Source organism: Sorex fumeus, unplaced genomic scaffold, assembly GCF_029834395.1.
Source record: "Sorex fumeus unplaced genomic scaffold, SorFum_2.1 ptg000051l, whole genome shotgun sequence".
Taxonomy (NCBI): Eukaryota; Metazoa; Chordata; class Mammalia; order Eulipotyphla; family Soricidae; genus Sorex; species Sorex fumeus.
The window spans coordinates 26,894,330-26,966,418 of record NW_026606108.1 but is presented as its reverse complement, the minus strand read 5'-3'; the positions used below and the strand labels follow the sequence as shown (position 1 = coordinate 26,966,418).

At 45.3% G+C, this 72,089-nt stretch overlaps 1 protein-coding gene across 1 annotated transcript; it reads right to left on the bottom strand.

Moving 5' to 3' along the window:
• Positions 1–11,810: 11,810 nt before the first annotated feature.
• LOC130032813 (lamin-B1) lies at positions 11,811–56,685 on the bottom strand. The gene is made up of 11 exons (XM_056124411.1): positions 56,212–56,685; positions 37,165–37,321; positions 36,509–36,634; positions 32,840–33,010; positions 31,489–31,614; positions 27,381–27,601; positions 26,228–26,453; positions 25,449–25,553; positions 19,563–19,682; positions 14,869–14,973; positions 11,811–12,078 (listed from the first exon to the last, which is right to left on the bottom strand). Exons 1-11 carry the CDS (start codon positions 56,568–56,570, stop codon positions 12,037–12,039), a joined length of 1,758 nt encoding a protein of 585 aa, XP_055980386.1. The 5' UTR covers positions 56,571–56,685; the 3' UTR covers positions 11,811–12,036.
• Between the last annotated feature and the right edge of the window lie 15,404 nt (positions 56,686–72,089).

Sequence of the window (72,089 nt, the reverse complement as noted above, 5' to 3'; positions counted from 1 at the left end):
CAATACAGACACTTAGAGGTCATTATATTTGGTCCTTTGTCTACTTTCTGCATACATCTCCCATTCTGACCGATTCCTCCAGCCATCTTTTTCTTAGTGACCCCTTCAGAGAGCTATTCAAGGCTCGGTGACTCCCACAAGCAAAGCCTGCTCTCTGCCCACTGAGCCAAGTCCCCAGCCAAGTTTGCTCCTCCCTTCACTCTAAAACTCTGTGTTTCCAGGCCAGAGGGCCATCTCAGCTGGCTGAAGCACATGGGCTGCACTCAGAAAGCCTGGGTTCAATCCCGAGCACAGCTGGCAGTTGATTCTGAAGCACAGAGCCCAGAGTAGACCACAAACTCTGTAAGGTATAGCCCCCAAAAATAAAACCCCAGATTTCATCCCCTGGTGCTTTAGCTGCTCAGAAGCTTGTCTGCCTGATGCTGAAGGCTTGGCAGGAAAGGACCAGACCCTCCGGGTTCTGACCTGTAAAAATCCCCTAACACCCCAGCCCTCCCCTGCCCCCCACCATCCTCTCAGCAAGGAAGTGTCTGTGGCTTTCAGCCCTGCTGAAAACAGGTGAGATGCAGTAGACATAGGAGTATGTGGGGTGAAAGGCCGCTGAAGGTAAGATTTTTTTTTTCTTTTCAGTTCATCTGGTCTGTGAGAGAAATGTCTGGAAGCTGCTGTGAGGGGAAGTCTGCAGAACACCCATCCCAGAGCAGTCAGGGGGCAGCAGGGAGGCCCATTTGGGAGGATGCACAGCCCCTGGCAAACCCCTGACGGCCATACTATGGTCAACCCAGGAGGCTGCATCTCCTGCGCTTTAACAGGAGGAAGTAGCTGGCTTTAGGACACTTTGCAATGAACTTCTCAAGGCAAACTTTTTGGGAGGTGTTGGGGGTTTGAGGGGGAGCATACTCAGCAGTGCTCAGAGCTCACTGCTGGCTCTGTGCTTAAAGATCAGCTTCTGGCAGAGCCTGGAGAGACCAGATGTGGCTCTGGGGATTGAACCTGTGTTGACTGCATGCAATAAACTTTTTAAACAAATAAATCCAGTTGGAACTGAAAATATCACTCATTCTCCATCCTTCTTCCATCCACTGCCCACCAGGACACACAGGGCCTGTGCTTCAGCACCAAGGGGCCTTGGGGGCTCAGCAGAGGAGCACAGGATACCTCACAGCTGGCATCCTGTCTGCAGGGCCTCATTCGTGGGGGGCTGCTTGCAAACCTGGCCGGGGCCATGGATTGCGAAGGGGTTCTGTGAGACACAATCCAAGACGTGCTGCTGGTATGTTGGTGGATCTAGCGTGAGGTCTGTGTGAGACCACAGGACTCCAGTCCCCCAGGCCACATCTCATATTAAAATTGTGGGGCTGGGCTGGAGCAATAGCACAGGGGATAGGGTGTTTGCCTTGCACATGGCTGACCCAAGTTCGATTCCCAGCATCACATATGGTCCCCTGAGCACCGCCAGGGCTAATTCCTGAGTGAATTAGCCAGGAGTAACCCCTGTGCATCACTGGGTGTGACCCAAAAAGCAAAAAGAAAAAAAAATTGTGGGGCTGGAGGGATCATACATTGGAGATGAGGCACATGCCATGCATGCTGCCGACCTCGGTTTGATCCTGGCATCACATTATTATCCCCTGAGCACCACTGAGTGACTCCAGAATGCAGAGGCAGGAATCTCCCCTCAGCACCAATGAGTATGACCAAAGCCCACAAAGTATGTGTAAATATAGCCACAGCGAGTACAGAGTTCTGCCTGTGAGGAAAAACTTCCCAGGGCACACCCTGTTCTGGTGGAATTAGGGGCTCAACAGGCCCTCCATGTGCAGGGACAGCTCTGGTTAGAGCAACACCCTCAGGCACCCTGCGCACCCACAACCTGCAACTCCTGTGGAAGCCTGTGGCACTGACGGGCAAGGAGCAGAATCAAATGGTTGTTGGCAATTCTGACTCATCCCCAGAGAGGCTGAGGAAATGGATTCTGGCGAGGTCTGTGAAGGGCTTCCAGACATGTGCCTTGTTTGAGGTGGCGCAGCCAGGACTTTGGTGGATGTGCCTGGGAAATGTATGGTGGCAGTTGTCAGCACCCAGGGGCAAGACTTGGGTCCTCAGTGTCTCTTGGGCTGACTTATGCAAAGTTTACAAAAGTGGGTGGCTTTGAAATACCACCTCCTGGCTAAAATCAGTCAGGTTCCCTGGGACAAATGTCTAGGTCAGGGACAGAGCATCGAATGACTCTGCTATGACATCTTGTCATCAGAGAGCAAGCAAGATCACAGTGTGGAGGCTGCTAGACACAGTGTCAGTAGCTCTCACAAGAAGTGACTAAGGGGCTGAAGTGATAGCACAGCGGGTAGGGCCTTTGCCTTGCACGCGGCCAACCTGGGTTTGATTCCCAGCATCCCATATGGTCCCCCGAGCACTTCCAGGAGTAATTCCTGAGTGCATGAGCCAGGAGTAAACCCTGTGCTTTGCCAGGTGTGACCCAAAAATCAAAGAAAAAAGAAATTTGAAAAAGTAAATAAATGAGAAGTAGCTGTGACGAGAAGACTGAATGCTAGGCCAACTGCTCAGTCTGCTGAAATTCATTGCTGTGTGATCACACTTGAAACCCACCAGTCACCTGGGGGGCAGGCTAAAGAAAAAGCTGTTGTTCTGGTAACAGCATTTTTTAAAAGGGACGTGGGTGTGCTGATTCCAGGGCATTATTGATGAAGGAAAGGTCTCTAGAGAAGACTTAACACCTAACAAAAGTAGAAATAATGAGAGAATCTAAATGAAATAGTCGATCTGCCTAATGAGTATTAACGGATGCTCACCCCATTAGCTGATGGGGAAGTTCCTAATGGAAGATTCAGGCAGGCGCTCCACATCCCAACCCACAGATCAATCTTTACCTCACAGAGAGGAGACCCAACTGCCCGCAGCTCTAAGAATGTCGCAGAAACACCCGTGAGATGTTCCCCGACACTGAACATGAATCTGATCGGTCACGTTCATTTATGTAATTACAGGGAAACGTTGTTCAGTGACTTCAACAACAGGCTTTCTCCCTGGCTGCGCTGTTGACATTTCAGCTGGGTAATTCATTTAGAAGACTTTAAAAATGTATCCAAAAATCAGGAAATGGGGGGGGGGGAGTTAAAAATATCGTAGCAGCTGGAGAGAGCTCAGTAGACTGCGCTCATGCTTTGCATGTGGAAGTCCTGGGTTTGATCTCCAGCACCAAAACATTCCCTGAGCACCACCAGGAGAGCTCCCTGAGCACAGAGCTGGGAGTCACCCAAGTAAGTACTAACAGGTACCCCTCCCAATGTAATTATCAAAGAAATTTGAACGTTGGTTATTTGATGGCTTTAAGAAGTAATTTGTTGGGACTGAAGAGATAGGATAGAGGGTAGGGCGCTTGCTTTGCAGCATCTGACCCAGGCTCAATCCTCGGTATTCCTTATGGTCCCCTGAGCCAGGAGTAAGCCCTGAGCACAGCTGGTTGTGGCCAAATAACAAAAAGAAATAATTTCTTTAAGCCACAGGGATGTTTTAAAGGGCAGGAGCACATGCTTTGCTTGTGTGTGTCTCAGTACAATGTGGTCCTCTGAGCTCAGCCAGGAATAACCAAAAAAAAAAAAAAAGTGTTAGATGTGACAATAGAAATGTAGTTATGTTCATGAAAAGTCCTTGATTCTCAGAGATTCTCAGAGACAGATTCTGAAAGATTTATGAAGAATTCGTGCCCCATCTGTTATTGGCTTTCAAATAACCCAGGGAATGGCAGAGCAGAGGGTGGTAAGATGGAAGACATAAGGTTGATGGATAAACATTGAAATCAGATAACTGTTCGCTGCATTTTTATATATGTTCAAACTGTTGCATTAGAAAAGGTGACAAAAGACAAAACAAAGGTGTGCTCTGTGGCCCGACAGTTCCCGCCGCTTGAACTAATGGCAGGCCACGGAGGGTGGCTGCGTTGTGCCTCCAGGAGAGAGCGGCTCCGCACGAGCACACAAGAAGCCATGGATGGGTTGAAAGAGGCTTCAGTTCAAGGCTGGTCATTTTCCTGAATGACAGTGGGTGTGCCAAGGTTGGTGATACTGCTGCTAGCTGCCATCAGGCCTCAGGGATTCTGGAGGGAAGATGAGGGGACAGCAGAGACATCAGATCCTGTTAAAGCCAAGAGTACTGCTTGCAGTCGTGGGGAGAAGGTCAAGGTCTCAGAGCATCAGTTTAAACACGCCACATCCATGGGCCAGAGACAGCTGAACAGCTGGAGCAGCTGGAATTCGGTCCCCCACACTGTGTGGACCCCAACCCATCGTCCAGAATGACCCCTGAGCACAGAGCTGAGAATAGTGCCCTGATCACTATTGGGGATGACCCCCCAAACCAAAACCTGAAATACAATAAAAATAGGAACCCCACTTCCTGCTGACATGGGAGGGGGCTGATGAGGTGGTCCCCACATCAGTGCCCAGCGGACACTCTGGGTCAGGAGAAATGTCCTCAGGTTCCCCTGAAGCCCTGGTTCTGTGTTTCTAAAGCAGCGTCCCTCCCCACCTCCCGTCCCCTGCCCCTGAACCCACATGTGGCTTAGTTTGGAGGTGGAGTGGGGTTCAGGGATCTGAAGGTCCATTCATGAGTTCTCTGGGTTCTCTGATACCCCAAGGTTGAGCCGGGAAACGGGAGTGGTACTCAGATTGGGGACAGCTGCAGATGGCAAGCAAGTCCTCCCTGGTCTCGAACAGTAAAAGTTCCCCAAGGGCGTGTGAGGCGTCCTCAAGCACCCCACTGTGTGGTGCATCCTGTGACTGTTCCCACCTGGGACAAGATGAGGGTGACTTGGGGCTAGAGTGATAACATATTGGGTAGAGTGTTTGCCTTGCACACCGCTGACCCAGGTTCGAGTCACAGCATCCCATATGGTCCCCCAAGCACCACGAGGAGTAATTCCTGAGTGCATGAGCCAGGAGTAACCCCTGTGCATCGCCGGGTACGACCCCCCCAAAAAAAGAAGGGGGTGACTGTGTCGTGAGAGAGAGACAACACTCTGAGTCAAAGTGCTCAGTGTTCCTAAAGGAATGAAAATATCTCAACAGACGACCCGAAATAGGTAGGGTTCTTTTCCAAGCAAGATAATCATCAATTTTTAGAAGCTATTCTGAACCCGAAAATACACAGACTCAGACAAACACAGTAAGAGCCCTGGCACCACATGATTCCCAGCAGCACACGAGCCACCCCAAGCACTGAACAGGGAGCAGTCCCTGAACATCACAGGGTGTGCCCCCCTCCCCCAATAAAAATAACACTGTCTTGTGTGGGCCACAAGGCACACAGGAATCCTGCAGTGGCTGGGATGCTTCTAGTCACTGTATCAGCACATACTGAGGTGCGACCCGGGGGGACTTACAATGGAGGAGATACGGAACCCAGGATAGCTTGATGACTGTATGAGCATCTGCCCATCACAAGCCGGACACCCACTACAGGACAGAGGCCCGTGACAGCAGCGCCGCAGTGGGTCTCTGCGCCTGCTCCTCCAGGCTCTACAGCTGCCAGTCACTTTCCTCATGTCCCAAGGATGGGACGTGTGGGGGGCCACTCGCTCCCAGTCTCGGCCCTCCAGTCACTCCCATCAGGCCCATGTGCCTCAGTGAGTCCAGGGAGCACCCCGCAAAAACTCACCACATGGGAGCTGGAGTGATAGCACAGCGGGTAGGATATTTGCCTTGCACGCAGCCAACCCGGGTTCGATTCCCAGCATCCCATATGGTTCCCCGAGCACTGCCAGGAGTAATTCCTGAGTGCAGAGCCAGGAGCAACTCCTGTGCATTGCCAGGTGTGACTCGAAAAGAAAAAAATTTTTAAAAAAAAAGAAAAAGAAAAATTCACCACTTGAGAATAGCAGCAAGGCCACACGCCCCGGCAGAGGCTGAGGTCACTCCTGTTCCCTGGCAGGCGTGAGGCCAAGACGAGAACCACAGCCTGCTGCTGGCTTTCTCTCACCACTGCTTCCCAACCTGGCATCACTCGCTGCAGAAGCTGCCAGAGCCCCAGTCACCGCCAGCAACCTGGGCGGTGAGGAGACAGTGAGTCACACCGCTGGGGCGCATGTGGCTGCAATATGCCACAGACTCGGCCCACTGACACGTTGGACTCCCTGCCCTGGCGAAAGCTTGAGTAATGGCCTATTTCAATGAAAATATGCAGTCACCCCACTCGCGTCCTCCAGGAACACCATCAGCTTAGCTGCCTGGTGAGCCTGTGGTCAAGGCAGGCCAAGCATAGACAGCGGCAGAGACCAAGTGTGGAGGCAGCCCTCCCCAGCAGCACGGCCCCGGCACAGAGAGAGGCTGAGGGCAGTGGGCACCAGCCCAAAGTTGTCCCAGTGTGAGGGTCTCTGTGGGAAAGTGGTCGATGATGGTCACACATGTTCCCAAAACCCTCTGCAGCAACCACTCAAGCCCTGAGCACACCTGGGCACCTCTCCTACCACAGTCAGCTCTGAAAAATAAAGGGCCGGACAGGGCCAGGGCTAGAGGCACAGCACAGCAGGTTAAACATTTGCCTCACAAGCAACTGACTTGAGGGATCCTTGAGCACAGAACCAGGAGTAAACCCCGAGCACAGCCAGTATGGCCAACCTTTTGCAGTTAGTGACAGAGCCCAAAAGTGCCTCCTTCCTGTCAGGAACAGAAAGGGCCCCCCAAAGCCACCTCCCTGAGGTGGCAACAAGCCTCGTGGCCAGAGGTCTCAGAAACTGAAGACTTCAGAGGGAGTTTGTCTTAAATGAAAAAATCCAAGTACATATAGCACAGCATCTAAGCAGGAAACTCTGCTTCTGTCCCAATGTTCTGTCTGGGAAGTGGCAGGGAGGAGGGAGGATCTTGTTGTTCATCAAACTTCCTGCTGCTTTACAGCATCTCCAAATGAGTGTGGGGTAACAACAGGAGTGGGTGAGGCTAAGTGAAATGGGCTTCTCGTCATAGACGACCCTCAGTTACCTTTGAGCAGCCGTCGACCCAGAAACTAAATTTTATGGGGATTCAAGGTCCCCGTTGGATACTGTCAGGTAGAGCAGATAGAGCCAAAGGCCCAGAGAAACGGCTACTTTGATCTGTCTCACTTCTCTTCCACCGTGATTTCTTCTCACCTTTCTTCCTGGTCCCCCAGTGAAAAAGCTTTGAGGCAGCAGAGTCATGAGATTTTATTGCCTGTTTTTCTGCGTGGACCTTTGGCTACATGGCTGTGATCTTCCCTCATGATCTGTTCCAACTGACCACCAACCCTCTGAGGGAAATTTTTTTCCAGGTAATGAAACTGACAAGCAGTGATGCTGGCTATTTCAGGACACACACATACACGCACATACAAACCACACGCCCTCTGTGTCATTAGTCTTGCTCTTAGGAGTTCTCCATTCACAAGAAATGGCTGCAATTTATTCTCCTTGCAGTCTATTTATTTTCCAGTGTGGGGAAAGTACAAATTTCAGATGTCACCACTGACTGCACTTAGCATGTATGGAAGAACAGTTCCTTCTTTTATTAAAAAAAAAAAAAGTTTTACCACCTTTCTAATCAAAAGCTGAATCATCAGTCCCAATCATTCCCATTATTCAGTCTTCCCCACCGCCCAGCTGGATGACGGGGCACTGGCACAGCTGGCTGGAAGGCCACCAGCCATCCCAGATACCTAGTTAGCACGGCCACCCTGCCAGGTCTTCTGTTCGGCTCAATGTTCATCAGGATGACCATCACCCACAGCATTTTTTACCGTAGGGGAAGTGTTGGGGCCACTTCATAGTACTAGGCACCTACTCTGGACTCGGTGCCCAGGGGTCATTCCCAGTGGTTTTCAGAGGACCATGTGGTACTGGGGATGGAATCAGTTTCCTACACGCAAAGCCTGCGCTCAGCCCAGGAGCTATCTCTAGTGCCAAGTAAGGAAGCGTTGGCTGTCAGCCATGAACAGAGAACCTGCCTTTGTGCAAACTTAAAGTGTTTAATCCTTTTCCTGTCCTCCTCCTTCCACTTTTCGGATCTCATGGTTGTTTTCTCTAGGAGAGGAATGAGAATGAAACTTCCAAGAAATCCCGTGCAAGGGCTGCACTGTGCCTTCAGAACCTGGACCCGCTCTCCCGGTCTCAGTGGGGTTTCCAGTCTCCCCAACTGCGAGGCCCAGTTGCTTCTGGCTCCTTTCTGACTGGTCACCCTAACATCAGAGAAAGTGTCCCTCTCTGGTCCGCTGCCCTTCCTTTCCCCCCAAGGACACCTGGCCCGGGTAGTGGCTCTAAGCACTGCGTTCCCATGAGCTCACAGCTGCACCAGAGCTCAGCGCAGACCCATAATTTCTTTTATGCCACGAGGAAAAGAAGTATGCAACAGGCACTCAAAAGAATGTTTCCAGCTCTTTTCACCCAGGTTCAAATTTCCTAACAATTCCTTAGCAGGCTGGAAACTTCAAAGAGCAGTGGTCTGGGGAAACAGTTCTTCAGAAAACTGAGTTTGGCTCAATCCCTCTTGAGCCCAGTTGGAAGGCTACGGGACACAAAGGCTGAAGAGCTGGCAGTCAGGGTTGGTCACTATCCCAGGCTTTGGGGGAGCAAACACAGCTGCCAGGCTCTAGGTCAAGAAGAGTCGTGCCTAGTCAAGATTCACATGAGCTGGGAGGCTCCCTCGTTCCAATGTAGCCCTAGGAGTGGGGAGAAAAAAAGGAACCAGTGACCTCGGCCTCAAAAAGAGAACCTGTGATCCTTGCTTGAAGAACTAGATAATGGACAAAGCCTCTGAGGCTCTCGCTTAGCCACTTAACTGGAAATCTATTTCTGCCAAAGGTGAGGCCTTCTCTGCACAATTAAGACTTGTGGTCCCTCTGTGTGGTCAAACTGCGGACACTTCAGTTGGCTGAACAAAGGGGCTTGTATAATAGCTGAGTACAGTCCAGTCTGAGAACAATTATCCAGTTTGAGTCAAAAACACTAAGGCAGAGCTAGGGAATGGCTCTGCAGTAGCCTCACAAATGCCTGTGTGGGGCTCCAGGTCAATCCTTGGCACAACAAAAATAGTCAATAGAACTAAACTGGAAAGACAGCTCAGACTGAACACATGCTTTGCATGCAGACATGCAGGAGGCCCCAGTTGATCCTCATGGAAAAGCAGCGTTTACAACACAAGTGAGCATCTTAAAATCAAATCAGCACCAATGATCTAATAAAATGGACAGCAAAATACAGAGATCTTGCAATCTGCAAGAGACCAAGCCCACTTTAAGTCCTGTATTGCCAAGAGAAGTATCCAAACCACCGAAATGAATTAAAAGCTACATCTCTCCGAGAGCAAACTGGGCTGGCATTTACACCAAGGAGCCCAATTCAGGTTCGTAGAGGGATTCACCTCATAAATCTAGGTGAATATGTTTTATTGTTATAAACTAATTAAGCTACTGAACAAGCTATGTCCTAACAGTGAGATATATTTTGTCTCTAGAGAAATGTCACTGGAAGAATTTATTGTGCTGTTAAAAAAGGAAGTGAGATGAGGCCAGAGAGACTGTCTAGGGTCTAAGGTGCTTGCATTGCAAGGAGCCAACCCATTAGATCCCGGACACCGCATTCGGTTCTCTAAGTCCCACTAGGATTGATCCCTGAGCACAGAGCCAGGGGTATGCCCTGAGCACTGCCAGATGAGTACCAAAACCTGCACCACCACTGAGGAAGGGCATATCCACTACCCTAAAGAAAGCAAACAAGCCAATCCACTGCAATCAGTGGGGAACTAGATTAGGAAAGCACCAAATTATTCTGTAAAACTGTCAAAACCCTGGGTCATGAACCACTCACCAAATATACAGTCCTTGCTAGCTAAGATTCCATCTTCTAAGCCACTCAAGAAGAAGCAAACCACAGCCTTTGGAAAAATCAGCAGATGCTGTAAAACAGATTGGCACATCAAGAACTCATGAAAAGAGAAGAAACTGTGAACTAAAGGAATTTAAATAATTTTTAAAGTAAAAATAGAATCATATAAAAAAAATTAGGATAGCTCAAAGAGCTGGAGTGCATGTTTTGCATGCAGGAGTCACATATTTGGTCAATGCATGGTCCCCAATGCACTAAGGTGCCCCCTGCCCCCCAGAAAACTGAATAGTACAGAATATGGAACCCAAACGTCCAGCCATTCTGCCACTAATTTGCCATGGCTCATTATGGGGGACATGGCTCCTTACCTCACCCTAAACTATCATTTATCATTGACGAACATCCAGGAGGAGCAAACCAGTCCTGAACTCTTACACTGAATTTCATTAGATTATATACTAGCAAGATCTTACAAGTGTCACTTTTTTTTTAAATGCCTAATGTTGATTTCTCTAACCTAATTTACCAGCAAAAAGAATCTCAACTGTATTTTGATGACAAGAACCCCACCTTGTGGCAAAAATGTTCATAGCCAACTTTAATTTTGGCCATACTCTGTGTGACCATTCTCGTTCTGAAGACAAATCTGTGTTGAGAAGTTATTTTATCTGCTTCACCAGACAGAATTTCTAACCCAACATTTATCTTGTGTCTGCAACAGCACCCAAGTATGCAGTAAATCTGCAAAGCGCAGTAATTCTGGGACTTTGTCAGTTATTTTGAAGAGAAAGTGGTAGTCTTTGCACAGCGATGTGACTGCAGGAATATTTTGAGTCAAGCCAACACACCACTATGTTAGCTTCCTGAAATGTGTTAGTTATGGTTCCACTTTCTACAGGATGAAATCGGGTAGCTAAAGCAATCACAAGACAAAAATTCCCAAGACCCAAAGCAAATGATACCATAATTGCTAACAACCACCACCCTCACAGGTTGTACCTTCAAAAGGAGGCCTCTAATCAGTATCTTTCCCCAATATGAATTGACGATAAAACTAGATTCTAGAAATATCTCCGTTTTTTTCCCCCCTTCTAAAAGGAATGTCTTTCAGTGACATCATACCGCTCCCTATGACCTCTATTACTTCCCTAGGTTTTTGAAACTGCTTGTTAAAAGACTAAAAATGAAAAGCATGAGGTATAATAGCATAGCTCTCAAAAACTTAGCTATTATTATTTGTTATTTCTGATGAAGATGAGGAGAAAACCTTCAAGACAATCTATATATGTGTTTATTCCCACTTCAAAGGAAAAATAGTTCAAGCAAAAAGTCCAGTGATACTTTCATAGAAAACTAAACTGAAATACTTTCCTCCCTTGGAGAATGTTTAAAGTTAAAAAAAAAAAAAAAGACAGCAGATCAATATTAAAACAGCCTTTTATTTGTTAATGTCACATAAGAAATTTAAGCAAGTTACACTATCTTAAAAAAAAAAACACAACTAATACATTTTAAGAGAGACTCCCCACCCTCCTCCCCCAACTTCCCCGCATGAATTAAGAATCTAAGAGAAGTAACCATAAAACAAAGTTTTGCGGAATCCTTCATCCGAGTGCTTACATGATTAAGTTGATACTGCCTTCTTAAAAAATTTCTCTTTTCTACTAAAAAAAAAAATTTTTTTGTCGCCTTGATTGTTTATTACAAAAAAATTCAGTACAAAAGTTCGATATGTTGAAAAATGCTTCCCCCTCCCCTCACAGCACCGTAATATAGAGCAGAGAGTAATCAAGAGCAGATTGCTAACCTAGATGAAGCAATCTTCAAATTATATCCAGACACACAGTGGTTCATTGATCCTCCCCTCCCCTTCTCGTAGGAACTTAAAAACAAAAACAAAAACCACACGTACATACAAAAAACGTCAAAAATTTGAGGGACCCTTTCCAAACAGTACAGCTAGTTCAGTGTCAATAATTCACATCTTGCAACAAAGTGTATGGATATGATGTTCTTTTAAAAAACTTTCAGTGTCAAAAAAGTAAATTAAGGCCATCAATTCGCAGCTTTAAAATTCACATAAAGGAAATATAAAAATATTCTGTGCTTCTGAGAAGGCTCTGCACTATGTAGGTAAGGATTACCATACTTCTTGTATGTTGAGGACGACAGTGGACTGGAGAAGTTTACATAATTGCACAGCTTTTATTAGATGTTCTTGGGGCTCCCTGATGAGGAAACATAGAAAATTCAATGAGTCAAAGTATTTTAAAATAAGGCAACAAGGATACAACTAATCCTAATGATCTCACTTCGTAGGGCCCTTACCATTTCTCATTTATCCTTTCTGCTCTTACAGGTTTCCCTAGAAAATTCCCAACAAATTCCAAATGGTGATTCACAGTCAACTCAAACTGCAAAATTAGATCCCTAGGAATATTTTTCCTGATTGAGATCAATTAAATGAGAAATTCTGCTCCCTAAGTAACTTTAGTATGCAGCGGAAGCTGACAGCTGTACAACTCAGGAGCCAGGAGACCAGCAGACATCTTTCTACACCTCCAACAGGATGAGGGCTTGTAGGAGCTTCAACTTCCACATCTGGAAGTATTTGCACTGGGTTTGTCCTCAGATGAGAAGTCAAAAGGGAAACCTCTATCCAACTATCACAGCCTCACCTTTTAACTGCATGAAATTGGTGTCTTGAAGGTCACGGAAAAACCTTCCAGCAGTTCAAGGTCCCTGCGTTCATTCTGAGCTACAGGCAAAGCAGATGATCAACCCCCACCCCCATGAATCTGTACACTCATTTCCACCAATCGCAAAAGCTAAGCCTCAAGCTGCTCTTTTCCCCACCTCCACCTTCAAGTTCATTCCGTCACTATGGAAATCTCCCTCTCTAGGGACCCTCAGAGTCTCTGAAGTCCCCCTAAAAATAATCCTCACTGTGGTCTCGATCTCTCCTTGCTCCAAACTATGCAAAAGTTACTTGGCCTAAGCATCCCAAACTCTCTCAGCTTAACACCAACGTTTAACTCTCTTTCACAGAGTCTACAATCCTACAATACTACTAGAAGGTTGTATTGTGGGGTGGAGCAGGAAAGGTGGAGGTGGTTTGGGCCACCCAGGGAGTGTGGCGCTGTGTTTCAAACCCAGGGCTCCAGCATGCAAAGCCTGTACTCGAGTCCTCTGAGCTATCTCCCTGTCCCCTGGACAGATACCATCAGGGCTCGTTTCCCCTGCACGGAAGCCAGCTACTCTGGTTCCATGTAAAGGCTGACTGAGTCACTGTCTGATAAGAGACACAAACAGTATTTCATCCCGAGCACCCAGCTGAGCGCAACTTCATGAGTGACTTCAAACCACAGAATCACAAGAAGAAACTGGCCACTGAGCTAAGTGATCTGTTAATGCAGCAATACACAACAAGTTCCCAGAAAAACATCATCTGTCTTGAAAAACTCTTAAGAACTGCCCTAGAACTCCTCTTCCTTTTAAATACCGAACAAGCATATTTTCTAGAGAGCTTCTCAATTACTATTTTTATCCTTTATATTTTTTGGTTCTTGGGCCACGTTGTTGGTACTCAGAGCTTATTCATGGCTCTGCACTCAGGCATCACTCCTGGCAGATTTGGAGGACTGGAGTGCCGGGTATCAAACCCAAGTCGGCCATGTGCAAAGCAAGCACCTACCCGCTGTACTATCACCCTGGGCCACTTCTCAATACTCTTGCTGAGTCGCTGAAATACATCCTATATCATTGTTTTACCTCTGTCATTACAAAGCATCCCATTAAGAACGGGAAACAGATTTTGCTGGTTTCTTATGAATGCCAAGTCTAAAATTATCAGTTCTTAAACACTATCTAAGGTGGGAAGAGTTAGCAGAGTGAGTATGGCACTTGCTTTGACATGGCCAACACAAGTTCCATTGCTCCCCAAGCCCACCAAGAGTGATTCCTGAGTGCAGAGGAATATAATATAACTAATATTATAATAAAATCCACTTAATATAATCCACTTTGACTTTGTGTTTCTCAGCTCTGGGGTCCAAACTTGTTAGAGGAAAGTTATTTAGGGACAGAATAGGGCAAATGAAGTAAAATTAATATATCAGAAAGCTGGAGATTGTCTTATTAACAACAGGAAATTTTAATAAGTGATTAAGACTCAATTTTTGCTATAAACTAAAGACTCATTAGTTGTTAACAATTTCAATGTAATTAAAATCAAATTTGGAATTAAGAATTATTTCAAGTTAAGAATTTTCAAAAGTCTAAGTATTGGCTAAAATTTACTTGGCAATTAGATGATTAAAATTTTAATATAGCAATAATTGTTTTTGCAATAAGTTTGCTGTTACATATACAGCTTTGTGTGTGTGTGTGTATGTGTGTGTGTGTGTATGTGTTACTGGTACAGAACCCAGGATTATCTGCCACTGAGCAACACTCCCAGTCTCTAAATTTGTTTTCTAAATTTATGAAGATTCTGGCTCTTACATTAATGATCCAAACTCTCAGTCATAGAATTTGATCACATTTCAAAGAGACATGCTTCCCTACTTATAATAAATATGGCATATCCTATCATAACATACAAAAGACAAAGCTGAAATATGATTGAGAAAAAGTTCTTAAAAGAGTATTTTCTTCTAGCACTCTAGTATACAATCCTGAATATGCCCTCAGGAAAAACAAATCCACAGTAGACCAACGGGCCTGATTCATCAGGTAATAGGGGGAATAAAACTTTACCTCACTGGTTAGAGACTTCACATACTCGTTATAAATTTAAACCAGGGCCCAGGGAGATAGTACAGCAGGTAGGCTGCTTGCCTTGCATGCCACTGACCCCAGTGTGTCTCTGACATCACATATGCACCTTGACCACCGCCAGGAGTGATCCCTGAGCAGAGCTGGTATTAGCCCCCAAGCACCATCAGGTCTTATCCCCCCTGACTTCCTCCCCCCCCCCGAACCACAACCCCTGATAAAATTTAAACCAAAAATAATACCTGCTGGTGGAGAAGTTCATCCTCAACAAACACTTCAGCTGCCTCTTCCTCCTCCTCTTCTTCAGGTATGGTTGTCTTAAAAACTGTACTTCTTTGCGCAACCTCCTGAAAATGAGTACAGTTTGATTTCAAATTAAAGTCAAGCTTCAAGTCAAAAAGGCTATAGGAAAAAGGGACCTTTTATCTGCTTTATTTAAAAAAAATTACAAAATCAGAGACTGTTTTTTAAAAAGTGGTGCATCAGTAGTTTTAGCTACTGAGAGGAATTTTGTGTAATTAGTAGCAATTCTTATGTGTTCAATATTCCCTACAGGGGAGCTAGTGGTATTCAATTTGAAAGACATGCTGAGAAGTTTCCACTGTGCTTTTATCCCATTCTGTTACTCGAACCCTGTAAATGACTTGGGACACTAAATTCTTTATAACACGCAACATGAGTTCAGTTTCGAGTCCGTGGCTTAGCAAAGAAAAGGTACTAAATATACGTGAAGTGAAATGAAGATGGGGATGACTGCTGTGCTCTCAGGGGCCACAGCGGCAACATGAACACCTGATGGGCAGGAAATAACAAGCTCTTTTCCTTCCTTCGGGATCGGAATCAGCCAGGAGAAGAACACTCAGCAATGATACCCAGGTGACATGCCAAGGTGTGAGAACACCCGTGACTTGCAAAAGCACCCCCAAAAGCTTCGTTTCAATCTCCCACTGAAAGGCTGGCAGGCAAGTGACATTCGTAAGTAGGGGAGGCTGACTTGCACAGGCGCAGCCGTGCTTGCTTACATGCCAGGCCACCCCACCCCTCTGACAGCCAGTGAATGCATGTGTCTTCCTACACCAGCCTAAAGTCACTCAGGACAGTTCACAGAGGAAAACACTAAAATTACTGTGAGTAAAAAAAAGCCTTATCTGAAATTTTGCGACAACCACCTAGTTCAAAATAGCAGAGGAAGACAAAACAAAGCAAAACAGAGCCTGAGTGACAGTACAGAGGTTAAGGTGCTTGCCTTGCATGCAGCCGACCCCTGCCCCCTCCCTAGCACTGTCAAATGTGGCCCTAGCACCCATTCCCCCAAAAACACAAAACAGAAACACACCTTTGGGGGGCTAAAGTGATGGCACAGCGGGTAGGGCGTTTACCTTGCATGCGACCAACCCCGGTTCGATTCCCAGCATCCCATATGGTCCCCTGAGCACCACCAGGGATAATTCCTGAGTACAGAGCCAGGGGTAACCCTTATGCATCACCAGGTGTGACTCATTAAAAAAAAAAACACCCTTGTCACAGAAATGAGGCAATACATAAGAAATTCTGATTGCTGGTGCAGAATTCTGGAAGGTGAGATGTTTTGAGTCTCACTTACAAAATGTTAGTTCTGAGCTCAATCTATTTACAAAGAAACAAACAGCCACTTCACCCAGACTGCTTTAGCCAGTAACTGAAACCTTAGGTCAGTTCTCTAAGATATCCATCAGGGATAGTGGCATACAAAAGGGGGGAAAAGAGAATCTCAAAATCATCAGAATACGTAGCTTTCCTTGGGGTCATTAAAATCAGGAGATAAGAGTCCAAAGAAAATCCACCCCCGAAATGCCCCACTGCACACCTAGCAGCTCCTGAGGATACATGGGCTCCTAAGCCAGCAGGGCCCCGCCCCCGCAGCCACCACTGGGACCACCTGCCTCAAGGAAGAACCAAGAAAACCCCACCCGGCTTCAAGTTTACTTCACCAGAACTGCTTGTAACCTAAGTCTCCTAGCAAGCACCTTCCATCTGCAAAAATCAATGAACAATTTTTGCAGAACATCTATTTGGAAAAGTAGTGAAGTAAATAATGTCTAAAAACGTATCCAGGAAAATTATAAAACAAACTCAGAAAAAAGAATTGTAGGACCAAAAATTGTTTAAGCTCAAGAAATTACTACAAGTCAAGGTGTCAACAGATCAGTGTTGCTACCTACGACCCCCCTCCCCTTCCCGGCCTCCTCCCAGCGCCTGAGGCTCAGCATGGCAGGTCTGGTCTGTGGGGCTGAGGCAGGAGCGGCCTCTGCCTGCCTCTTCACAACAGGCTCCCACACAGGTGGGGAATCCGAACTCCCTCTTTCCTATCACACAAGCAGAGTGCTACACAGTGACACATATGACCTCCTGCACATCCAAATGGTTCAGTACACATATATTCTGTTACTTTTGATTTCTTTCATAGGAAAGCACAGAATTTTGCTGTGGTGACATTGGTACTTTAATTCACCCAGCACCCTCCTTCCCCCCCTTAGTAAGAGCCCAGCTTTCCTGAGGCTGCCCCTCCTGCCCCAGCCTATGTCTCAGGGGGCTAAGTGTATTCCAGTAAATGGCTTAAAGGTGGCATGAGAAACATAAGCACGGAAGAACCTCAGGAGCAGGTGCCCTTTCCCACAATTCCCCCTAGAAAGGGTAAACCTCCAGAACAGCAGCCGATATGGCTTCCCGAGGGAGAAAACGAGACCCTGAGGACACTATAAATCACTGCTCAGGTTCACTATTCTCTGGGTTTTGGGTTAAAGGGTCCAGATATTTCCATTATTTCAAAGCCAGTTTAAACAGGTATTTTGGGATTTCCAATGGCTAAGCAAAAAAAAAAAAAAAAAAAAAAAAAAAAAAAAAAAAAAAACCTGAAAAAAAAACTTGAGGGGTTGAAGATAGTATAGCAGGCAGGATGATTGCTTTGCATGCAGCAGACCCGGGTTTGATTTCTAGCACCCCATATGCTCCTCTGAGCCCTCTGGATTGGTTCCTGAGTGCACACCAAGAATTAAGTCGTGAGCACCACCAGGTGTGGCAAAGAAAACAAAAAAACTTGGTGACAAGATAGTACCTAAAACCATAGGAAACCAGTGTTCATTGTATAATTATAAACTATTTCAAATATGATCCGGAACCTAATAAACATGGTCTTTATTAACTAATAAATTGCCCAAAATGCTTGTCTATCACAGAAAGAACTATTATTAATTATACTTTCCCATGAAAGTTCATTGAAATCAGAGATAAACCAACCAGATGATCTACTATTCAGTGGTTTGAGTTACGGGAAACTTGAGCTTCAGTTAGCTTTACTAAAATGTCAGCCGTAATACCATCTCGTGACATATGCCATGAAACAGGCTTTGTTCAGATGCTACTGTATAACAGGACTTTTGGACCTGTTGTATCACAAATTCCCTCCTATAAGAATTATTTCTGACTTGGAACACATTTTACCCAGAAAAAAAATGGCATACATGGTGACTCAATTCCATGGCTCACAAAAACCTTATTTCAACTGCTTTTCAATCAGAAAAATCACTGAAAACAGTATTTTGAAGATGTTTATCTGCCAATTTCCCATTGAAGACTCCCTGCTGGGGGAACCTGTGAATATTCAAGCACTTGAGTAATAGCAGCAGTGACATCTGGACACAATTCCAAAGTACTAATGGCAGGTACTAGAGTTTCCAAACAGAACAGAGCAAAGATAAGATCCAGGATCCTGAAATCTGAAAATGGCTGAGGACATCTGTAAAGGACTCCCTTCCTCTGAGAACCTAACAGGGCCAGTCCCGTGTCACCCCAAATCTCACACATGCATATTCTGGATGTGTACCCTGGAGGTCCTGTGAAAAGCTCATATGCCAGGCTGGGGAGAGCCCAATGGAGCACAGGCTTTGTATGCAGGAGGCCTGGGGCCCAACCCCAGCACCACACAATCCCAAGTACTGCAGGGGTGATCCCCAAGCAGCATGCTGGGAGTAGCCCAAAACCCAAAATAAATCTACTGATTGAATCTGATGTACTAAATATAAAGGTTTATCCACTTAAGATTAGAAAAAAGAAGAAAAAAAATCAAGTGCCATTTTCCTTTCAGTCCCAGTTGGGATCCAGGGCGGTCTCAGTGGCAAATGAATTTCTTTAGAAAAGTGGAGCAAATGCAGGGACATTTCTCAAAAGGGACAGAGGGGAGGCCAGACGGGCACAGAACTTCCTACACGAATACCTCCCGTGATAATACTGTTTCATTTTCTCTAAATGTGAGCAGGATTTTGTTTTTCTTTTCAATTTACCTAGTAACCTGCCTGTTACACAGCCAGGAGAAATGAGAGCAGGTCTCGCCCCACTGTGCGCTGCTCTTGTGAGAAAAGCAGGCACCATGCACTGTGCAGCTGAGAGGCCTGGAGCACTCTCTCTCTCCCCTCTCCCCTGCCCCTCTCCCCCTCCCTTCTCCTCCCCCTCTCCTTCCCTCTCCCTCACAAGCACTCCACAATATTCAATCCAGACTTTTAGGAACACTATGAGTCACAAGATTAGTAACAAGTATTTACTAGAGGCTAAATACTGTTCTGAGCATTCCTCATGGACCGTCCTATTTATATTAAATGTTTTACCTTCATTTGAAAATGAGAAAATTAAGGGAAGTAAAGGGACTTGCCTAAAGCCACAAAGCCAGTGGAGAGAGGACAGATAGTGGACACAGACTCCAAAATCCATGCTCATTCTCAGCAGTATGATGCACACATACTTCATCACCCAAATCCAAAGGCAGTTTACTTAGATATTCACAGCAGTCTTAAGTCAAAGTGAAGCACTTTTTTTAATATTTCAATTTGATATCCAAAATAAATCACATATACAGGAGACATTTTCCAGTAAAAGGGACAGACAGTTGCTGATAAGAACATACCTCTCCCTGAGAATTTCTCAATATAACCTTCACGTCTTCACCAGTGCCCCAAGAGTTCTGGTTCTTCCAGATGAGGTCTGTGGGAGGACTGGCTGTGACCCCAGCATTTGCGGCCCAGATCTAGAAAATAAAAAGGACATCTGGTTACTCAGCACCCCCTCTCCCTCATGCCAGCAACGGCCACACAATGAGGAGACCAGAAGAGCCCGGAGGCGGGCTGACTGAGAATGTCTTGGAGTTGTGTCTGGGCTGCAGACTTGCTCTGTAAGGAATGGGAGTCTAATCCAGCCTATACCTCTGGGAAGATAACCCAGACCTTTCCAAAGCCTCTGTTTTCCCAAAGGAAAAACAAAGGGGCAGACACTGAACTCTGAGGGGAAGTAGCCTGCCTTCCCACGCTACTCCTGCACGTCAGCTGACACTGAGCAAGTCACCTTATCCCACCTTCCTTCGACCAGACCAAAGTGCCTAATACACAGGGGTTATTGTGGAGAACAAGCGATCACCCAGAGGGGTTGGCTCATTTACCAGGCGTTAGTTCTGTTAGTGCGCTACTTACTATTCTAGGGACTTCTGGGTCAGCAGAACGCGCCCCAGCAATTCTTTCAGCTGCCCACAGCAAGAATGAGGGAGATGACAAACTTCTCTCAAACCTGCAGTGCACAGCCTAGTCTAGAACACTGAACATGCTCTGACCCCCACCAAGGAAAACGTTTCAGTGTTCCAATGTCTAAGACTAAACTGAAAAGAATCCAGGAAATGGATAAACCAACTACCCAACGGCAAATATAAACAGTAGTAAATAAAACAAAGAAAATAATAACATTTTTCTTCTCACCAGCCATAATTTTAATATGTTTTTATTTTGGCAGAAAAGTCAGGGGCAGAATGAAGCAAACTTAAGAACACAAAAAAGCCAAGTGTGCAATTCTCCATGTCAGTGCACTTCTATAAATAAAACAGTCATTGTAAGGGCTACCAGGGATAACACTAAGATAAATGTTGGGTAGAGGGAACAGGCACTGTAATACTTGCTTTTCATGCAACCCACCCCAGTTCAATCCCCAATTCTGAGAACATCCAGGGATAACTCCTAGGCACAAAGTCAGGAATAGTCGAGAAAAGCCCTTGAGCACTGGCAGGTATGGCCCAAAAACCCAGAAAGGGAAAGAAGGAGGAAAAAAAGAAAGCCATTTCATAGCCCATAAACTGTTACACAATAAAGGGTTATATGAGGACAAAAGGAAGATAGGACATGGGTATAAGGGTGTGTATTTTAAACCGGAGAGAAAATCTATACGCTGCTATTATTAGGAAAGAGCCTTTACTTTTTAGTTGCTCACTTATAGCTCTCAGGACTATAAATATAAAGAAACAGTAAAAGAGCTGGATCAAGGCTCACTTTCGTATTACATGTAAGTTAGTGTTTTCTTCCAAGCAACATTTCAGTAGTCCATATGGAATCATATCATTAAATCTATTTTTATTTAAAGAAATCTTGATTGTGTTGAGATTTTGTTTGGGAGCCTCCCCTTTTGATATTGGGGGCTACAGGATGACACCCAGTGGTCCTAGGGAGGCCCTGCAGTGCCATGCATCATCTCCCCAGTCCCTGCACCTTAAAGAAGAATCATAAAGTGTCACTAATCTTATTGGGCAAGTTAACCTAACAATGTAACTAGACCAGACTAGGAAATGTTGAGGTTATCTACAAGTCTGAGGCTTAGTTGTTCTTTTTTATTGGGGGGGGGGGGGGAGGGGGGAGCAGATTGGTGGAGTTGATAGATCACTCCTGACTCTGCTCAGGTAACCATATGGGTTGCCAAGGATTGAACTACAGTCTACCATATGCAAGGCAAACACCTCTACGCTAGTGTACTATCTCTCTGGCCAAATTTTTTAAAATTTAGTCACCATGAAATTACAAATCTCTTCATGACTGGGTTTCAGGCATACATACAATTTTCCATCACCAATCCCTTCACCAGTGCCCCTCCCCTCCCACAATGCTCCTCCCCCTTTTCCTCCCTCCCAACAGTCTGCTTCTTGAGAGGTGCTATCTAACAGTGCCATAGGTAGGGTTTCATGCATGACATCACACCTTCAGTGCCTCCTCCTCCCATCTGAGGCACTCCACCACAGGCCTTAGGCCTTTCATTCCTCATGCCCCATCCTATCATCCAGCCCCCTGAGTGGCATGTTTTCTATTGAATACCAAGTCTCAAGCTCTTTATTTCCATTGTATTCATTATCCCACCGTGTTTCCTTATGTCCTGCATATGAGAGGGATCATTCTGTGTCAGTTTCTCCCCTCTGCAGAGGGAGCGCATCACTCAGCATGATACTCTCCAGGTCCCTCCATGTGGCAGCAAATTGCATGACTCTTATCTTTTCTTATGGCTGAGTAGTATTCCATAGTGTATATGTAAGCATAGTTTCTTATCCAGTCATCTATTCCAGATTTGTCCTATTGTGGACAGTGCTGTGAGAAAGAACGGTGCACATGTCCTTTCTCCATTTATTTTCTGGGTCTCTGAGGTAATTTCCAAGAAGTGGAGCTGCAGGATCCAATGGAAGTCAACTCCTAACTATTTTAGGAATGTCTATATTGTTTTCCAGCAAGACTGGACCAATCAACATTTCCACCAGCAATGAGTAAGAGCCCCATTCTCCCTGCATCCACACCAGCACTGGCTTTTGTTTGTTTGTTTTGCTCTTTTTGATGTGCAACTGTCTCTGTGGTGTTAGGTGACATCTCATTGCTGTTTTGATTTGCAGCTGTCTGATGATCAGTGATGAAGAGCATTTTTTCATGTGCCTTTTGACTATTTGTATTTCTTCTTTGAGTATGTTTCTGCTCTTATCTTCTCCCCATATTTTGATGGAGTTGGATGGTGTTTGTTGTAAAATTCTACCAATGTCTTATACCGGACTAAATTTTTTTATGTTGATCAAACATTGAAATATTTTGAAAATGTTGTACTAAATAAAATGTATCATGAATGCTTCAATCTTTTATGTATAACTATAAGAAAAATTTTAATTACATATATTTGTCTTGGGCTGGAGCGACAGCACAGTGGGTAGGGCGTTTGCCTTACACGTGGCCGATGCAGGAGACCTGAGTTCGATTCCTCCGCCCCTCTCAGAGAGCCCAGCAAGCTGCCGAGAGTATCTTGCCCGCACGGCAAAGCCTGGCAAGCTACCCGTGATGATTTGATATGCCAAACACAGTAACAAGTCTCACAATGGAGACATTACTGGGCCTGCTCGAGCAGATCGATGAACAAAGGGAGGACAGTGCTACAGTGCAGTGCTATACTTCTTATTTCTGTTCTAGTTTTTAAACTGATCTTTGCTATTAATTGCATTGTACAATTTTAAAGATCACTTATCACCACTGCCATGTTCCAAAGACATTCTTATCACATTTAATACCAGCAACTATAGGGAAAAATGCATTATATTATTTTACATGATAATTGAGTTCTCCACTATACCTAAAGAACAGATAACTATTTAGCCCCTAAGGAACTATATCCAGTGGAAAAAGTAGATGATTGGCATAATGGTTTCACATTAGAGAGAGAGCACACTCGAATCTGAATCTTCTGAATTAAAATGTCAGATTCTTTCCACAGTATGTGGCTTTGATAAAACACCTAATTGAACTCAGCAATTTTCTCTCACTATAATAATTATTAAAGCAAAGAAAGGATAGTGTAGTTGGTTACCATTTTTATTCCCATTTTTACCCATTACAAAATCAGCACCTGATATTTTCAAATGTAGCATAAAGTACTGTAAGAACACTTTTTAAAAGACAAGTTCTAATCTGTTTGAGCCTTTGAACTTAAACACAGCTTGAATCATCATAAAATCTTAAATGTGCTTAATTTTTACAGAAATCGATAGAAAGATACACATCTACATTCTACATTGTTTGGATTTGGCTTTTGGTTTTTCTGGGCCACAACCAACGATGCTCGGTGCCTATTCCTGCATCTGTAATCAGGGATCGCTCCTGGCTGGCTTAGAAGACCTTATGAAACGTCTGGGACCAAAGTCGGGTCACCCGTGTGAAAGAAAAATGCCCTGCCCACTGTACAATCGCTCCAGCCCCAATATCTCCACATTTTAGTAATAGAATTTTAAGAAAAGAGTATGCTTTAAATTCTGAAGTACCTCTATTTACAGCCAACAGCACAGCCCCAGGCATTGAGCAGTCCAGAACACTTTGTACAGTAGACCAAAGTTACCCTGATATGGACTGTTTATTAGGAAATTTTTATCAAAGTAGAAACTGTTGTATCTTTTACACTGCATTTATAAAATAAACCTTTTTCAAAGTTAACTTGGGAGAGAACGTATAGGGGTTAAGATGCTTGCCTTGTGGAACCAAATATATACTACAGCTGGTGGGTACTTGCCTTGCACACAGCTGACCCAGGTTCTATGCCTGGCGTTCAGTATGACCATATTGGTCATATTGACCCTTTGTTCTTGAACACTATTAATTTAAAATTAAAATTCCTGAAAACTGCCAGGAGTGATCCCTGAACACAGAGCCAGGAATAAGTTCGAAACACAGTTGGGTATAAACTTCGTATGTGACCATTCCTGATTCGATTCCAGCATCACGTGAAGTCCACCAAGAATTACCAAGATAGACTCCTGAGCATCATCAGGTGTGGCCCAAACAATATTTCCTACCAAATTTTATTCTTCATAATGCAACAAACAACCAATGACTTTTTGTTCAAAACACAGGCCCCTCCCCTCTCACCACATCCTAGCTTAAGGGATATAACTGACTAAAGTAATGTCAGAACAAACTAGCCAGGTCCATGGTGGCAGGGATCCCCCAACAATACTCAGAGGACCATGCAATAACACTGATTGAAACTGGGTCCTTCTCATCTAAGCATCATGCCAGGTAAGCTCTCTAACCCTCTGTGCAATCTCTCTGCTTCCTGAAATTTGTATTTTTAAGGTATGATCTAGCTCTAATAGCTTTGTACACTCAAACATTAGCTCATGAATTATACCAGTTTACAAGTATCAAGAGACAGGTATTTTTAGATCTATTAAAAGAGAAAATAGGGGCTGGAGCAATAGCACAACAGGTAGGGCGTTTGCCTTGCACTCAGCCAACCCGGGTTCGATTCCCAGCATCCCATATGGTCCCCCGAGCACCGCCAGGAGTAATTCCTGAGTGCATGAACCAGGAGTAAACCCTGTGCATTGCCGGGTGTGACTCAAAAAACAAAAAAATAAATAAAAAGAACTCAAAGATTTTTTTACTTTTTTTTTTTTTTTTTTTGCTTTTTGGGTCATACCCGGCAATGCACACGGGTTACTCCTGGCTCTGCACTCAGGAATTAATCCTGGTGGTGCTCGGGGACCATATGGGATGCTGCAAATCAAACCCGGGTTGGCCACGTGCAAGGCAAACAACCTACCTGCTGTTCTATTATTCCAGCCCCGATTTTTTTACTTTTAATAGTCAATTTTTTTACTTTTAATAGTCAATTATCACTCTCAAAAATAGAATTTTCCACCTTTAATAACATTTGCAACTTCCCAATAACGTCAGAGATGTTTACATGCTCATTTCTAGAGTCTATCTCTTTGAGTCAAATATTTTATTCAATTAACTATTAGCTAACACACCAAAGTTAGGGAGCTGGAGTGATAGTACAACAGATAAGGCACTTGCCTGGCATGTAGCTGACCTGGGTTTCAATCTCTGTCACCCAATATACTCCCTGAGCCCTACCAGAAGTGATCCCTGAATGTAAGGTATAAATTCACACAACTCAGGTGTGACCCCCAAAAGAAAAACAAGAAAACAAAGTGAAATTAATTGGTGGGTTATTCACTTACTGTAACAGTCTGGCCTGCTTTCAGCACGTATCTTGAGGTATATTTATAGCTGACTGATGTGTCTCCAATTTTTCGGATCATCTCCCAACCTCCCATTGGTTGATCCTATTCACAGAACATAAAAGGAGGTCACTCTAAATATATAAAGTTACAGAATTATCAAATAATCTTTTATTTGCTAAAGGGTTATAAACCACACAGTTAGACTAAAACAGCTTTATAGGTATTCCTATGACTGGTATTTTCCACTATAAAAATGAGAACATGGTTCAGCAAAACAACTAATACTCACAATGCTGCAGTGAACTATAAAGCATTTAATTAAAATAAATTTAAAAATTTAAAAAAAAAAGGAGAAAGAGAAGCTTAGAAAGAAAGAGGATGTGCTCTAAATTAAATCATCCTACTATAACTAAATCAGGTGAGTCTTACAAACCTAAGATACAATCTAGTTCTCTTAATTCTCTTAATCCTTACTATCAGCAATACTTGTTTAAGTTTTTAATATAAAGGGACGTAAGCTTAGAAAACAGGAAGAAAAAATATCCTTTTTCTTCTTTGTGAACCCTCCACCCACATTTCACTTTCTTTCCCAAAGCACCAGCTCCTCAACCTCCTTTGTCATTCCTTTCTTCATGTATTCAAGAACGCAGATGAGAAAAACTAAGTGGGTGAGGTTGAATGAACCCAGAACAGACAGATGAGCTGTGAGCCGTGGAGGGCAGCCACCCCGAAGCCCGGCCTGCTGCCAGCCCACAGCAGGCCTCGCACGCTCGCACCTGCTCTGACGTGTTCTTCAGGCGGATGAACTTGCCATCCACGTCTATCTCTTCAATGGACACGTTCCCGGTGGCAGATGCAGAATGGGAGATGCTCACGCTGCTGCTCGCCTCTGACTCCTCCACATCTACTCTCTTCCGCTTCCCTCTCGTGGTCCGCACGCTGCGGCTAGAAGACGCTCGGGACACGGTCACCCGCGAGGACGGGCTCGGAGAGAGCTTCAGTCTGCCGGGAAAGAGCCATGCTGTTCGTCAAGCACATTCCTCTGAGAGCCAGCGGCCAGCAGTCTGCCTTGCTAAGCCCATCTGTTAGACCAGGTGAACCTACGTCCCAACCATAGGAATTCTGCATGCTGTGATTATTATTCTGAGCAATAATCTGAATGTGTTCCCTAGAAACAGACTAGAACTATTAGAACATCTTGTTGTAAGTTGGCCACTTCACCTTCAGAATTTATTTTCTCAGACTAAGTGTTTTTCCACTAACCGGGTTTGAAATGTAAAAATGAAGTCTCTTTCAATGTCTTGAATATTTTCCAACATACTGAATTATTAAAACATTTGAAATCTCAAAGGATCATTCCTGATACATTTAGTCCAGGGTTTAGATTACTTGAGCAGCATTTTCTGCTGTTGAGGCAACAAAATGATGTTTTACTATGACTTGTATCTCTAAGTGCTAAGAAATGAGAGAAGATATTTAAAGGTCCTTGTCTGTCTGTTTTGAGGCCACACCACTGCTCTTAGCTCTGTACTCAGGGCTCACTCCTGGAGGCTCAGGGGACCATCAGTGTTGCTGAGTAACAAACTAGACTCGGCCACTGGCAAGGCAAGCACTTTCCCTGCTGTACTGTTGTTTTGGCAAAAAAAAAGTGCCTTCATTTAGGAAAACAAAAAAGGGGCTAGAGCGATAGTACAGCAGGTAAGGGCAACTGCCTTGCACACGGCCGACCTGGGTTCGATTCCCAGCATCCCATACAGTGCCCCGAAAACCACCAAGAGTAATTCCTGAGTGCAGCACCAGGAGTAACCCCCTTAGCATCTCTGGGTATGACCCCCCCCAAAAAAAAAAAACTCTAATTCTAGTCTTTCAATAAAATTAAAAGATTTCTAAAAAAGACTGAGGAGGTAGGGAGAAGCCTCAAGTACTTACCTCTCTTCCTCGCCTTCTAGGAGTTTCCTGTAAGCACTGATCTCCATGTCCAGGGCTAACTTCACATCAAGAAGCTGCTCATAATCATTCAGCTGCTGCTGCATCTGATCCCGGATTTCCGCCATCTCTCTCTCCTTGTCAGTCAGCATGCGCCGAGAGTTGTCTCTCTCTTTAGCAAGCAAGTCCTCCAGCTCCTGAATCCGCTCCAAACATGCTCTAGACTTTGGATTCAAGGAAACACATTTACTTTCTAGATACACTCCAACCCAGTAAGACAAGACAGCTATTTTAATTCATTTCCTAGACAAATAGAACCCTAAGGTATCTCTCATAGTACAACTTTAAAGGTTTGGGCCTTGAGAAATTAAGAACCTAAACTCCTAAAATACAAATTACTGTTCTGCTCTCAGGAAAATTTTGGTTTATAAAAGACCAAAAAAGGATACATTCACCAACTGTGAATATAAATAAGCCACTACCTTCTCTGTATTTGGCCAATTAAAACCATTTTAAGCTATGGTCTTAGCAAGCTACCGAGAGTATTCGATATGCCAGACACAGTAACAACAAAGTCTCCAATGGAGACGTTACTGGGCCCGCTCGAGCAAATCGACGATCAACGGGAGGGCCTTTACCTTTACCTTTAAGCTATGGTCTTAGTAAAAAGTCAAGTCTATATAAAGCTTTTAGTTCAAGCATCTAAACTGACCAAAAAAAAAAAAAAAAAAAAGAAAGAAAAAGATAGGAATTTCAATAAAGGAAACCTAAGGGTGGATGAAACATTTTTTGGAGAATCACCTGAAATCACTTAGGGAAAAAAAAGTGCTCGAGGGCAAAAGCCAGTATGAGGATGGGCGCCGGCCATGAGCCTGCCACCTTGGTCTCATCCCTGCTGCACAGGTCCCCTGAGCACCAGCAGGTGCCGTCCACCTGCCACACAGGACCCCACACACACACATACACACACAAAAGGCTATAAACAGAAATCAGTTGCCCACTTATGTTTTACTTACTATATTTATTGCCCATATATAAGTTGCCCACTTATATTTACTTATTACTTTATACAGCGGGGCTGGAGCGATAGCACAGCGATAGGGTGTTTGCCTTACAAGCGGCCAACATGCCCGACCCGAGTTCGATTCCTCCACCCCTCTCGGAGAGCCCGGCAAGCTACCAAGAGTATCTCGCCCGCATGGCAGAACCTGGCAAGCTACCCGTGACGTATTCGATATGCCAAACACAGTAACAACAAGTCTCATAACAACAAGTCTCATGATGGAGACGTTACTGGGCCCGCTCGAGCAAATCGATGAACAACGGTTAGACCGTGAGCGTGACTTTATACAGCGGTAGGGCATTTGCCTTGCACGCAAGCCAACATGGCCGACCCGAGTTCAATTCCTCCGCCCCTCTCTCAGAGAGCCCGGCAAGCTATAGAGAGTATCTCACCCGCAAGCCTGGCAAGTTACCCGTGACTTATTCATATGCCAAACACAGTAACAGGTCTCACAATGGAGATGTTACCGGGCCTGATGGAGCAAATCGATGAACAACAGGACAGTGTTACATTGTTACTTTACTGCTTCTTATAGTTTATTTTCTCACAAAGAAAACAATCACCTAAGTTCAGTTCCCTTATTATGTATCACACTGGGAGGGAAAGAACCAAAGGGCAGCAAGAGGAGCAGGTCAGGCAGAGTTAACCTGAGTCTCAACTCATACACCCCAAAGTCTCCACTGCTTGGTAGAACAAGAGGGAAAAATTAAAACTAGGCATACCAGTTTTAAAATTCCTTGGCATCTTAAACAGGAATATTTAAAATTGCATTTCAAGTAACTGCACTCCTCCTGCTACCCAGAGTGAAATGCGTGAAGCCCAGTGCCCCTGACTTAGCCACTGGACACCCACGAGACTCCTAGCAAGCAGAGAATGACCTCATGACCCAGAATGGTTCATAAATGAAGCTGTCTACATCAGACCACCACCTGAAAGATCTCCCCTCCACTCTGAAAGCTAATGAATGACTTGGGAGGGCCATGGGCTGACTAATGTGTAGTGATCCTGTCGAAGCTGCATTGCCAGACCCTGGGTGTTAAGCTCTTCACTAAGTGAGTCATGTAAGCACAGGAAATTCTATGGCCTAACAGGCAGCCTGAGAAACCCTATGACTTAACAACGGAGACCATTAATCATATAGCAGGAAAATATTGAGACAGTTTTTTTCCTTTATGATAATCTGGAGCGATAGCACAGCGGGTAGGACTTTTGCCTTGCATGCGGCCAACCTGGCCGACCCGAGTTCAATTCCTCTGCCCCTCTCAGAGAGCCCGGCAAGCTACCGAGAATATCTCGCCCGCACAGCAAAGCCTGGCAAGCTACCCATGACATATTCGATACGTCAAACACAGTAGCAACAAGTCTCACAATGGAGATGTTACTGGGCCTGCTCGAACAAATCGATGAACAACGGGAGGACAGTGCTACAGTGCTACAGATCACTGTAGCAAATCATGATTATCAAATCATGGTTAAAGTTATTAATTAACAGAGTTTAAGAACAGTACAGAGAGTAAGGCACCTGGCTTATACACGACTAACCAGGGTTCAATCACTGGCACTATAAGTGATCCTGAACACAGAGTCAAACAGAAGCCCTGCAGGGTATGACTCAAAAACCACCCACCCACCTACACACACACAATGAAAATATTGCCTTCAAGTATATTATTTCTCACAGAATCTAGTATCAGTGACGAATAGAAGAAAGGATTTCGACCTCCACCACCCACCCCAGCAGAGAAGTTAAAAACTTTCTCTCTTGCTGAAGAAGTGCTTGCCTTGCCCTCTCCTATTTCCTAGGAATTAGCTTCTGGAAACTCCCAGGGTTTAGAAACATTTAGAAATCACCAACACAGGGATGAGTATTGGAACAATGTATAACTGAAACAGCTTGTCTTACCTACAGCCAACCCAGGTTCAATCCCAGTTCCCATATGATCCCCAAGCCCCAGCTGGAATGGCTCCTGAGAGAGCCAGGAATGGTCTCTGAGCACCTCTCAGTGCTCCCCCACCACCACTACCACACAAAAAGGGAGTATAAGGTGAAAAAAGATTATCTGTTAAATTTCTAAAAGAAAATACTCAGGAGCCAGAGAGGTGGCTCAGCAGTAGAACATCCGCCTTACATGTCTGAGACTCTGGGTCTGATCCCTGCGGAGAGGGGCAGGGAGTGAAAGCAGGCCAGAGCAAGGGTCCGGTGGGTAAGGCGCCTGCATTGCATACGGCCCACCTGGGTTTGAGCCCTGCCAGGAGTGATCCCTGAGCAGAAACAGGTACGTTTATAGAAAAAAATGCTAAGGTAGTCTATTCTTACTTAGAAAGTAAAATCTAAAACATCTCCTTATGGAAAAAATGTTAAAGTTACTTCCCAAGGTTCAGGTGAGCAGTGACTCAAACCTGAAACTAATGGGTGTGCGTGCGCTTTTGCCCGCTGTCCAGACCAGCTCTGGGCGGAAGCGGAGGCCCAGAAGGGCCACAGCCAGCATGTACTGTGCCTAGAGCTCATTACCCAGCTCCTCGCAACGTTCCTCTGCCATTCATCTTACAAATAAAAGGAGCCACCCAATTCCTAGTTTATACTCAAGCCAATACTTGCCACTTCTCAAAACTCAAACTACTGTGGAGTCCACACACTGAGAGAACTTGTCGAGAAACAAAGCGCTCCCCGCCCCTGAGGAATCTCTGCCTGTTTTCCAGGATGCGCGCCCAGACAGGGGAGAGAGGAGCAGCACGAGCAGAATGGCGTAAGGCTGTGCAGCTGCTGACAGGTCAGAAGTGGATAAAGCGGGCCACATGAATAAAGTGCAGGTTGGTTCCTCAAAGGGCCCTCCCTGAGCTCTGGGTCATCTATTAACTGAGAAGTAACAGTCTCTGCTCAGAGAATGTTTGTACACGGCGCAATGCCAACGTCTGGGGAATGCTGTGAAACCAAAGTGCAGGAGACCATCCCCTCTGGCACAGGGAGGCACAACTTCAGGCAGAGCAAAGCAGAGAGATGCTGCGGCAGCATCCTTCATGCTCAACTCCAGCATCTGTCTCGCTTACCTCTTTCTGGAGGTTAGAGAGCTGAGAGGAAAGGCTCTCGATTCTCATCCGGCTTTCCATCAGTTCTTCCCGGGCACTGTTGACAGTAGAAGTGTTCATCTCTGAAGATAGTCTGGCATTCTCGAGCTGAATGAAAAAGCAAACCTGTCAGTTTTATCTAGTGAATTTGATCAAATGAGGAAGTGAGAGTCTTGCTCATGTAACTGGCTGCCGAAACACAAGAAAAGCATCATGGAGTTTTGATGACAAGGTGGGAAATTATTACCTAGGTCTTCTTGACCTTTCAACTCAACTTCCAATGTTTAACAACACTAAAGTTTATTAATTCAATATTTAATTCCCTGTATCTCGAAAATCTCAAATAGAAACTGAACAGCAATTTGGCTGTTGTGATGGGCGGAAGGGCTCAGGGGGTATCACATACCGAAATCCACCCAGTACTCACGATAAAGCATTAAGCAAGAAGCACAAACGTATACAGCATTTTGAAACAGATAAAAATACTTCTTTCAGAAGTAAAGATACAGTTCCTTGGGTAGAAACAATATCCTTCTCCACCAAGTACCTGTAATATTCTATTCCCCGTGTGTGTTGAGCATGCAATTTTAAATGCTACCTCTTCCTGGCGAGGGGTATGCGCCGTAAGATGGCCGAACTCAGAGATTAAAACATCTCTCCCTTCACCAATAACTAATTCACATAAAATGGATTAAAAGCAGCAGACACAGTTTAAGACAATAAAACTTATTTTCAATATCTCCATGACCCTTTTTTTTAATCTAATCACATAACATTTAACAAACTGGAGTGAAATGTTGTACTCATTTGTGATGGCATAGATTTTTGCATATGTGCTTACACATGGAGGAATTCCTACAATATTTTCTAAATGAATAGTAGTGGCAGAGGAAGAAATACCATTTTCCACATGCCTTTTTTCTTGTTAAAGACAAAAGTGTGGTGGTCACACTCTATATTCAATGATGACATGGAAGTCACAACTCAGGCAGTCCAATACCTACTGACTATTAAATGTATGCACAGGGCTTATTGTTTGAAGAAAGGTATATGATTTGTGCTTAACTTCCATGACATGGTGTGAATAATACATGGCACTAAAAGAAAGTGTTAAACTATGATAAAAATGTAGATCTATAATAAAACTGGAATAAGCCTACTTTTTTCCTAATAATTTTTAGAAACATTTACATTGTAGACTTTGTTTGTTGTTCTCACTAAGATCAGTAAACTAGAAAACCAGTCATTCATCTCAGGAAATGGGAACACACAAACAGCAAGTCGTGTTCCTGGGGGCTGCGGGCCTGTGGGGCAGGGGTGGGCCGCCGCTCACTTTGGCATGGTAGGTCTGCTCCAGCTCCTCCTTGTACAGCTTCACTTGGGCATCATGCTGCTCCCTCATCTCGTGAAGGGCCTGAGCCAGCTTGTACTCGTACTCAATCTGACGCCCAGAATCCACTTCTACCAGGCGAGTTTCGTGCTTCCTTCTGGTTTCATTGATCTCCTGGGGAGGGAGAGAAAGGACAGGAAACAAGCTGCTTAGTGTGGCTGCACAGACAATCACTGAGAGAGGCCAGGGCCACCTGAAACCCGCCAGACACCAGACGCGTAAGCAGATTCTCTCAAGTGAGATGAACGAATGAAAGAAATGGTATTTTAGTAATTAAGAAACACCATTTGCTCACTTATCACATTCATTCATTTCAAGAGCTATGAATTTTATGGTTCATCTCAATAGCACAGCTACTAATTTCTCTAAAGGAAGGAAGGAAGAGTTACTTAAATATCACAAAGTCACGGGTAACTATGTACACTCAAATATTAGTTGTTTTCCTAAACTTTTACTGATGACCTAAGAACATTTCTCAGAAAAATCCACCTGAAAAGTTAATCTTATCAAAGCAATTTCAACTAGAATTTATGCATTAAAAAATCTACTTTTTTATGTATATTAAGATGCAACAGACATAAGCTCAACATTTTTGCTAGGATAGCTCAACAGGCTGAGCATGTTTTGCATGGGTGGGGGAGAGGAGACGGGGAGGTTTAGGCTCAACCCCAGGCCCCACATGGTCTTTCTCAGGCACCAGGAGCAATCAATCCTCTCCCCCACTAGCCAGGAAGAATCGGGAATAGCCTATAGCACTGCTAAGTATGGCCCAGAACCAAAAAATAAAATAAAGAAGATAAGGGCTAGAGCAATAGCGCAGCGGGTAGGGCGTTTGCCTTGCACGCAGCCAACCAGGGTTCGATTCCCAGCATTCCATATAGTCCCCTGAGCACCACCAGGAGTGATTCCTGAGTAACCCCTGAGTAAGCCAGGAGTAACCCCTGTGCATCGCTGGGTGTGACCCAAAAAGCAAAAAAAAAAAGAGAGAGAGAGATGATAATAGGCACATTATACTTTATGATTTAAGAAACTATCTAAAACTAACATTGTTAAGAAGACAAATCCTAGAATAAAATCTCTGTTCCAGCATCCAGCTATGAGAAGACAGAAGCCTTTAATGGCAATAATTAAAACAGCCACTAGAGGGAGATATAACCCACTGAAATTCTTATTTCTGTCTGCAGGCAGTTTTTCTGTGTATTGACTTCCTCTTTCTCTTAATTGTCTGCTGCAAAGAACTCTACAGAATTAGAAAAATCAGGGTCTAATTTCCAGTTTTTAATCTCCCAATCAAAGAGAAGGATCCATAAATGATGAAAATATACAAATTAAATGTTTAACAACTTCTGAATATACAAATGATTTTTGCCCTTTTTCTGTCTCCCTTCTTTTTCCCCCACTTTCTCGTCAATGGTTCATAAGGTATATTTATTAAATAGAATTATATCCTCCTGGGGCTGGAGTGATAGCACAGCAGGTAACGCATTTGCCTTGCACTCGGACAACCCGGGTTTGATTCCCAGCATCCCATATGGTCCCCCAAGCACCACCAGGAGTAATTCCTGAATGCAGAGGCAGGAGTAACCCCTGTGCATCGCTGGGTGTGACCAAAAAAGCAAAAAACAAGTAATGACAGATAAGAAGCAATTTTAACAAAAAAAAGACATAAGCTTAAAATAAAAAATATTTCCCTTTTAAAGAGCCAAGCTACATTTTGATAGCATTTCTAGTTTACAGACAGCCTTTGGTTAGTTTTTCCCTTTAATCTTTACCTCTCTTTTAGGGAAAAATGTCAGATCAAATTTTTATTTTTCCCAATTAAATAATTAAAGTTTACAATAAATAATTATTTTTAAAGCACTGGCTTTTGTTTTGGGGGGATGAGGATGCTGAGGTAGGAGCGGGGTGCACACCAGCAGTGGTCAGGGGTTACTCCTGGCCCGGTACTAAAAAATTAGTCCTGGTGGTGCTCAGGGGACCAGATGGGAAGCCAGGGATCGAACTCAGGTTGGCCACACACAAGGCAAGCACACTACCCACTGTACTGTTGCTCAGGCCCAGCACTTTTCAAAGTTATTCATTTTACTTCTAAAACCATTATTTACTCAGTGTCCAAGAACAGATGAGTAGCTAAACTATGGTACACCTACACGACAGAATACTATACATTCATTAAGAAAAAAAATGAAATCATGAAATTTGCTTATACATGGATGGACATGGAGAGTATCATACTGAAATGAGTCAAAGAGAGATGGATAGCAAAAAAATGATCACACTCACTGTGCAATATATAAAAAAAAAAAAAACAGTATGAGTGAAGAGAACAGAAATAAGGGTCAGGAGAACTGGTCCATAGTAGGAAGCTGGGGATGTGTGTGTGTGTGTATGTGTGTATGGGGGTGGGGGGGAATACTCAGGGTAGGGATTGGGGGGTGCAGTTAGGTCAGAGAAAGGACCACTACAATGCCAATGATCACTCTGAAAAAGAATTGGGTGCTGAAAGTGAGTAAAGTGATATGCATGATACCCTCTCAGTAACAGTACTGCAAACCAAAGTGTCTGCCATAGAGGCAGGCTGATGGGGAGGAGACATTGGTGGTGGGAAATGGGAAAGGCATGGGTATGAGAACACTGTATTGCTAAAACTCAGTCATGAACAACTTTGTAACTGTATATCTCACTGTGCTTCAATTTAAAAAGAACATAAGCCAAATGTATATTCAAATATACAAGGATGATCATTGGAATGTTTTTATAGCAAGAAAATTAAAAAATGGTTATATAAATTTTGCTACATCTGTGGAAAGATATCATAATGTGATTGTTTTCAGTGTTCAAGAAAATAAATTAAAAAATAAAATAAAAGCATTAAGTATTTAACTACAAGTGTCATTGTCGTCGTAGTCATCCCCACCCCGGGATTAACTCCAACACTCTCAAATGTGGAGGAAAAACACATTCTCTTGTCTTCAAGTTTGTTACTAACTCCCTGGCACAGCCCCGGTCTGGCTGCTGGCTCCTGACAGTCACACGCTGGGCTGCCCTCCCACGCTGATGACACATGGGGCGGTGGAAGAGGCGCTGGGTCACTTCTGTGGTCAGGACAGAGATGCGGCAGCTTCTGTCCACTCCTGCTCTCCCCACTTAGTCGAGGAAACAGCCTCACCAGCAACCCTACACTGAACCACAGTCTGATGAACGAGCTCAGAGAAGTTTCCTCCAGCCCAGTGACCAGAGTCTCAGGAGAGACCCTGAAAAGTCATAATCTCCGACCTAGCAACTCTCCGATTCCTGCTGCTACATTTTGGAATCATTTACCAGGCAAGAAAGGAAACTAACAGGTGCTTAAATAGGTTGATGAAAACCAGCTGCTGTAACCATTTATAAATTAGACGAAGTGGAATCACGCTTTGCCACGACAGACTGAGTTCTTTTTGTTTGCTTGCTTTTTTTTTTTCAGACTGAGTTCTTACATGCAGCCTTTTTTTTACAGAAGTACTTTGAGTGAGTTATTACCTTAAAATAATTCTCCCTTTCTATTATATATATAGTTTTAATGAAGTGCTTTTGGACCCTTACATTTCCTACAAAAAGTAGAACTGCATTTACCTCTTCATACATGCTTTTTCGGAACTCCAGGTCCTCAGTAAGGCTCTGACAGCGGTTCTCCAAATCCACCTTAAGTAAAGTTTCATCTGCCAACTGCTTTTTGGCAGCAGCTAATGAGGCTTCCAACTGTCACAGGGAAAAAGAATTAAGGAAAATTACATGGCAATCATTTAGTAATGAGCTTAAAAGATATGATGGCTTAAATCAAGTTTCTCTAGTTTATCAAGACATGTGGGATTCATTTTAATTTCAACCACAGCTCTGGCTGACCACAAAACACTTGTCCAATCTGGTGACTGGCAGCAGAGTCTGGAACAGACCTCAAACTCCTACTTCAAATATCCAGCCAACAATTTTAGCCACCACTTTCACATTTCCAGGTGAGGAGCAACATTATGACACCTTTCCCGGCCTCACACCTGGATGCAGTATCCAAATGGGCTTGAGAACAAAACACAAGAGGAGCCAAAAGGCCCATCAGAGAAGCCACAAGAGCTGCACAGTCCAGGCTCGGTGATGGAGGAAACACTGAAAATGGGAGACAACCCTCCTTCAGGCAAGACATCCAAGAAAATAGTCAACTGAAATTCCCGGTGATATTAAACACCACCCAACGCGTATCCTGCCACAAATGGTAAAGAGCAGAGCTCACTCACCTGTGCCACCTGATCCTTCAGATCCTCCAAATCCCCCTCTAAGCTTTTTTTGTCACCAAGCGCCGTAGCCAGAGCCGCGTCCTTAGAATTCAGTGCTGCTTCATACTCTCGAAGCTTGAGTTGGGCTCCATTAAGGTCGGATTCTTTCTTAGCATAACTGTAATAGATTTGAAGACATGTAAAACATCAAGTCACACCCCTGACTTCAAGCCTCCCTCCTCCCTACTGAAGCAGAAAACAAGGGACGGTTTAAATAAAGGCTGTATGGGGCCAGGGATAGAGGTCCAAGGCAGAGCACCTGCGTCACACACTCACACCATGGGTTTGGGGTTTTTCTTCCCCCTTTTTCAATCACACCCAGCAATGCTCAGGAGTTACTCCTGGCTCTGCACTCAAGAATTACTACTGGTGGTGCTCGGGGAGCCATATGAGACGCCGGGGATCAAACCCAGGTTGGCTGTATGCAAGGCAGACGCCCTCCCCACTGTACTATCGCTCTGGCCCCAATGGGTTTGATTTTAGAAGCTGGAGCGATAGCACTGCAGGGAGGGCGTTTGCCTACCTCTATCTATGGCATCCCATATGGGTGCCCCAAGCCCCACCGGGAGCAATTCCACATATGTTCCCCCACTGTGCGCCCCATAAGAAAAGCATGTGCTTCAGTCCAAATAATTGCATTTCAAAATTTCTTAGTCATCAATTTCTGCTGTTTCATTATTTCATTCTCTCACCCTCTTCCCTTCCATGGTGATGCTACAATGCCCAGGGCTGCACACAACTGGCCAACGTGCTCTAGAGGCTGTACACCCCCGGGCTGTGGTGCTCACGCAGCAGTGCTCAGTGTGCTCCCACTCCTGAGAGCTGGGCACATGGCAGTTAGAGCTGTACTGCTTCCCTTGCCCCTCACCACTGCAGTGCCAACACATCTCTCTAGCTGCAGTGTTCGCCACGGGTGACAGTCCTTTCTGTGGCGCTCATATACCTGGCTGCAGGGCAGCAAAAACTGTTCCTGAAGTCAGGGATCAGAGGCTGTACAACTGCCAAGACCCTGTTGGTGCATGTGGGACACCAGGGATTTGAACTCATGACCACACACTTACAAGAAGATAGGTATGCTAAGCAACCACACCACTCCCCACACCAGCTCTTAAACTTTTCGTAACTATTTTCACTATAGCTGAGAATGGGCTAAAAAGGGAATCTGTAACAGAAGTCTTAAGATAAATCTTATACTGTACAAAGCATAAGCAAAGTAATTTAAAGGAAAAGATTTGACAATTTTTGTTATTTTTTGATTGGGGGCCACATCCAACAGTGCTCAGGGCTTACTTAGGAATAAGCTTTCCACACTTAGTGATCACTTCTGGCAGAACTCGGGAGCATACGGGGTGCCAGGGAATGAAACCCAGGCAGCCGTGTGCAAGGCTAATGCCCTATCCACTGTGCTATCATTCTGGCACTCGGATCTTTTCTTAATAAGACTTTCTTTAAAAGATTGGACAGTATTTTATTCACAAGCTTTTCTGAAATCCTGTATTTTTTAAAAACCACAAGGTGGCAGCCTTTCACTGAAAATTTGGAGTAGAGGGGGAGATGGTCTTGGGAGAGAAATGCTGTCTGCAGATGCTGACTGTAGGAGTGCTGGGTCCTAAAGCTGAGAAGTCACAGAACAGCAACAATGCATCTGGAGGAACTACTATCCTGGGACCAGAGCTGGGCTGCATATATATATATCCTACACATGATCTGAAGACCAACTCATACTGTATAGTGCCTCATACACCATTTAGGAAAACTAGTGACTTAAAATTAGTTAATAATTCCAAAGCAATCTAAGTAGTTTTTACATCCCTGATCATAATGCAGCAGTGCTTTGCAATGTGATACCTCATAGCAGAAGTAAACCTGAGCTTCCCAAAATCCAAAGTGGTCCCCTATGATATAAATTTGTAAAATCATACCATGGAGACCAAGAATGTGGCTCAGCAGTAGAGTTCTTGCCTTCAATGCATGAGATCTGGGGTTCCACCCCAGCACTGTAAAAACTAAATAAAAACCATGCCCATTTGAGCCAGGGAGATGGCTCACTGGGCTGAGCCTATGACTGGCATGCTGGAGTCTTGGTACTGCACAGTTATCATCTTAACCATCCCTCCCCCTCCCCCAACCCCCACGACTTCCAGAAGCAAGTAACCCCTGAGTGAGATCCAGGAGAGGCTTCCAGGCAAGGCTAGATGTGGTCCAAAACTAAATTTAAAAACCCCAAATTTGGGGCTGGAGTGATAGCACGGCGGGTAGGGCGTTCGCCTTGCATGCGGCTGACCCGAGTTTGATTCCCAGCATCCCATATGGTCCCCCGAGCACCGCCAGGAGTAATTCCTGAGTGCATGAGCCAGGAATAACCCCTCTGCATTGCTGGGTGTGACCCAAAAAAAGAAAAAAAAACAAATTTTTCAAGCATGCCCATTTTACAGGCATGCATATTCTGTGTGTTCCATTTCACTGCTTTAATGAATACTAACTTCCATAGTTCCCAATTCAGACTATTAGATCTCAAAGGAAAGACACTGTAAAACAAGGTGTGAGAGTGCACGTGACTGACTAAGATCTGGTGATTTCTCAACACAACTCAAAACCAGCTCAGAGTGGACACCGAAAGGATGGTCAGAGATACTGATCAGTAGTACCTGGAGCCATCTAATGGTATCTGTTAAATTTCTTCTTAGTCATTTATACCTCTGCATCCATTTTTTTAAAGGGGGGGGGGGACAGGGGCTCTGGAGTTAGCTCAGTGGTAGAGCGCCTGCCTTGAAAGCATGATGACACTTAAAGTTTGATGACAGCACCAGCCCACAGTCAAATGCAACCCCAGAGGCACTGCCATTTGGGACCCCTGGTGCTACCAGAGTGTGACTTCTCTGACACACTGTAACCAAGCATGTAAACCACAACTAATACGTGTGTCCCCGGGCAGCACCAGCTAAAAGTGTGTAAGCACCAAAGTAAGGTGCAAACTCTTGTCATGGAATGGGGGTGTTTGGATAGGGAGAATAGGATCTGGGGTGTGGGCTCAGTGTGCCAGGTATCAAGCCCGGGACCTCACACATACTAAGCTTGTCTCCTCTACCACTTTCACTATCTCCGCAGATCTGGAACTGGGAAACTTTGGGGGGTAAAGGGTGTGCAGGAAAGAGGAGTCTCCCAGCTTTGCCAAGGGGCACCCGGCAGTCCTCAGGACTACTACCTGGGAATGAACTTGGGGCCCAGTGCGTGCAAGGCATGTGCTTCATCCCTCTGTACTATCTCCCCCACCTCAGGAGGGGGAAACCCTTTCTGAATGACTATCAATAGAATGCCTATTGCTTACTCTAAATAAAGGCTCACCATATTTACAACACAGAAAATCATTCAAGACCTAGTGAGTTTAACAACAGCTACTTGACAATGAACTAGAAAACATTAAAAACACTTGAAAAATCAGGCTAACCTAAAAAATTAGTGTAAAGCCCAGGGAGCTAGCTCAGAGGGTCAGAGTACGTGATCCACTTGCTTTGCATGCCAGGGCCCCACACTCAAGCCACAGAACAGCATGAACAGCATGCTCCCCAAGTTCACCTGGCTCAGGTATGGCCCCCACACAAAGAAACAAACAAACGAGAAAACCAAAAAGTACTTGCTGTAAGATATTAAGAAAGAGGGGTTGGGGTGGGGGCTGGAGAGATAGCACAGTGGGTAGGGTGTTTGCCTTGCATGCGGCTGACCCGGGTTTGATTCCCAGTAACCCTTATGGTCCCCTGAGCACCGCCAGGAGTAACTCCTTAGTGCAGAGCCAGGTGTGACCCAAAAAGCAAGCAAGCAAGCAAGCAAGCAAGCAAGAAAGGAAAAGAAAGAGGGGCTGGAACAATAGCTAATGTGCTATGGTGCTTGCCTTGCACATGGCCAACCTGATCTGATCTGAGGCATCATAAATGGTCCCCTGAACCCCATCTGGAATAATCCCTGATCACAGAACACAGAGCCAGGAGCCCTAAGCACAGCTGGGTGTGGCCCAAAAACAAAAACAAAAAAGAAATAAATCAAGAAAGAACATATTTTAGGAGAGAGGAGGGAGGGGAGGGAGTACTTAGAACGTAATCTGAACTCATTATACATCATTTCATTAGTTAGATCCTGGCAAACCTCTTGCCCTTCTATAGCATCCCCTAGGTTCCCTGGCTGAGAATGCTTACTTGGCAAGCATACGGTCCAAGCTGGCCTGAGTCGAACCTCTGGCGCCCCCACACACAATCCTGGCAGCTCTTCAGTCTGTGATCCCCAGTCCCAGAGATGATTCAGGCAGTCCTGCAGCCAGTGTACGTGGGCACCATAGCTAAAGATTGAAAACACCCGGTGTGCAGGCACCACAGCAGGAACAAATGTCACAGCCAGCATGTGTGACCACAAGCCATGAATGGATGGGTTTCCCTGGTTAGTTGTCTATTGTATGGGTCCACTTCTATCACTATAGCTCAGCCGATTGAAGTGGCTGCTAACCCAGTTGGACCACTACAAAAGAAATTCCCAAATACAGTTTCTCTAAATTACCTGCAAGAGCTGTGAGCCAGGCCAGGGTGTTCAATTTCAGGACAGGGTCTACAATGCCTGCATTTTGTTTACTTCTCTTACAAATGTCATTATCTATCTTCCCTCTCTGTCCTTGTCCTTTAAGTTTCACATCAAAAATAATAATAATAATAATAATGGCATAAAAAGCCACATCAAACAATTCAAAATATGAAACCCAGACTACTATAGTCTCAGTGGGCAGAATTAACTAAATACAAGGAAATAGTGTGTGTGTGTGTATACATACACCATTCCCTCACTCACACACACACACACACACACACACACACACACACACACACACACAGAATTAATATCTGGGGACAGAGAGAAAATACAGAGGATGAGGCGCTTGCCTTGCATGCAACAGACCCCCGCTGATCCCCTAAGCACCATCAAAAGTAATTCCTGGAAACAGTGAGAAGTGACTCCCAAACACAGCCAAATGTAGCCTCTATACCCCCTAATAAAATATTTTTTAAGGGCCAGAGCAATAGTATGCGGGTAGAGCATTTGCCTGGCATGCGGCCAATCTGGGTTCGATCCCTGGCATCCCATATGGTACCCAAGCACTGCCAGGACTGATTCCTGAGTACAGAGCCATAGGAGTAACCCCTGAGCATCACCGGGTATGACCCAAAGAGTCAAAAAAAAAAAGAAATACATAAATTATATACATATATAAAGAATATGAACTCATTTGGACAAAAATAAACTAGATGCAAAATATTTGTGTTTGTGAAGATAAAAGTAGAAACACTGGTAGCTGAATTTCTTTAAGACAAAATGAGCTATGCAAACCCAAAGTGAATCATTATTGATTTAGTTTCCAATTCCATTCCAACACTTCCACAGCAAACCCCTGCACAACTCTGGGGCTGCTTAGGTCTTTTCCTTGCTCTTCTGAGGCACTCCCCAGGTAGAGATGTCAGGTTCCTATGACAGAAGAGGAGACACTCCATGGATACTGACAGCATTCTCCCCAAATCACAGGTCTCAGAAGTTGAGAGCACAAAGGAGGATAGAAGAACCTCACTGACAAAGGCCCCAGCCCAGGGTCAGACTGCAACTAGGCACTGATGTTTCCCCTCAAGACCTTAGGTGGGAAAAGAAGTTTCAAGGATGCAGAAAGCAAACTGTTTACTTCTTCACCTGCAATCACAGAACCATGAAGAAACCACTCAAAATGATTCCTATGTGTACCCACGAAAGGAGGGTTTTAAGGGCCCTCCAAAGCCCACTCTACTAGGAGATGCACAGTCACTAGGCCCAGCTGTTGAGTTCTGTGTCTCAATCCACTCTGGGGTTCTTCCCAGCAGCTGTCTGGTGGCAGCTGAGCACCCCCAAACAGTGCGGGTATTCAAGTGGCTGTTCAGACAGCCGCAGGGAGACTTCCCGTTCAATACGCTCTTCTTATACAGCCAAGGTTTAGGCATTCAGGGGACAAACATTTTAATTTTGAACTGAGCAGAAAGGTAATTAACAATAGGGTCGGAGAAATAGCACAGAGGCTAATGCACTTGGCCTTGCAGGTAGGTAGCCAATCCTGATTTGATTCCTGTAATGACATACCCCAAGGTCCAGCACGAGTGGTCCCTGAACAGAGCCACAAGTAAGCCCTGACCACTGATGGGAGGGTCACCATCCCCCTGCCCCACCCCAACCACCATAAAGTTATTAACAATATGCCCCAAGTGAAATTCTGAGGTTCTTAGACGAAATAAACTATTTCATAGGAAGAGATTCAACCTATATATTAAATGAGTCAGCACCAACATTTATTCTTTAATTTCAATACTATTATCTGTCCTCAAATTATCTGCACTTCCAAAGAGAGAACAGACATATTCACAATATCCACAATATTTCTACAGAGAAAAATTAATGAACTTCTTTACAATTAAAATAAATGTAAAGCCGGGGTATGGCTTGAGAGACAGAGCATGGGCCTTGTATGCACAAGACCTGGGTTCAAACCCCAACCCCACAAGCCCTCTCCACAGCAACAGGTCTGACCCCCACAATAGCTGTTTTTAAGACAAAAAATACCAAAGCTTCAGAAGAGAATATGATCACAACTTCCACTGACAAGGATTTCCTCTGGCACAAAACAAAAAGACTAAGATGTTTTTATACAAATTTCAATTTCTACAATGAATAATAAATTTTTAGTGGAATGAAAATCTGCTGCTCAATAATCAGAGTAAGGAACAAATCAGCAACAACCCAACCAGAGTCACACAAACCCTGCCAGAATGAGATTAGAATCAGGAAAAAGAGGGCTGGACAGACAGCATAAGGGTCTTATGGCTGACTCCAGTTTGATCCCCTAAACAGCATGTGGCTCCTAATCGACTCCAGGAGGCAGAAGTGATCCCTGAGTAGAGCCAGAGAGCAAGCCCTGAGCACACCCAACCCTCTGCCCCACAAATTACCTGGGAAAAAAGACCAGAGGGTACAAAGGAAACTCACTGATAAAAGGGGGAGACACAAACCCTGCCAATGAGAACACTGCCCTCTCTGAGGAATCAGATGCTCATATGGTATTGTCTAATTAACAAATTTTGTCGGCAACTTTCTTTTTTAGGGTCACACCAGTGATGCTCAGGGATTGCTCCTGGATCTGCACTCAGGAATTACTCCTAACAAGGTCCGGTAAAGAGGAGAAAGGACGGAATGCTACAAAAAGCACAAGATGTAACTACTGGTGGCAGTGGCACAGAAACAGCACTCCACTTCGCAGCAACCCGACCAAAACAGCAAAGGTGCAGGTCCCCAGGAGGGAAGCACCTGAAGGAAAAACCCTTCTTAGCTGAGAGTCCAGGGATGAGTGAAAACTAATGAGCAAACTCAAGAGCAAACATCCAAGGGAATCTCAGAGAAGTGAGCTGATCTAATACTGCAGACACTGGAGATGGCAAACGATGTCCTGGTAGCCTGAAGTAGGACTCGGTGATTGAAAATCTAAGCAAACCAACCTCCTAGCACCCTCCCTGCTTGCTCAATGGCCAAAGAAGAAGCATATGCTCTAAGCAGTAAATCAGATCTCCACTATGGGCAGTCACCAGGCAGAGAGAGCAGGGGAGGCCTGTGTACTCTTTCCAGTTCCTTCTCCTCACCCTCAGCCCCAAGACACTGAAGGGAGATGAGGTAGGTTAGCTGGGCCAGATCACTGGGGGAGACCCCTCAGCAGGCTGACCTGCATGGGCCATTTCCCTAGCACCATTTCCACTCATGCCTCTTGTCCCAGCTTAATTATTAATAACGCCAGCTTCCAAACGTACAAGTGTCCCTGTTTGGATGCTAAACTAGAGACTTACCCTAGAAGCTACCAAAGCATTCTCATTAAAGGAGGTAAAATGAGCAAAAATATTTTACTACAGAATCGTAAAGGGGTAAAGGGCCTTGCTCCCTACACAATTATCTTTTCATATTCAAACATATCTACTTTGAATTGACCATAAGAAGTGTGTCCTCCCCAACTTCCTCATTCATGGTCAGTGGTCTGACCCCACTGCCCAACCTCACCAGCACTAGGCCCTCCCAGACTAGGATCCCAGGCACCCAAATAACCCCTGTGGCCAATTCAAACCACTCTACCCTAGCATCCCTTCCTAAATGTCCTTGTCTGAGATTCAACTCTTGTTCCAACTCTCAGTCATCCCAGCTCTGCATCTCCTTCCTTTCACCTAGGTCTCACAGACAGATGTTCTCCATAGCTGACTCTGTACGCTTCTTTTTCTCTCACCCCTGCAAAGTGATCCAATTCTCTTCAGAGTTCTGAGCAGGATTCCAAATCCCCAGATGACAGCAAACCTCACCTACTCTCTCGCCACTAGACCCCAAAACCCTGTTTCCATCAGTTTGTGACAAGCAACACAGTGTGACCGGCTCAAAGGAACTATCCTAGACAGTCTCTGGCCCCCAGGTCAGGGGTTACCTCCTGGATCCCCCAGGCCCTCACCAGTGATCATCTCTCCTCTTCCCCCCTCCACAACAGCCAAAGTAATTGGCCTCAGCAATTGGACCATGTCACTCTTTGACAGGAAATTCTTGAGGCCTCTCCTTAGACTCCAAATCTCCCCCACCTGAGGGATCCAGGACACTGCCCTCTTCTGAAGCTTCCTTCAGAAGCCAGGGTCTCCTGACTCCAGCTGCTGCCCCAGTCCCCCCCTGGAGTAGGTCTTTTCTCCCCAGAACCAAGGTTGTAGCAATCTAAGCACTAACTACATGGTACTTGTGTTCTGCACGTACAGTACCACAATTCTGCAACTGTCCGCTGTCTTCCCCACACACTGGAAGTAACTGTTAACAAGGAGCACACATCCCTTTTCCAGTCCCAGCATTATTAGTTCAAGGCCTGACTTCGAGGACCTGCACCTCTAATGTGTGACTAAAAAGGAAAGCAGCTTATATCTTAAGATACAAATATTTACTTAGAGACTTAACTATCATTTTTCCAAAGCCCTTAGGATATTAAGGTGGAAGTTGCTTTACTTTCTGTGCTTTGCACTGCTGAGGCTCGAACCTAAGGTCTCACACCTGCAAACTGAGTGCTCTGCCACTGAGCTGCATCACCAGTCTGAAAGTAGTGGCTCTTTCCCCCTTCCTTAAAAAAAAAAAAAAAATTAAAAACCGGGTAAGGATACAGTTTAAGGAACTAGAGCACATGTTATCTTGCATGCATGATTATTCAATCCCTGGCAATATATGGCCCCACACATCAGTAGACAGGTGTGTCCTGGCGGCAGCACAGCCAGGCCAGGCTGAGTCTCTCAAAAGTGTCTCTGAGGCTTTCGGGGGCAGGGGGTGGAATTAATACCTGGCGATACTCAGGGGTTATTCCTGGCTCTGCAGTCAGGAATTACTCCTGGTTGTGTTCAAGGGAACATATGAGAGGCTGAGGGTTGAAGCCAGGTCAGCCACATGCAAGGCAAGCACCCAACCCACTGTGCCATCGCTCCCGTCCGAGAAAGTCACAATCAATCACAAATCATCCTGTTATTCGTCGATTGACTCGAGCAGGCCCCAGTAACGTCTCTTTCATCCTAGCCCTGAGATTATATTCAAGGCTCTTTAGGAGAATGAGACCCATCATTGTTACTGGTATTTGGCATGTTGGGTACGCCACAGGGAGTTTGCCAGACTCTGCCGAGTGGGCAGGCTACATTCGATAGCCTGCCAGTTTGTCTGAGAAAGTAACTCTTATTAAATTAAAAGAATCAAGTAAACCGATTAGTTCTGAAAAGCCTCATGTAACATTTAGGTGTCTACTAAAAATAAGAGAAGAAATCTAAGATTATGATCAAGTTTTGATCTTTTTGATCTTTTATGCTAAGAGTAAAACTGATGAAAGCATTAGAAACATCCTCCAGAAATTAAAAGGAGATTCTTCCAAATAGGAAACGGACACTCATCTGCTGCTGGCATCACAAACTGGCAACATGTTAATTCCTTTACCCCATGGTTAACATTTAGCCAGTAAATTATTTAACATTCAACCATTATGTTAAGCGCGGGGGGGGGGGGGGGGGGACCTGTTATTGCCAGCAAGCAGAAAGATAACCATAACCTAAGCGGCCTCCGAAAAATCCAGTCAGTCACTGCAAAGCCTAAATAGTAGGCTGTGGTCACAGCAAACAGAGCAGTTAACTCAAGTCCACCTTTCTTCAAAAGGGGCAGTTCCTTCACCCACAGTGTTCACCCACCTGTTGGGAGTTTATCATGAATGCACTGCTTGTGAAAAAGAAATGCAGGAAAAGTTCAAAGGTCTAATTTCTGTGCTGCAACGTAAGATTTTATTTTCTTTTGTTTTTTTGCATTTTCTAATTTTCCATAATGAATATAACTTTTCTGAAATTGTCCTCCCGTTGTTCATCGATTTACTCGAGCGGGCCCAGTAACATTTCCATTGTGAGACTTCTTGTTACTGTGTTTGGCATATTGAATACTCTCGGTAGCGTGACAGGCTCTCCGAGAGGGGAGGAAGAATCGAACCTGGCTCTGCCGGGCTGGCTGCGTGTAAGGCAATCGCCCTACCACTGTGCTATTACTCCAGCCCAAAATTAAAAGTTTTTATTTAAGTCCCCAAATATGACCTCCAAAACACAACTCCCTTCTCACAGACATGGGAGGGGGAGCAGGGAAAGCAGTCAGAACCGATTAAGGAAACTTCCTCAAGTTCCAGAAGTAAGTAGGATCTTCAGCTTCGGTGCTGCAGCACCCAGCCGACAGCCCAGGCAGATTCTGCTCTGGACATAAAAAAAAAAAAAAAAAAAAAACCTGGGCCGAAGATAGGAAAGTGCACGGATCTCTGACACAGCAGGGCTGACGTCACCAGACAACCTAATAGCAGCAGCATATTTTTACAGGCTTTATCTCTCATTCTTCGTGTAAGTCACTTCCTTCAATCTGGGTACAGCAAAAGCTTGCCTAGTCTAACGCCCCAGGTTAAACAAACAACTCCAGAAGATATCATACTTTAGCAAACATCCCCTGAAAGCTGGGGAAGGAAGTGTCATGACAGGTTAATTACTTAGGGCCCACTTTGTAGGCTGAATTCTAAGGGTTAGTACTTTCAGTTCCCTTGAAAACTTAAAGAAATACTTAACATGAAGTCTTAAGAGCATTTACATCAAGAACAAATGTCAGGTTGCTTGCTTCTTACCAGAACAAACTCAGGGCACAAGATAAAAACAGTAATATATGGTCTGAAGAGGTTTTTGTTTTTCAATTAATCAAGTTACGTACCAAAAAATCTCTCTAAAGAAGATTGACAGTGATTCTTTGGGGTTTGAAAACACAAAAATATTGGTAAAACAACCCTGATATTTAGTCTATAAATAAATCCTAAATTCTATTCTATGAACAAAAATACATAAGTCAAGTTTATATTTAGTCCCCCATCTCACTCTTTCCAATCTTGAAAAGGAGTCTTATCATATTATAGTTTGGTATGCTTCCTGATTTCTTTTTTTTTTCTTTTTGGGTCACACCCAGTGATGCTCAGGGGTTACTCCTGGCTCTGCACTTAGGAATCGCTCCTGGAGGTGCTCGGGGGGACCATATGGGATGCTGGGAATCAAACCCGGGTTGGCCGCGTGCAAGGCAAGCGCCCTACCTGCTGTGCTATCGCTCCAGCCCCATGCTTCCTGGTTTCTTTAAGTTATTAATGTGGATGGAAATTCATCCATTATTCTGAGGTAGGTAAATGACGGGGCTGGAGCAATAGCACAGTGGGTAGGGTATTGGCCTTGCATGAAGCAGACTGTGGTTCAATTCTTCTGCCCCTCTCGGAGAGCCTGGCAAGCTACTGAGAGTATCGTGCCCACATGACAAAGCCTGGCAAGCTCTGGCAAGCTACCCATGGCATATTTGTTGTTGGGTTGTTTTTTTTTTTTTTTGCTTTTTTTGGGTCACACCTGGCGATGTTCAGGGTTACTCGTGGCTCTGCACTCAGGAATTACTCCTGGCGGGGGACCATATGGGATGCTGGGAATTGAACCTGGGTTGGTTGCATGCAAGGCAAACGCTCTACCTGCTGTGCTATAGCTCCAGCCCTACCCATGAGATATTTGATATGCCAAAAAAAGTAACAAGTCTGACAATGGAGATATTACTGGTGCCCACTCGAGCACATCAATGAATGACAGGAGGACAATGCTACAGTGCTACAGGTAAATAACAAGTTAAAAAAAAAAAAGTAAGTTTCTTGACTTTTTCTAAGATTTAGAAATTCAGATTCTTCCAATCTTCTTCCTAATTAAACAGCTGCATAAATTAAAGCTCAAAGAATTCAAGAACTCTCTTAAGCCACAGACTTTTTGGTACAACCTATATGAAGTGGATGTGAACAAGGGTACCACTCAGCCCAAAGAGATAACAGGCTAAGCGTGTGCCACTTCGCATAGGGAGACCCAGCTTTGAACTGACACCATATGGTTCCCTAAGCACAGCTGGCAATAACTCCCAGTCTTAAATAAGGGAGACACCGCTCAGCACTCACTGGGGTGTCCCAAACACAAAATAACGGAAGAAAGTGTCCAATTATCCATAAGCACAAAAACACTCACTAGAGGCCAGAGAGATAAGAGAGCAGGTAAAGTGCTTGCATGCAGCCAGTCCAGGTTGGATCCCCAGCACCCCAAATGGTCCCCAGGACTCCCTAAAGAGTGATCCCTGAGGAGAGCCAGGAGTAAGCCTAAATACTACCAAATGTGGCCCCCAAAATAAACAAAACCACTAACTGGAATTATACTCACTGCAGTGTTACTTACCACAGTCATGATCTGGAAACAATACAAGTGCCCAACAATAGACGAGTGGGTGAAATTATATATAAATACACACAGCAATGAGGAATACTACTCAGCTATAAGGAAAGATGAAATCTTGCACTGTATTATGAAAAACAGATGAAACTAGACAGGCTCCCATGAAGCAAAGTCTGAAGGATCAAGAAAGAATACCAGATGATCTCACTCTTTAGTGGTGCCTGAAGAAAAAAAGCAAGGGCACAGACAATACCCCACAACATCAATGTAACCAAACCCTCAGGCTGACCACAGAACTGCAGTTACCATGGGAAGGGGTGGACAGATTGACATCACCTACAATGGATAGTGATGAAGGGATACTAACACTTTGCTGGTGCATAAGGCATGGTAACAACGAATGCCTAAACAAACGTTCACACTACTGTGTACTATTGTCTCTTCAGGGAACTGGAGAGATAGTACAGCGGGTAGGATGTTTGCCTTGCAACACCCAGGTCGACCCAGGTTGGATTCCCAGCATGCAGATGGTCCACCAAGCACCGCCAGGAGTAATTCCTGAGTGCATGAGCCAGGAGTAACCCCTGTGCATTGCCGAGTGTGACCCAAAAAGAAAAAAAAAGTTTCTTCAATAAAAAGGTTCCAATTACATGTGCTGGTACTACACACCTGCATCTAGAAATTTTTAAAATAAAAACACAAATTCAAATTTCTCGTTCATATTTTCCTACTACTAACAGAGCAAAATTAAAGAAATGCTGTGTGTTCCGCCTCCCCTCCCTTCAATAAACATACACTACAGGCTTGAACCCTGAACCTTAAGCTCCTCTCCCTCAATGCCATGATGTTTGGGGATGAAAGTAGAAGTCTAAGATTTTCAGGTTCATATGAACCACAGGAATCAATCAACATTATACTTTAATCCTTCTGGAGGTGGGAAAAAAAAACTTATTTCCATAATACAAATGTAAAATCACCATTTGTTTTTAAAAAGTAAGAAATTCTACTTTAAATAGCAAAGTCTTGTAGAATATCTCAAAGATTAATCTGAAAACACAGACTTTAAGGTCTAACCAGATGTAAACTATTAAACCATGTTTCTTGACACAATTTTTAATCAAATTTTAATTAATGGACCAGGAATATAGCTCAGTGGCAGATATTTTAGTCTGTGCATGAAATCCTGGATTCAAGAGCAGGGAGTGGAGGGAAAGGAAGGTGAGAGAGGAAGAACTGGCTTGCTCAGGGTTGAAAAATCCTACAGCACTCCCTCAAAAAATCCAAAAAATAAAAATATAAATTCACAATCTCTTTTAAGTACACCTAGAATTCTAAAACCTAGTTTCATTAATTTATTTGATGATAAAATCTGACCTGAATGATGAGGCTATTTTTAGTTGTATTTTTCCAGTACTGTGACTATTAATATCACTCTCTGTAAAAATATCTGTTTCATGATGGAGTACTACCTCAAACCCCACAGGGCGTCATATGTTGTATATGCGTAGTGCCTTTCTTTGTTTATTTTTGACCACATCGGTGACACTCAGAGGTTACTCCTACGAAATCACTGCGCTAAGGAATCACTCCTAATACCATATGAGATGCCAGGGATAGAACCTCACCTGGTTCAGCCACATTCAAGGCAAGCATCCTACCTGCTGTACTATCTCTTCGGCCCCCAAGTTACCTTCATAACTATTGGAACTGCCTTAAGCACACCTGCCCATAAGAGTAAATTCTGAAAATCAATTATTCTTCACTTTTGTTTTTAAAACGTTAACTGATAACATTCATCATCACTCTTAAAATTCTTCCCCAAAAAAGGCTTCCAAGAAAATATAATTAGACTTGGACTGAATAGAAGCTGTATCTTAAATCTGGTATCTGTAGGCCTATAAATTCAAAATCATCTGCAGAGAAACTATTCTGAAATTCTATCTAGCAGGACCAAGCATCTCTAGAAATTCTGACCACAAGATTGTGTGCTGAGGAATCAAAAAGGGACTAAGGGACTAAAAAAACTTATTTTTTTTTTCTATTTTGTTTCAGGACCACACCCAGGCAGTACTCAGGGCTTACTTCTGGCTCTGTGCTCAGGTACCACTCCTGGTGGATCATGGAGGAACAGATGGGGTGACGGGGATCAAAGTTAGGTCAGCAGGTGCAAGACAAATGTCCTACCTCTATACTATTGCTTTGGCTGGACTAAGTAAGTTTGAAGTCTGTAATGCTAAGATATTGACTTAATCTAAGTCGGTATCACTTAAATGAGACAAATTATAGAAGCTTCGGGGGGGGAAAAAAAGCAGAAAATAAACTTCAAGACAATGAAAGAGTGGGGGCCGGAGCAATAGCACAGCGGGTAGGGTGTTTGCCTTGCACGTGGCTGACCTGGGTTCGATCCCCGGCATCCCATATGGTGCCCCAAGCACCACCAGGAGTAATTCCTGAGTACAGAGCCAGGAGTAACCCCTGAGCATCGCTGGGTGTGACCCCCAAAAAAAAAAATAATTAAAGAACTAAATTAACCCAATAGACAAAGGCATTTTTGTCCCCTCCATCCTCAAATTATACTTCAATTACTGCTCAAAATTGACTCCTAGGATGATGGCTTACTATATGCACTGACATTAGTTGCCCCCAGTGCTACAAGGTCCCCTGAGCACCACCAGGTGTGGCCCCAAAACAAACAAACAAAAAGAAAGGATCAATAGCTAAGACATACCTAGACCTGCATCTATCACTATACCAGGACAAAGAAATTCCAGAAGCTTTTTTAGGGGGTGTAGGCGGTCAATAACTACCCCCCAAAAAAGAATAAAAGGCCTGTGAATGGCATTAAACAGACAATAACAATTAAAAAATAGATTCACTATAAAAAATAGACTATATCACTACAATTTCCAAGTTCTGAGATAAGCCAGTATTCTATACCTAGCTCAACTATCTGGCAAGCATTAGAATAAAATTAAGTTATTTGCAGACTCACAGGGCTCAGAAAGCTTAGTTTCTGTCATCCTTTCTGAATAAATTGCCTACGAATATTCTCAAACAAAATGAGAGAATAAACAAAATACACGAAGAAACTATCAAGCAAATTTCTCGTATGTCAGCTGCACAACACGTCTTGTGAACAGTGTTCTGGACAGGAGTGGGACAATTAGACTCATAGTTGATGATATGATTAGAAAGCTTCAAAAGGTTTATAAGAATATAATAATGATAAATTTTTCTTCTGCCAAGAGCCTATTTAGGGGCAAACTGTACAAGGAGACTAGTAACTGAAATATGAACCAAAAACATTTCATGTTTTGAGCAACTGACAGCATCTAAGTTGGCAATAGAAATGTATGTACAAACCTAAGAAAAGTAAAGATTCTAACACTTGTTTCAGATTATTATTTTCAATAGTCAGTCTCTTAGACAGACTTCCTTAACCACAATATCCATTCTTCATTTTGTTTTTATTCCCTAACATATTACCTAGTATATCAGACATATTATCAATTCTAATACATATATCCTCACTTTTTAATCCTTCTGAAACCAGCATGCATTTTGCAATCCACAAATAAGCTTTTACAACAATAGTCAGCCAGGTGGCAGTCTTGTTACTATATAATAAAAAAAAAAAACTTGAATATCTACTGGAAAGATTACTACAGTACCAGTATCAAAATTCTTGAGATTAGATAAAATATATTAGCTGCTAATTATTTCTCCTACTGTGCTCTCAAAACATATGGTCCATAATGCTGAGTCTCTGTATCCAGGAAAGATAGGTCAAAGGGCTGACTGAGCTGAGCACATGTGTGGGAGGCCCAGGTTTGATTCCTGGCACTACATGGTCAATTTCTGGAGCACAAATCTGGGAGCAGTTTCTGAATACCACAGTAAATAGCCCCAAAACCAAATGTTTCACATACCTAAACAGTGACTAGCCCATAGCAGATGCCTAATCAGTATCACTTGAACACCTCTGAAACCAGAACAGGTCCAGTGAGTGCAAGCTACATGCTGGTCCTGACGGCTTTTTCTTCTCAATAATGGAGTCAGACAAGCGATGACGAAAACAGAATTAGAGTTAACTGAGCCATTTCAAAAGATCATTGCAAAGGTAGGTAAACCCAAGAAGCAAATAAAAAAAAATTGTTTCCCTGTCTTCTGGGCCACACCAGGTGATATTCAGGGGTTACTCCTGGCACTGTACTCAGAAATCACTCCTGGTGGTACTGGGGGAACAGGGCAGTAAACATACAGGGATGCCAGGGATGGAAGCCAGGTAGGTCATGTGCAAGGCAAGCACCCTACCTGCTTGCTTCACTACCTCTCCAGTCCCTAAACTTATTAATTTTTAGTATGGAGCTAAATAGTTAAAGAAATAAAAGCCCAATGGATTAAATATGACTGCTTCCTGGAAAAAGATCGTAAACTATCATTTTTCATTATGAACCCATCTATACTATTTTTTGCTTACGAAGTGCACAGCCTTTTTTTTATGAACTGTTTTTCCAGTACAGGAATGCAAAGGAGAGTCCTACACCAAGTCAGAGACTAAGACAAGCATATGCACATGCTTATCAATGGAAAGACAGGAGATCCACGGGCCCAGACAGTGTAACTTGCAAGAGGCGGGGCTCAACCCCCAGCACCACACGGCTCCCCCACACCCACAACTCGGGGAGAGCCCCGAGCAATGAGCATCGAGCAAACCTAGAGCACCTTTAGGTCAGGGCCTCCAAACCAAAAACCAGTAATAGGAAAGACAGATACCCAGGATCAAAGTCGCAAGAAGGAAATCTCCAGAAATTTCAATCAGCCGTTAGAGAGCATGAGTTCGACAGTGACATGCACACGACTTCCGAATGATGGCAAATATGCTATTCGGCATATAAGAAAGTCAAAGTAGGATCAGCAGAGGATTCAAAGTTGATCGTCAAGTCCTGAGCTGAAATCCCGACTCCCTTCGGTGGTGAAATAATTACCAGCTCCACCAGACCACAACGCTCCCCACATTTACCCAACTCTTTCACCTGCCCTGGCCTGTCAACACAGTGACTGACGCTGAACAAACAAGAGTGGTCTGTCCATTACCTACAACTCCGAGTGACAGTACATACGGCGCGGGTGCAAAAGCCAGGGGAGGGGACCGGTGCCAGGAGGGGGCGGGGTGGTTGCTGCAAGAGGTTCGCGGATTGGAACGCGGCGGTCGGAGCATTCTCAAAGGCCACATTGGAATCCCCAGCGCGGGAGAAGCCCCAGGATCCTCCCCCCAGCCCCCCCCCCTACACACACACACATACACAGCACCACATCTGTGTCGCTGAAGGCCACCACAGCGTTCCCCGGGAGACAGTGAAGGTGCCTGAAACCTCTCCCTGCCCTGGATCCGTCAGGCCGCGTCCATCGCTCAGCCTCTAACCCCTGTCCCCTCCCAGCCAGAGTCTAGCCGCAGAACCCTCGCCCAATGTCACAGGGCCAAGAAAAGAGCGCGCCAAGGCAAGACCCACCCCCCGGAGACCCGGACGCTGGAGACTGGTCCCTCCCCTTCCTCCCTCGAGCCCGCGCGGAGCTCATTCATTCTTGAATCGGGCAGCCGGGGCTCCGCGGCCGACGGGCCCAGCACGGCAAACCCACCCGGTGCTTTGTCTCCCACCCGGCCGGAAACCGCGGCGCGCACTGGGGCGCGCGCCGGGGGTGGGGTGGGGGGGAGCACCACCCCGCACCTGGGCCGCGCGGGGCCGCCGAGCGGACGCCCGGAGGACCAGGGCCCGAGGCCCGAACCCGCGCGCTCACTCGGTCGGGACCGGCGGCGGCGGATCCGGGGCTGGGAAAGGTGCCTCCCAGTCCCCGGGGGCTGCAACTCGAGCCCCGCACCCCCTCCGCCTTCCCTGCGAAACCCCCGGCCCCAAGCCAAGAAACTCGAGATTCCTTCCCGTTTCCGGAGACAGAAAACCCGACCCCTTCCCTAAAGGCGCGGGATTCCCGCCTTCCCCCCATCTCCCCGCCCCACCTCTCGCTCTTCCCCCCCCCCACCCCCCACCTCCGCGGTGCAGAAACCCCAGAACTCGGCCTCCCCCAGGCTGCGCGCCGTCGCCCCGGGGGAGTAGGTCGGGGGGAGAGGGGGGAACCACTAACCCCGCAGCAGCCCCGCGAGCACACTCACTTGAGCAGAAGCTGGTCGTGCTCGGCCTTGAACTTGCCCAGCTCGATCTGCAGCTTGGCGCGCTCGCGGGCCGTGTCGTCGAGCGCGCGGCGCGCGTCGGCCAGCTCGGTCTCGTAGAGCGCCTTGAGGCCGGTGAGCTCGCGGCCGCGCACCTCCTCCCGCTCCGTCACCTGCAGCTGCAGCGCGCTGTTCTCCGTCTCCAGGCTGCGCACCTTGTCGATGTACACGGCCAGCCGGTCGTTGAGCTCGCGCAGCTCCTCCTTCTCCTGCAGCCGCGACAGCCGCGTGGGGCTCAGCGGCGTGGCGGGGGCGCTGGAGCGGCTGCCCGACCGCGGCGGCAAGGGGGTCGCGGTCGCCATGGCGGAGCGGCGGGGGCGATCGGTAGCCCGGGGAGGGAGGAGAGCAGAGCAGGGAGGGCGGGGAGGAGGGGCGCCCGAGCCCGCGATCAGCGCTCGCCGAGAGCCCGGCGTCGGGAGCGAGGGAGAAGTACCTGGGATGGCGGGAGAGCGTTACAACACAAAGGGTAAAAAAAAAAAAAGGAGGGGGGGAAGGGCTGCGAATCAATCAATCGTCAAATGCCCTTTGTCAGAAAACGCGCGCGCGCGCGCACACAGACACACACAGACACACGCACACAAGGGAAGGAACGGGGCGAGGGTGACCGGAGGGCCCCGTGAGGTCCGCGCGCCGCCGCCGCCGCCTAGTCTCCCGCCCGCAGCACTTTGTTTCCTCGCAGGCGGCGCGGCGCGGCGGGCGGGGGGGGGGTGGGGAGGAGGGCGGCGAGGGGCGGGCTGGAGGGGAGCCGCTGGGGGCGGAGGTGGCGCGGGCCCCGGCGCGACTCTCCCCAACATGGCCGGCGCGCCGGCCCGCCCACGTGGCCTCGGCCGGCCAATGGGGAGGCGGCAGAGCGCTCGGGCGGCGCAGGGGCCGGGCCTGGAAATTTAAAATCGGGCCCTCGGGCAACCGTCGGGCGGGCGGGCGCGCGGGGCGGGGCGGGGCCGGGCGGCGGGCGGCGGGGACCATTTCTCCTCTCCTCCCTATCCTCCCACCGCCCTTCTCGGGGTCCGTCCCTCCCCCCCACACCCGAGAGTGAGCGGGTGGCGGGAAGGAGCCCCGAGGTTTCCGGGGCGGGTCGGCACCACAGTCCACACCCGGCGGTTCAGGGAAATTCAAATGTAAACGTCCCCATCTAGCCACGCGCCGGAGACTCGGAGGGGTCTGGCTGGCCGCCCGCCGCGGTCATCTTATCCCCGGCCGCTTTCGGGGTTACGTAACGGGCGGTCACGTCCGAGGTTCAAAATCCACCACGCGCCGGTTCCAAGTTGCGAGGTTTCCTAGGTTCCCCCGCCCCAGACTGAAACGCCCTCCCCGCGATGCGGCGCGCGCCTGTCCGGACGCCAGCGGATACGCCGCTCGCGAGCACCCGCAGCTTTGGTGTTTCAAGTTCCTGGCTACTCAGGTTAATGGACTTGTCCCGGGCCGTTTGTGCTTCTCGCCGAATTTGTAGGGTTTTATTTTCATTTCATTTCATTTCATCATCCTGTTAATCGTCGATTGCCTCGAGCAGGCCCCAGTAACGTCTCTTTCATCCTAGTCCTGAGATTATATTCAGGGCTCTTTAGGAGAATGAGACCCATCATTGTTACTGGTATTTGGCATATTTGGTAGGCCACGGGGAGTTTGCCAGACTCTGCCCTGTGGGCAGGCTACATTCGACAGCCTGCAAGTTTGTCCAAAGTAGGAATGAGATACGAAGATGTCGCGCGGCCGCGAATGCGGCCGCGCGGTTCCGGGATCTGCATTTTATAGTCTCTGAGTCTTGGCCGCTGATGGGATTACACGGCGCCAGGGGGCCAGGTGGTGGGTGTGACCCCCGCCTACTGGAATTTGGAGGATCTGGGTGGAAGATGCTCGACTCCAAATCAAGTAGGCTTGGAGGTCTCGGCCCCGGAACCCGCGTGGCTTTGTCCCTCTGCCAGTACCTTCAGGTGTGCGGAGAGTGGTCTCAGCATGGTGGTGGCTGGTCCTGGAGGTCTCCGGCTGCCGTAGCCCTGGCCGGGGCGGGGAGGAAAGCTCAACCCGCTCCCCTCCAAGGGACTCCGGGAAGGAACACCGAGGCGCGGGGGCAGAGACTGCACTGCTCTCGTCCGGGATCTGCATTTTATAGTCTCTGAGTCTTGGCCGCTGATGGGATTACACGGCGCCAGGGGGCCAGGTGGTGGGTGTGACCCCCGCCTACTGGAATTTGGAGGATCTGGGTGGAAGATGCTCGACTCCAAATCAAGTAGGCTTGGAGGTCTCGGCCCCGGAACCCGCGTGGCTTTGTCCCTCTGCCAGTACCTTCAGGTGTGCGGAGAGTGGTCTCAGCATGGTGGTGGCTGGTCCTGGAGGTCTCCGGCTGCCGTAGCCCTGGCCGGGGCGGGGAGGAAAGCTCAACCCGCTCCCCTCCAAGGGACTCCGGGAAGGAACACCGAGGCGCGGGGGCAGAGACTGCACTGCTCTCGTCCGGGATCTGCATTTTATAGTCTCTGAGTCTTGGCCGCTGATGGGATTACACGGCGCCAGGGGGCCAGGTGGTGGGTGTGACCCCCGCCTACTGGAATTTGGAGGATCTGGGTGGAAGATGCTCGACTCCAAATCAAGTAGGCTTGGAGGTCTCGGCCCCGGAACCCGCGTGGCTTTGTCCCTCTGCCAGTACCTTCAGGTGTGCGGAGAGTGGTCTCAGCATGGTGGTGGCTGGTCCTGGAGGTCTCCGGCTGCCGTAGCCCTGGCCGGGGCGGGGAGGAAAGCTCAACCCGCTCCCCTCCAAGGGACTCCGGGAAGGAACACCGAGGCGCGGGGGCAGAGACTGCACTGCTCTCGTCCGGGATCTGCATTTTATAGTCTCTGAGTCTTGGCCGCTGATGGGATTACACGGCGCCAGGGGGCCAGGTGGTGGGTGTGACCCCCGCCTACTGGAATTTGGAGGATCTGGGTGGAAGATGCTCGACTCCAAATCAAGTAGGCTTGGAGGTCTTGTAGGGTTTTATAAGACCAAGAAAACGCCTTGTGCCGGAAGACCCAAAAAAGAAAAAAAAAAGAAAGAAACCCCACCTTGAATATGGTATGATTGAATATAGGGCGAGTGGTCCCAAATTCCTAAGTGGCCGGGGATCGAAATCTACACTCCTGAAAATGTAAATAGAAACGCGGTTTGGCTTTTGAAAGGGATTCCCCCGAAGATGTCATTGACTTGATCCTGCTTAGAAACCTGCCTTAGGGACTTGAGTAAGTTGCTACATAGTGTCCAAACTTTACGGCCAGCGTTCATGGGAATTTACTTTGTACCCAGTATCCGTCCCCATATCTGCCCTGTGGGAACTGGAGTGGTGTGGGAACTGGATTGTTTCCACTTGACATTCGTTTTCTAGATGAATTATCTTCAGGCCGCCATGCAGGCGACAAGCGAGATGTGAACCCAGGTTGTTTCATGGGACTCCAGAGCCTCGCCCTTAACTATAACCTAGGATGCCACCTCACAACCTGTTAGGAAGGCATCTGTGGAATAATTAAAGGTTAGACGCCTTTGTAATGGTAGAAGTGAAGACCAAGATGTTCTTTAAATATTAATCAAGTCCTGTATGTAAGAATTAGGGAAAAGCACTAGACTGCATTTCATTCAGCCTCGGCGAATTTCTGGGTCCTATCTATGATGATATATATCCTCCTTATGAATGGTTGTGCCCTGCCCTGGTGTTAAAAACACTTCCTTGAGAATTAAGGAATTGAGAAGCTTCAATTTTAAAGTTGCTGGTAAAGACTTTCATTTCTTTTTGTAAGAAATTCAGCTCATTGTAATGTCTATAAAGTCGGTATCTTTGAAAATCCAGATGTGTGAGTGCAAAAAGAGTGTAGGTCCCCAGACCAAGATCAGGATTGGGATATATGTGCATTTATCAGGATTGGGATATATATGCATTCGATTTCTTTGTGAATCACCCTTTAAAGACCTTTTTAGATCTTTCGGGGAGGGAGGGAGGAAGATGTCACATCTGGCTGTGCTCAAAGATCATTCCTGGCAGGGCTCAGCGGACCATATGTGGTACCAAAGATTTAACCCTTGGAGCACGGCTTGCAAGACAAGCGCCTTATCCACTGTTTTATGTCTCTGACTCAGGACTTTTTTTTCTTCTTTTTTCTTTTAAGAGGCTGCTGTGTGGCTCAGCCTTAGAGCACTTACTTACCTTGCATCTATTAGGCCCTGGATTGATTCCCTGTAGGGCCAGGAACAAAAGGAACTTTTTTTTTTAACTTTAGAGACTTGTAAGAGTACTTTCCCTTCACAGTTGAAGTTTCTGGTTTGTTTTTTGTTTGGGGCCACACCCAGTCAAGCTCCAGCCCTCACCTTTGAAGTTTTACAACTAAGTAAAGAAAGGGTGGTGAGGGGACTAGAAAGCTGGAGGGCTTGCTTTGCCTGAGGGAGCCCTAAGTAGCTCCCTAACACTTCTAGGCAAAAGACAAAATATGAAAGATTTCAGACAGAATCTCTGTCGCTCTTAACCACAGTTCAAGCTTGCTAAGAGTTCCTCAATCTCAGACTCTTAAGAGGCTCGCATTAGATCCTATTATCTGAAACAACCACTAATAGGTTGGCATCAGACTGTTGGTGGATTTGCTATTGATAGCTGCATAACTATATGGAAGTTGTTCTTTCCTCATGGGAAATGGCATCATTCCCACCTTGCAAAGTTTGTAAAGATCAAATAATAGGTATATTAATAGGTTCTAGGAATATGTGACAGCGAACTAGTTATTCTCTTGGGGTTGGGTGGGGGAATTTGGGGGGAAAGGTGCCCACACCTGGCAGAATTCAGGATCACCAAAGCAAATCATTGTATTTGGTTTGACCCCTTTGAGGCATCATAATTCCAAATAGTAATTCTTACTAATAGTAATCCTGTGTTTCCAGTCAAAACAATGGGTGGAAATGGAAAATTTTAGAGCCTTAGAATTGTGCAAATTTTAATCAGGTACTTTACTAAATGTACACTTCCCTTATTCTCTTAGTAGTTCCCCTGCCTAACTGTTCCTAGAATCAGGTCTAATTTTTCCCTTTTCTTTCATACTGAATTTGTCTAGAGGTTCAATTCCTGAAATCCCATTACCTCCAATACTCTCCCCCAATGAATTACCAGAAAAGTAACAAATACTATGGAAGTTAAATGGCAACATTTCTGCCTTTACCCGAACAAAATAATTCATATGCTCTCACGTTGTTTTTCCTGTAAGTTTTAGTTCCTTGTGAGGGCACATGTTCTGATTATTGGTTAGGGAGTATATAACCTCTCCCAAGCCTCAACTTGCCCTGTTTCCTCCAGCAATGGCTGTGGATGGAGGTTAGCAGTCGAGCACTTGTCTTGCATAGGTGAGACCCTGGATTCACTCCCTGACATAATACACACACACACACACACACACACACACACACACAGAGCTACCTTCCTACTTACAGAGACCATAATTGACATTTGATCTACCTTCTTTCTTTCTGTTTTGTCATTTTGGTATGGAACAGGAAAATGACAGGATGCCTACCAGATGTAGGCAGAAGGCAACCAGAGCAAGAGAGTAGAAGAGCAGCAGGGAGAGGGCAGACACTGGAAGCGAGCAGCTCCCCACTGCTGTCCCAGGAGAGGGGACTGACAGCTGGCCAGGCTGAAGATGCAGTGCAGACAGTGGGTGAGCTGGGGCTGTGCTACAAAATGAAGGGGAAATGTTGGTAATTAGGTCTCCATTACGTGTTTGCCCAATAAAGGACTGAATTGCTGCTCTGATATACTAGGCCAGGTTTTTTGTTTAAAATACTTTGCAAAGTTTTGTCTTTTCATTGACCATAAGTGTACAAATAAATTATGCTGAGTGACTAGCTAGAATCTTTTCTAACTCTGATGGAGGTTGCACTTGGTGGGGAAAGGGGGGTGGGGGGGCAGAATAGGTGGGGTAGAGGCTTTGGAACACTTTGCTGGTGGTAGAGGTACAATCAACTTTGTTTTATTTGTAGGAGGTTTTTTGTTTGGTTTTGGTTTTGGTTTGGCTTGCTTTTTGGGCACACCTGGCTTTGCTCAAAGGTTATTTCCAGCTCTGTGCTTAGAAATCACTCCTGGCAGTGCTTTGGGGTCAATCTGGGATGCCAGGCATGGATGTCAGGGATTGAACCCTGGTCAACCAGAGGCAAGGCAAGCCCCTTACCATTGCACTAGTTCTCTGACCCCTTAACTTTGTATATTGAAAGCACAAAATTTAACACTGTTGTAAACCATGTGACCTTAATAATATTAAGCAAGAATAAATGTATTTTTTAGATAAACAAAAAAGAGCTTTAGAGCTTTAGACCCCTAGGGTGGCTGGATTGATGTGAGGTGGGGGGGACTCAAGAGTGGGGGTGGAGTTGGAATGTTGTACGCAGGAAACCCTATCATTAACAGTATTGCAAAGCACAGTCCCTCAAATAAAAAAATAATTTTAAAAGTGTTAAAGAAAGGACTGTGACTGTCCTCCCGTTGTTCATCGACTTGCTAGAGCAGGCCCAGTAACATTGTGAGACTTGTTACTGTGTTTGGCATATCGAATATGTCACGGGTAGCTTGCCAGGCTTTGTCGTGAGGGTGAGATACCTCGGTAGCTTGTTGGGCTACCTGAGCTGGAGATATAGCACAGCAGGTTGGGCATTTGCCTTGCATGTGGCCAACCCAGCTGACCCAGGTTTGATTCCTGCGCCCCTCTCGGAGAGCCCGGCAAGCTACCAAGAGTATTTACTAGAGAACTTACTAGATGCAGATTAAGAATGACTAAAATACCTATTCCCACCTTTTCAGGGGTTCAGCAGTCAAGGAAATACACCTCTCCATGAAACCCATCTCAAAGGAGACTCGAACACCTCATGCCAATACATCAGGGACCAGCCAGGGCTGGTGAGGGGAGAGGGAACTGTTTACAGATATCTCTGAACCTGGCTTAACTGTCAGCCTGCAGGGACTGGGAAGGAGTTGCTGAGCTGAGTTTTGCAGACTGTAAGTGGCACCTCTAAGCCCTCCGGGAGAATTGGAGGGAAAGCCCAGATGGAATTCCTAATCATCTTCAAACCACAGCTCAAAGGTGGGCCCTTTAGGAATTAATAAAGGTAGAAAGGGAAGTTGGATTTAGTCAACAGTCTAACTTTGGGCCTGACTTACATTAGTCAAGAAGTAAATAGAAAATTGATGAAATTACTGTATAATTAATACAAGTAAGTTGTTTAAGTTGAGTCATAAAATAACAGTTATGCCTTGCCTAAAGCAGAAAATAGAAAACCAGTTAGGCAGAAAATTCAAGGTAACTCTTGTGTGTGAGATTCTGCTCTGCTTGCTATGAAAGAAAATACATTTTTGGATTGGGGGTTGGGTTTGGTTTCTTGGTCACACCTGGAAGTGCTCAAGGGCTGCTACTCACATTGCTGCTGGGAATGAGACTGAACTGCTCAAAGCATGTGTTCAGACCTTTGAGCTATTTCCCCACCCCATGAAAAAAAAGTGAGGGTTTTTTCCTTCAGTTTTGGGGTCACAATCAGTAATGCTTAGGACTTACTCCTTGCTCTGCACTCAGGGATCACTCCTGGTAGGTTTGGGGGACCATATATAGGGTGCCAGAGATTGAACTTGGGTCAGCCACATGCAAGGCAAATACCCTATCCTTGTATATCTCTCCAGCCCCTAAAGAAAAAGTTTTTTAAATTATCTCAATCTCAATAAAGGGTGTGTGTGTGTGTGTGAGAGAGAGAGAGAGAGAGAGAGAGAGAGAGAGAGAGAGAGAGAGAGAGAACCAGAGACAGAGACAGAGAGACATATACAAATGAAAGGTGAGGAATGACAAATGTCCAAGTAAGTGATTCTGGTGACAAGCATCAAATCACCAGAGCTGCTAAAATCTAGATAATGAAGAAATTCCTTCTGGTTAGGACAACATGAAAGAACCTAGTGGAGATGCCGATTGAAATACAGCGGGCAGGGCACTTGCCTTGCACACAGCTGACCCAGGTTCGATCCTAGGCATCCCATAAGGTCCCCCGAATACCGTCAGGGGTTATTCCTGAGTTCAGAGCCAGGAGTAACCCTGAGCATCTCCAGGTGTGTTGAAGAAAAGAAGGAAAGAAAGAGAAAGAAAGAAAGAGAGAGAGAGAGAAAGAAAGAGAGAGAGAGAGAGAGAGAGAAAGAAAGAAAGAAAGAAAGAAAGAAAGAAAGAAAGAAAGAAAGAAAGAGAAAGAGAAAAAGGAAGGAAGGAGGGAGGGAGGGAGGGAGGTTTGGGTGAGTAAGATAGCTCAAGTGGCAACGTACATGCCTAGCAGGCCAAGGTGCTAGTTCATCCCAGACAGAGCATAGCATCCTCACACTGCCTGGAGCATGGTCAGAGTGATCCCCCTCCCCCACCCCTACTCCCCACTGCTCGCAATGCTGGGTACCCATGACCTATAGATAAGAAATGTTGATTTTCCATACACATTTACAGAACATTTTCATAAAATGATATCACTATTTACGAAACATTTTCTTCCTGCTGAAATATATATATATGTATATATTTATTTATTTACATACACACACGCACATAAACGAAACTGGGGCATTCTTCATCTTGGAATTCATCCACATTTCAATTCTGAGATGTGTAATCCCTTCCTTTATGGTGCATTCTCCAGTTTGGGGGCTCACCCTCATCTCAATCTGAGATGTTTACTTTTTGCTTTTTTCCTCTCAACAGAAGCCTGTGTTCTCTCTCTCTCTCTCTCTCTCTCTCTCTCTCTCTCTCTCTCTGTCTCACACACACGCATACACACTCTATTTATTAATCTTTGTCGTGATTGTGAATCTTTGTAAATAAAAATATGATACATCTACATGATTTAATGTACTAGAGGGAAAATATTTCTTAACTAAGTAGAAAATTGTGCAGTGGCTTCTGGAAGATCTTTATTTTAAGAAGCATTACAATGAAACATTTTCTTGAGAAGTCCTGGACCTTATTTTTCTGTTTGCTGCTATACACATCACTGTGAAGAACTTGTACTGATGTCTTAGACCAAGTTGGATCTTGGATTCTGGGTTATTCTTTCTGTTTTCACTGACATCTGGATTGGGCAGTGCCAGGAGGGAGACATACAGTGCTGCTCCAGTACCATCAGCTCCAATAAAGAAAGACAGAGAGGCATGAAGCTCAGATACTTCTGAGCCTGGCTGAGGTTCTGACAGAGCACAGTTAGGGCAGAGGCCTTAAAGTGGGAAGGAGAAAAGGGCAAATTGACAAGGCCACGGACTAAGTACGCCGTGTTCTCTCTTTTAAAAACATTTTTTAAATTTTTACTTTTTGGATTTGGGCCACACTCAGCAGTGTTTCAGGGATTACTCCTGACTTTCAATCACGGAGCATGCCTGGAAGTGTTCAGGGGACCGTATGTAGTGCCTGGGATCAAACCAGAGTCGGTCATGTGAAAGGCAAGTGCCTTCTCCTCTGTACCCTCTCTTCAGAGGGCCCCTGTTTTCTTTTCTCTCCCTCTTTTTCTTTCTCTGCTATTTTTCTTTCTCTCCCTCTCTCATATGTTTCTAAATAAAACCATTCAATTTACACACAAAGAGGAAGAAACAGCAATTATTATCTACGTGGTCACACACGTACCTGTGTTTTAGGATTAAAAATATTCTAATAAAGACTCTGGAAAGATATGATGCATTAATGTATCTATATTCTGTGATCTATATTTACTTTAAGGAGCAACTGCAACTTTAGGTATTGGTGATGGGAGTTTAAAATAGTTTCTAAGTTACTTGAGAAATGGAGCGAATCTGGGAGTTAGCTTATGTGATAGAGTTTTGTCCAGCATGTACAACCCTGGATTCAGTTCCTGGCTGTGCAAGACCCTTCCAACCTTGCCCAGTACCACCAGTGTGTCCCTGATGTCTCCACACACTGCAGAAATCCCTTGTGTTGTTGTTGTTGTTGTTGTTGCTATTGTTTACAAAAAAAAAAAGCACTTACCTTTCTGGGGAAGAATTCAAGCTCCGCTCCTAAACGAAAGACCATGTCTTCCCCAAAATTATAGAAGTTGATAGTTGCTTTATTCAGTATAACCACAATTAAAAACACTACATCAGGGGCTGGAGAGATAGCACAGCGGGTAGGGTGTTTGCCTTGCATGCGGCCTACCCGGGTTCGATTCCCAGCATCCCATATGGTCCCCTGAGCACCGCCAGGAGTGACTCCTGAGTGCAGAGCCAGGAGTAACCCCTGTCCATCACCAGGTGTGACCCAACAAGAAAAAAAAAAAAACCACGACATCAAGAGAATAGTCTGGGCCTTATCGATAGTACAGGGGCTGAGACACTTGCGTAGTATTTTGCTGATCCCAGTTCAATCCCCAGCATCGCATATGGTCTCCCTGAGCACCAGAGGTGACCCCTGAGCACAGACACAGGAGAAAGTCATTTACCTGGCCCAACTGCATCCACCAAATAATAACAGACAAATAAATAGTAGCCATTCAAAAGAATGAGCTACATGTAATCAGCAGGGATAAATTTCAGGAACATTATGTTGAGTATTCATCATTCACCTATAAAAAGTTCAAGTGCAAGTGTAATTCCTAGCAATTCTTTTTTTTTTTTTCCTTTTTGGGTCACACCTGGCGATGCAAAGGGGTTACTCCTGGTTCATGCACTCAGGACTCATTCCTGGCAGCGCTTATTGGACCATATGGGATGCTGGGAATCGAACCCAGGTTGGCCGCATGCAAGGCAAATACCCTACCTGCTGTGCTATCGCTCCAGCTCCTCTCCTAGCAATTGTTAGGCAACCATATAGCATCAGGGATAAAATCTCCTCTTTTAAAAAAGAAAAAACCAACAAAACCAACAATAGGGTCCACCTTCCAGTGCTAGAAGGGAAGGACCACAATGCCCATATCTGGTGCTGGGGGCCGTTGAGGTGGGGGGTGCCCTGCTGGAACTGAACTCAGGCCTCACTCCTACGAAGCAGGAATAAGCTCTACCACTTAAGCTAATTCCCTGGCTGTGGCTCTTTTGTTAAATCTGTAATGATAGGATTTAAGAGGTATATTGAGTAGTGAAAATATGTGAAAATAGTGAAAAAGTGTGAAACAAGGGACCTTAAAAACTGCTGCCATTTTTGTTTTGGAAAAGCTGCCCCCATTTTGGGGGGGTAACATGCAGAGCGCAGGGAAGTGCCGGGAACTGAACCCAGGTCTCATACATGAAAGGCATATATTTTACCTCTGAGTCACATCCCCTAACTTTTTTTTTATCTTGGAAACATAATATTATAAAACTAATACTAAATTTAAAAAAAAAGAAAGAAAGAAAACTCTGAAATTGTTTCTTGCAGCTATTTTGGTCTTATTTCATAAAATTACATATCTGAACACAGATCCTTCCATAGATCAGATAGAAATATCGATCTCTAGTAAAACAGAGACCTATGTCTTTTTTTTTTTTCTTTTTGGGTCACACCTGGCGATGCACAGGCGTTACTCCTGGCTTTGCACTCAGGAGTTACTCCTGGTGGTGCTCAGGGGACTATATGGGATGCTGGGAATCGAACCCGGTTCTGCCGCATGCAAGGCAAACGCCCTACCCGCTGTACTATCTCTCCAGCCCCTGACCTATCTCTTTTAATAATAATAATTTTCTGAACAATTGAAAGAGACGCTGGAAGTTTGATTCAATAAAGCTAAAGAAGAAATTTTCAAGAGGGGTAAGTAGAAGAAAGAAAAAAGGAGTTATCAGAATCTGGGCTAGCATTAAGGCTCATAATTTTATAAGTTATATTTGGAAATAAAAATATGATATACAATATAAATTATATTTTGGACAAAACATTAGTGACTGTCTTAATACTTCATAATTAAAAATCTGACTAGCGACGACGGAGTGAGAGTATACTGGGTGGAGTGTTTACCTTGCACACAGCCAACCTGGGTTCAATCCCCAGCACCCCATATGGTCTCCTGAGCCCAGCAAAAGTGATCCCTGAACAGAGCCAAGAGTGAACCCTGAGCATCACCTGAGCATCACCAGGTGTGAAAGAATCTGACCAAATCTTCATAGCTATGCAGATTTTTTTCTTTTTAAGCAAAAGGTGTGGATCTCATGGTTGGAGAGAGAATACAGAAGGTAAGGCACTTGCCTTGTATATGGCTGACACCTGTTCCATCCCCAGCACCAGGTATGGTTCCCCCAAGCACTGCCAAAAGTGACCCCTGAGCTCAGAGCCTGGAGTAAGCCCTAAGCACTCCCGGCTGTGGCCAAAATCCAAAATTAAAAAAAAAGGTTCTGAAGGAGATGTGCTAGAGAAGACCAAAATCTCCCTGTTCTTAGATGATTTTCTCATATTTGGGAGAGAAAGATGAAATTTTATTTACTTTCGTTTTGGCTTTTTTGACCACACTCAGCAGTTCAGAGGTTTCTCCCAGCTCCATGCAGGGCCAAGGATCAAGTCCTGGCCTCCTGCATTCAAAGGATTAGCTGAGTCCATTGAGGCATCTCTGGTCCTAATTTTGGTTTATCCAAAGAGATAATGGAATGATAAAGTTATGAGACATAGTTAAATAGATAAGTGAAGGGAACTCAGCACATAACTCTTGATCTTAGTTTCCTTGGGCCATGCAAGTTATGAGAAACTTATAAGTGACTACATGGAAGAAAGAGCTTCATGGAGGTGGTCACGGGGACACTGGAATTGCCCTGCAGATAATTTTCAGAAACTTATTACCATTTTAAAGAAATTGGTTTCATTTCTCTAATCGCAACATTTGGGTTTCTTTCTCTTACATGACACTTCCTTTAAGGGATTTGAGTTGGTGTTAAAACTAGGGATGGAGAAATGAGATCTCGATTGTCATAGGGAAAAGGGAAGTCATGGGTAAACCGGGCAGTTTTCTTTTAAAAGTTAAGAAATCCCAAATGCCTGCTTCATCAGCAGTGGTGAAGATGACCCCTCCCCTCCCCCCCTCCCCCCAAGTACCTACACAGCCTCACCTTGAAGAACAGTCATTGGAACCTAGCCTGCAGCTGTTTGGACTATTTGAAACAAATCCTAAGACACTTCAGGGCAACAGAATGTCTCTGTTGATAATGTAGACAATGAAATGCCCACTGCACTCATAGTCAAATAGAGCATACATCTACATCTGATCTAATATACTGACCTTTCACTGGCTTCTCATTTCTCATAATGAGTCTACCTTGGCTTACTTAGACATACTGCTGCAAACTGCCTCTGAGTAAAATGCTCCAGAAGGCATGAGTCAAAGATTTCTCTAAACGGTTAAAACCTGGGGCTGGAGCAATAGCACAGCGAGTAGGGCTTTTGTCTTGCATAGGGCCAACCCGGGTTCAATTCCCAGCATCCCATATAGTCCCCTGAGCACTGCCAGGGGTGATTCCTGAGTGCAGAGTCAGGAGTAACCTCTGTGCATCGCTGAGTGTGACCCAAAAAGCAAAAAAAAATTAAAAAATTAAAAATATAAACAGTTAAAACCTTTGTAAAGTATACTTAGAAAACATTTTTTCTATTCCTCTTATCTGAAAATAAGAGTTTGATCTATAATACTTATTTCATTTTTATTTATTTACTTATTTTGGGTTTGTGGACCATACCCAGAGGTGTTCAGGGTTCACTCCTGGTTCTGTGCTCAGCCACCATTCCTGATGATGCTTGGGGGATCATATTAGGTGCTGGGGATAAAATCAGGGTCACTTGATAAGGTAAGTGCCTTAGCTTCTCTAGTATCTCCTCGGACCCTGTAATGTTCATCTTAATATGTGTGTTTAATATTAATAAACAGTACACTGAGAAATATACAGGCAGCTTCAATGATTTTTTTAATATATATGTAGGAGTACTGCTATTTATTCTGCCACTGATTAGCTGATTAAATTGGGCATGAACTCCATAGCTTCAATGATTTGACTCCAGAACAAAGACAATAAAGACAATTAGGACAAACATCAAATTTACTTTTTTTCACATGACAAAAGAAATTAGAACTAAAATAAAAATCTAAACAGGTGGCCAGAGATAGGACAAGGGATAAGACCCTTGCCTTGTGTTGGATAACATTGGGATGTCCTTGCTCCTCCCGCAGGGAACTAGGTTTATTGAGTTACTCCCACAACAGTGCTCCTGAGGCACACCCAATTTCATCAAGCACTAATAATCCTATATTGCTTTTCTCTTTCCTTTACTAGCTGAGGAAAGGAGAAAGCAATACGCCCTAGATGGAATCCTGCCGTTGAGCAGATCTCCAAGTAATCTAGAGTGCTGAACCCTCAGATGAGATCTTATTCTTGAGTTAATCTCCTAGAACTTCCCTGAAGGAGTGACTTCACATCTGTTTGTTGTTATGACATTGTTCAACCCTACCTATGTGTAACCCAACCCTTCATTCACTGCACTGTCATCCCATAGTTCACTGATTTCTTTGAATGGGCACCAGTAACATCTCCATTGTGAGATTTGTTACAATTTTTGACATATCGAATATGCCACGGATAGCTTGCCAGCCTCTGCCATGCGGGCAGGATACTTTGGTAGCTTGCCGGGCTCTCCGAGAGGGACAGAGAAATCGAACCCGGGTCAACCACATGCAAGGCAAATGCCCTATCCGCTGTGCTATCGTGTCAGTCCAACCCCTTTATGATTTTTTTTGTAGGAGTATTGCTATTTATTCAGCCATTGATTAGGCTGATTGAATTAGACATGAACTCCACCTTACAGTTTTCTTTTTTATAAATTTATTTATTGAATGACCGTGAGAGTACTTACAAAACTTTTGGGTTTAAGTCTCAGTCATACAATGATGAAACACCTGTCCCTTCACCAGTGCCCATTCTCCACACCCAAAATCCCCAGTATACACCCCATCCCAAACCTTCCCCCTACCTGTGGGGCAGATGATTTCCACATTACTCTCTCTACTTTGATTTCATTCAATATTTCAACCCCAGATCCACCATTATTACTTGGGATTTTACCCCATCACTCAGATCTGCTGAAAAGGCAACCATAGACAATTTGTTTTCTATTGCTGGTTATGAATAACATATGATGTCACACAGCCACAGTGGCTGCGCAATTTTGGAATTCCGAAATTTTAACAATAAAATCTGAGGGATTTCTGCCAAACCTGCTGGATTCCGAGATTTGTTTCTGAGTCTCTAGGATCACGGCCATTAAGCAGCTTGATCAGGAGACAGAGAGGGTTGTTTGTGGACGGCAACTTGGGATCTCGTTGGGGAGGAAATGGCTTACTCCACCCCATCCTGTGAGGCCCTGCGTGTCTCATCACTGTGGGCCCAAACCTGACTGTCCAGTGGCCTCTGGAGGATGGCGGCCACCAAGCCGCCAGGGGTAACACGTCAAGACACAAAACCTATTCCCACCTGGGGTGGCCCAGCGCAGGTAACCTATTGTGGGGACCAAAGGCATTTCTGCCCAAAGCCTCTGGATTACAAGATTTGTTTCTGAGTCTCTGGGATTATGGCCATTAAGCAGTTTGATCAGGAACCAGAGAGGCCATGCCTCCAATTATATAGCTGAGCCCAAGGTGGTTTGTGGGTGTGTCTCCCACATACCTAACTTTTGGCCGTTTACTTTCTTGGTAAACTTGGCCCCAAGTTGTTGGGGTCTGGCAAAAGGCACAGGAGCAATTTGGGGGTATTTAGAAGTCTGAAGGCACCATCAGGCTGCTGATGCACTTGCCTCACAGGTACAGATTGACCTGCTGGCAGCACCACACCCCTGTTTTTTTTGTTTTTTGTTTTTTTTGGTTTTGCTTTTTTGGGTTGGGCTGGAGC

Excerpts from the sequence above, each read along its gene's own strand:
- LOC130032813 (XM_056124411.1), bottom strand. The coding sequence starts at position 56,570 with ATGGCGACCGCGACCCCCTTGCCGCCGCGGTCGGGCAGCCGCTCCAGC. Across the intron at positions 36,635-37,164 it reads TGAAGGATCAGGTGGCACAG|TTGGAAGCCTCATTAGCTGC; the intron begins GTGAGTGAGCTC and ends TCCCTGTGACAG. Across the intron at positions 31,615-32,839 it reads AGCAGACCTACCATGCCAAA|CTCGAGAATGCCAGACTATC; the intron begins GTGAGCGGCGGC and ends TTTTTCATTCAG.